The sequence below is a fragment of the Ceratotherium simum genome, unplaced genomic scaffold (assembly GCF_057802395.1).
Source record: "Ceratotherium simum simum isolate JZ-2026a unplaced genomic scaffold, ASM5780239v1 HiC_scaffold_43, whole genome shotgun sequence".
Classification (NCBI taxonomy): domain Eukaryota; kingdom Metazoa; phylum Chordata; class Mammalia; order Perissodactyla; family Rhinocerotidae; genus Ceratotherium; species Ceratotherium simum.
The window spans coordinates 742,993-815,081 of NW_028261259.1; the positions used below are offsets into that span (position 1 = coordinate 742,993).

General features: G+C 44.3%; 2 pseudogenes across 1 annotated transcript; one reads left to right on the top strand and one right to left on the bottom strand.

Annotated features, from left to right (window-relative positions):
- Positions 1-4,409: 4,409 nt before the first annotated feature.
- On the bottom strand, positions 4,410-58,624 carry LOC147911315 (butyrophilin-like protein 9; annotated as a pseudogene). The gene is made up of 13 exons (XR_015551072.1): positions 57,771-58,624; positions 56,893-57,092; positions 25,190-25,248; positions 20,764-20,895; positions 18,675-18,986; positions 17,038-17,332; positions 14,404-14,530; positions 14,247-14,281; positions 13,953-13,973; positions 12,557-12,577; positions 12,308-12,334; positions 9,359-9,385; positions 4,410-8,513 (listed from the first exon to the last, which is right to left on the bottom strand). The product of XR_015551072.1 is annotated as a butyrophilin-like protein 9 (transcript).
- LOC147911316 (uncharacterized) lies at positions 26,865-46,692 on the top strand (annotated as a pseudogene).
- Positions 58,625-72,089: the final 13,465 nt, after the last annotated feature.

Below are 72,089 nucleotides of genomic sequence, written 5' to 3' on the forward strand. Positions count from 1 at the left end.
GAGTTTCAATCTCTCTCTTACATTATCCATTGTTATTGCAATGTTGTCCCCTTTTTCCCTTAGAACCCTTAGCCTATTAATCATAGTTATTTTAAATTCCCAGTCTAATCATTCCAAAATCATTGCCATATTTGAATTTGGTTCTGCTGCTTTTTCCCTTCACACTGTTTTTCCTTGCCTTTTAGCATGCCTTGTAATTTTGGTTGAAAACTGGACATAACGCATTAGGTATTAAGAACCAAGGTAGACTGGCTGTGATTAAGTGTGATGATTTATGTTGACCTGGCTAGGAGTTACACTGTGTTTGCTGTGGCTGTAGCTCTCTGAGAGGTCAGGTTCCTCTCGTGTCCTTGTTTTTATCTACCCGAGAAAGTCCTTCATAAATAGAGTTTGAGCCTTGCAGTCTTTTCAACTGCAATCTGCTCTTATTTTGCAGGGGTCCTGTTGCTGTGTGGTGAGGTGTTGGGAGGGGGAGTGGCCTATGGTTCTATGATTAGGTCTCAGTCTTCTTATGGGCCAGTGCCCCTGAGATATGACCTTCACAAATGATTCTCAGCTTTTTTCCTGCCTTACATATGACAGGAAGGCTAGAGGCGGCTGGAGTTGGCTAATCGCTCTTCCCCAGGTCAGAGCAAATAGTTTCCCTTGAGTGCTGGCCTTTGTTACAGAGAACTGGGGGAAGAACAGGGTGCTCCAGCATATTTCAAAATGGTGGCATTTCCTCTGTCCCTGCTCATAGCAGGAGGGGATTTTCCTCCAGTCTTCACAGTGAAAACTCAGTGAGGCTCCTGGAGGTAAAACTCAAGAAAGTGTAGGGGTCCCCTGGAGTTTGGAACTCTCCAGCTAGTCCACCATCTGCCTCCAGCAGTTGAAAAACTACAGTTTGTGTTCCTGCTGGTACTGGGTCCACCAGCGGACTTCTCCACTTGGGCTCTGCTCCTGGTAACCTGTGATTCTCTGTATCCACCTCTCTCCAGTGTTCAGCGTAGTAGTCGGCCCTGTGACCTCAATTCTCTGACAGATCTAAGAGGAGATATTGTTTTTTAGTTTATTCGGTTGTTTTCTGTTGTAAGTGTGGGAGTGATGCTTCTAAGCTTTTCATGTTGCAGAGCAGAAACCTGAAGTCTAGGTTACCTTTCTCCTGTGCCTGAGGTTCTCTCTCATGCTGCCAACAAAGAGACCTAATTCCACTTAAATGACCCATTTCCTTGCATTGACTTGATTTTTTTCATGCTATTGGTTTCTTCTCTTGCTTCTTTGACCTACTGAAAGCAACTTGTCCAGCAAGAAGGTGACAGTTGAAATCGTGGTCAGTACCTGGCCCCACAATGAGGTTGTAAGCTTCCAGGTTACTAGAAGGCAGATGACAGCTGGGCCCCAGCTTGTGTGGGGCTTATCTTGCCAAAACCAGCTCCAGGCTGAGCAAAGACTCCACCCAGCGCCCCCATCCTGCCCAGGTCACCTGCTGCTTCTCTGTTTCCCAGTCCTAGGGCTCTCGCTGACTGTTCTTCTATAAATCCACCCTCCAAGGGAGGTTTGGACAGCATCCCAGGGAGACAGCAGCAGTGAGAGATACACAGAGCCCCAGAAATGACATGGTTTTGGACCTTGGTCTACAAAGTCTTCTCCAAATTGTTGCTGGGAAAGAGGAAGACTGTAAGAGTTCCTTGGCCTCATGTGGACTGTGGCAGCCAGTACACAGGGGTCCGCTGGCTGGAGGAAGAGTCCCCCAAGTCTTATCAGCGTGGGGGGGGTTCCAGGACTGAGTTCCAGGCCAGGACTTTGGAAGTAGGCATCACCACCAGACACGACATGGCCTGAAGTCAGTCCGGAGCTGCTAGTGGAAGAGCCCAGGAAGGAAGCAAGTGGAGTGTTGGGAGTAGGGCGAAGGCTGGGCCCAGGGCCACAGATGCCAAACCAGAGATGCCCATGCTGGAGGAATGCTGGGAGAACACCAGCATCATTAAGTTTGCAATAATTCTTTTAAATAATTTTTGAAAATACTTTAACCTTTAAGAATCAAAATGGTTACATTTGGAGCACTATGTATCAGTCAGTTTTTTGACGTTAGAAACTGGTAGGCCATGGTCTTCAAGACAAAAAGCAAGCATTGCTGTCCTTTGAAACAGCTGGTGAATCTCGCGCTGCTGTGTGTGCATGAAAGAACCTGCTTTTATACTTGTATTTTTTGTGTTGAATATCTATTTTTAATTTGCATAATTATGTTTTGATTCTTCATGCTTTCTCATTTTATAGAATTAATTTGCATTGACCATAAGCTATAAATAAAAGAAATAAATGTGTGAAATAAGTGGCTAAAAGAGGAGCGGATTTCCTTTGACGAATGGGGGCGGGGTGGGAAGAAAACTGTAGATGGGGTGGATGTGGGGGTTTCCCAGGCCTTGGGAATGTAATGCTCATGAGAGGCAAGTTCCTGCCCTCCGTGGAGAGGAGGGGGGTACTGCCACTCCCCTAAGCCAACCCTAAAAGAACATTAGGTAACTTTGGGGGATACCTGCAAGAAGAGCTTGGCATCTTATTTGATAAGACTGTTGATCTGCCCAAAGGAAAACTGGGGGTTTGGCCCTTGGAGAGAATCTGCCCAGCCCCCCAACAAGGCACACACAACAAGGTGTGAGTTTCCTGTGGGTCAAAGAACATCTGGAAAGCTGGCCATATTGAGCCATTTTGCTGCATCCTTTCTAAGCACACTGTCTGCTCGGTGACAGGTCCAGCATCACAGGAGCATTGGGGTGTCCTGGAATGAAAAGGCAGAGCAGAGGCTAGGGGTTCAGCCAAACCTGCAGGAACTGAGGAATGGGGAGGACCCAGAGGAGGCTGTGGCTGCACGATGTTTCCCTCATCTCTCTCTCTTGCCTCTGGTGCTGAGGGAACAGCAAGAGCCTGTCAGAGGGAGGAAGGGGAGGTTTCTGGAGGCAGAACAATCCCTCCCCATTGCAGACCCCCAACCTGTCAGGGGTCAGAACTGGATGTGAGTTCACTGTTTGCAAACTGGACAGATCATTTAACAATTAAATTTATATGAACACTGTGGGCCCTGCCCAAGATGCTACTGGGGGACAAGAAAGAAGGATGCCACAGAGGCAAGCAAAGGTAGTGATGTGAAAACGCTAAAAGACATAAAAACATGTCATGTCACTACTTCGTAGGAAGACTGTTAAATCAGAAGGTTTCAACTGTACATTTTAAAGATTTTCTTGTGATTGTTTCCCATTGACATGAGGCAGAAAGAAAAGAAGCATTGACTTACTTTTTTAATTACAAAAGCAATACATGATCCCTGTAAAAATTTATGTACACCACAAAAATTTACAGTGCCACAGTAACTTTAGGTACTGGTGTGAATATTTCTGTAGAACAGATTCCGGGATGTGGAACTGTTGGGTCAGGAATGTTCACATTTATAAATTGGTTGACATTATCAAAATTGACCTCAATATGGCTGCACCAATTTAGAAGCCTGCCAAAAATGTGTGGGAGTGCCTAATTCATGGGCATGTTTGTCTTCTCATGTAAGATTCCTGTGTGGCCAATGATGACTTGACTTGCACCTGCAGTGGAGGTTGAGGTCCTCTCTCAGCCTTTGTGAGTTAGTGTCCCCAGGCTGCCTCAAGCAGGAGAAGCCTCACAAGCAGACTCGTCACAGGTGTGTTTGTTCACTGGACTGGGATCCACCCATAAGTGCTGGGTTCACCGGTTCCCAGTCTTGAGGGATAATGGCATGGAAAATGTGAACAGTAGGGAGGACTAAATATATCATGCCCTGTTTTTAGAAACTTGCAAAAGGGTCATGGGTCATGGGCTGGAAGGAGATGGGTGTCTACTCTGAATATTCTGGCCACCTGAATGGCCTCCAGCACAGTCTTTGTGGCTCACAAAACATGTAGCTGAATGTCTAAGATCCCTTCCAATTTAAGGCCAGGCTTCCCATCATTTAAAATGTGCTGATGGAGCTACTGGTCATTTAAAAATGATTTAATGTTGCCTTTTGTATCAGCTATATGTTTGCTTTTCTCTTTTTTTCCTTTCTTTTTTTTTTTTTTTGTGAGGAAGATCAGCCCTGAGCCAACATCCATGCCAATCCTCCTCTTTTTGCTGAGGAAGACCGGCTCTGAGCTAACATCTATTGCCAATCCTCCTCCTTCCCCCCACCGCAAAGCCCCAGTAGATAGTCATATGTCGTAGTTGTACATCCTGCTAGTTGTTGTATGTGGGACGCCACCTCAGCATGGCTGGACAAGCGGTGAGTCGGTGTGCGCCCGGGATCCGAACCCAGGCCGCCAGTAGCAGAGCACGCGCACTTAACTGCTAAGCCCCAGGGCCAGCCCCTGCTTTTCTTATTTACTGCACAAAAATGATCTCAAAGGAATAGATAATGGTCACATACAGTCAAGGAACATATCTTTAATGTTATCACAAAAACATTTGTGAGTAGGATCCCAAAATATTTGCAAACTAATGCAAATCATTACAGAAAATGAAACTTCATTTTTCTGAATATCATACACAATATGTTAATAAGGCTATAATTTTATCATAACAGGTGGCCAAGCATACTTTCCTAAGTTCAAAAATGCATTTATTTGATTTGTTAGAGAAACAAATCACAATAGATGGCCCAATGCCCTGTTTGGAATTGTATAAAACGAGTCCTGTGCAGGAGCTGGTGTCTTCCGAGAGCCAACCATGTGCATCTCCTTCCAACTCCACTAGCAATGTCACATTGGCAGCCAGAGGTCAGCCACAGTGGGACTACTTACACCATGGAAATCAGCAAATGCTACAGACTTTTTTCCCCAGACAGCCAGTTATTAAACATTTTCCAGACACCACTGCATTCCTTTATCATTCTCTTTATATATTACTATATTTTGGAATGAACCATTTGAGAATAAGTTACAAACATCAGGTCCCATTACTCCTTAATACTTTTTTTGTGTGTGTGTGAGGAAGATCAGTCCTGAGATAACATCTGTTGCCAATCCTCCTGTTTTTGCTGGGGAAGATTGCCCCGGGCTAACATCTGTGCCCATCCTCCTCCACTTTATATGGGACGCCAACACAGCATGGCTTGACAAGCAGTGCGCCAGTGCGCGCCCAGGATCCTAACCTGCAAACCTCGGGCCACCGAAGCGGAGCGTGCGCACTTAACCATTGCACCACCGGGCCAGCCCATTACTCCTGAAGAGTGTATTTTCTTAAAACAAGGGCATTCTCCTACATCAAAATCAGGAAGTTAACATTTGTCCAATATTACCATCTGATCCACAGCCATTTTTTAAAATGTCTCTTTTTCTCCAAATAATGTCTTCTATAGGTCTAGGGTCCCACCCAGGGTCACCTGTTGTGTTTACCATCACCTGTTGTGTTTACTCTTTCGTCTCCTTCAATCTGAAATAATTCCTTAACCTTGCCTTTATTTTCTATGACCTTGACATTTTTGAAGAGTATCAGTCAGTTTGTCTGATGTTTCCTCATGATTTATGAATGTTGGGGCAGGAATACCTCAAAAGTGATGCTGCTGTTTTTTTCACCGCATTGTATCAGGAGGCACATAGTGTACATTTATGTCATATCTGGTAATATTAACTTCCGTCACTTGGTTAATATGGTGTCTGCCAGACTCCTCCACTATCAAGTTGATTGATAAGTGTTTTGTACTTCTAAATTAATAAGTAATTAGTATTTTGTGGGGAAATATTTCAGACCTCTATTGTAGGGTAGAGCTTTCTCTTCTCCTTCATTTATTCATTCATTTATTTATGTATATCAGTGTAGATACAGATACTCTTGGATTCCTATTTTCCTTAATCTGTAACCACCATTAATTATTTGATGTTCAAATTTGGCCAGTGGGAGTCCTTTAAAGCTGACTTTTCTGTACAATTGGCATCTCCCCATCATTCCTTGAACATTTCCTTACTTTCTGGTAGAGGATGTTGGAGACTCATTCCGGTATGTTCTTTTCAACACCACCAAGCTATTAACTCAATTCTGACACCATCTACCTAGAGATAGTGTCAGATCCGACAGGTGAAGGGCTCAGTCCTACAAGATTGCCCCCACTTCACACACCAACTGCAAGTCCAGGTTGTTACCTGTGCTTTTGACCAATGCACGATAAATCAGAGGTTTCCACAATCTACTCCTTGGGTTCAATTAATTTGCTAGAGCATCTCACAGAACTCATAGAAACAGTTTACTTACGATAGTACTGGTTTATTATAAAAGGATATAACTCAGGAACAGCCAGATGGAAGAGATGCATAGGGCTAGGCATGTGGGATGGGGTGCAGAGCTTCCCTACTCTCTCCAAATGCCACTCTCCCTGCATCTCCAAGTGGTCACCAACCTGGAAGCTCCTCTAACCCACTCCTTTTGGGTTTTACGGAGGCCTTATTACATAGGCATGATTGATTAAATCATTGGCCATCAGAGATTGAACTCCATCTCCAGCCCCTCACCCCTCCAGGGGAGGGGAGTGGGGCTAAATTACAACCCTCTAATCACATAGTTGCTTCCCCTGGCAACCAGCCCCATCCTTAGGGACTTTTCAGAAGTTATGGCATAATTTAAACTCAGGTGTGGTTGAAAGGGGCTTGTTATGAATATGAAAAGACACCCTTATCACATAGGAAATTCCAAGGGTTTTGGGAGCTCTGTTCCAGAACTTAGGTTGAAGATTAAATATATATTTCTTATTATAAATGAGAATATCACACCCATCTTTTCTCTCACCCAGCCCTGGAGTCCTTCATTTCTGTAAGGAGCCTTGGTTCCTTTCAGTGGAAAATAATACTAAAAACCAAGTTCTGGGTGCTAGGAGTGCTCATTGGTACAGGGGTATTGTTTCTAAGCTCTCAAAGCAGCTAGAGCTAGGAATCATCTGTATGCACACATATCCAACTCCCTATCTATCTATCTATCATGCACCATCTATCTACCTATCTATCAATCATCTAGCTATCTATCATGTGTGTGTTCCATCTATCTATACAAAGTAAAAACCACAAGGTCACAGAGTTATCCTTTCATTCTCTCCTTTCCCCTGTCTGTATTTTTTGTAATTTCCTTTCTCTGACAGAGAAACTTGACTCTCAGCACACTTGGTGAATTTTATTTGCTTGTTGAGCAATTCTTGTCATTCTTTACTTTAATGTTCAGATTGCCCCACAATTGATGAGTTGGAGCCTCTTCAGCCCAGCCTCTCTGTCCTCTTGCTAGACCCCATCAGTTATGAGCACATCTGTACTTTCTGGCACAAGATGCTCCAGATGCACACCGTGCTTTCTCTGCCCCAGCCCTGGGATCAGCTTTCTCCAAGTTCATTTTAGTGGGGACTGACATTTAAGACTAGGATCTGAGCCCTAGATGAACTCACTGCTTAAGAAGTGACATTGCTTCTAGATGTTTGTGGAGCTAGAAAATATATACAAAAAATACACAAATTAACTGATACCTCTAATCCAATCCAATCAGGTTTCTCCCTTTTCCCCCCATTCCAGTTTCCTTCTCCATCTTCCACAGGAACACCCCGGCTCCTGGCAACATCAATCTATTTTTACTCTATTGTTCATTCCTACCATACACACAAACAAGCCTTGGAACTGCCTCTTTTTCTTAAAGAAGGTCATACACACACATACACACACACACACACACACACACACACACACACACGTCGACATGCGCACAGGTGCCTCTGCCCCCCTGCTGCGCTGAAGTCTTTAGCTTTTGCTGTCATTTTGGCGGGACACTCGGGTCGTGCACTATGTCACTCTAGACAAAGCGGGAGAGCCAAGCGCTGGCCAGGCGTCAAGGAAGCTGCCCAGGACCCAGCCCTGCGGCTGCGAGAGCGCTTCACCACAGCCCCAGGGCGGGGTCTGAGGGCTCATAGGGCTGTAACCACGTGTCACTGTCGTCCTCTTCGGGGACGCGTATCCCTCTAACCGGCAACGGGCAGATGGTGAGGGGATCCGCGTGTTCACCGCCATCGTGGCCTCTGGGCCTGAAATACGCGCAGAGCGAGCCCGAGAAGCTGTCTGTGAAGGTGAAGCTGTGGGAGCTGTCAGACACATTGAAGAAGGATAGCCGTCCCGCCTCGCAGTCCAGGAAGACACCCACGCGCCGGGTCGGCACGCGCAGGGTGAGCGCGACGCGGTGCGGGTCCAGGACAAAGTACTCGCAGCGGTTCCACAGCCCCATCACCCAGGAGCCGCTGGCCGGACTCAGGCGCACCAGCCCCGCGCGCGGCCCCGCGGCCAGACACGCGCCCAGGAACCAGCGGCTGCGCCGGCCCACGTGCACCTGCCAGTAGCGGCGGCCGGCGGAGAAGCGCTCACGGCTTAGCACGCACGTCTGCTCCGAGAACCGCTGCAGACCGCCCGGCTCAGCGGCCAGGCCGGGGGCCTCCGCGCGGGAGGACACGCTCGTGCCATCCTCAGAGACCTCCAGGCTGGGATGCGCCGAGGCCGGATCCAGGGTCACGTCCACTGCGCAGAGGCGTGGGGTTAGTGCCCACAGAGGACGGTTGTGGGCCCCACCTGTCCCCTCCCCTGACAAGCAAACCTCTGATTCTCCTGGTAGAGCAATCTGTGGAATCCTCACATGCACCCCTACCCCAAACACCCCCTGGGGCTGAACTGGCCTGCAAGTCACTCCCCAGCATTTGAAAGTGTTAAGAGGAATCCTATTTCCTGCCCAGACAGGAAGGTTCTTCAATTCCATACTAGGTGCCATGGAGGGCAGAGATAGCAAACAATGTAGATTCGTGGGGATAGAGGCGGGCTCACTTCCCCAAGTTCTGGTCAAGGAGGAGCTCAGGGCTGGTTCTAGTCCTGGCGGGTGCCACCACCCTATGTGACCTGGAGATCACCACGTGAGCTCTGGGCCTCGGTTTTATGGCAATATTAGGATTTTAAAACTGAAAGAGACTGCTGAGGTTATCTAGTCCAGTGCCAGGTAGTCCAACACCCCATCCCCCAAAACACACCCATCTGATGGATGGGAACCCCAGGGATCCTTGTCAGATGAGAGGTTCCTCACAAACTCTGTATTCTTTCCTGCAAACAGGCCCTGGTAGCAGCCTCCCAACCAGATGGAAACAAACCTAGTGTACTAAAACCCAGAAAGCAATATGCATGCCTGTGGGAGCCTGTGAGTGCTATCACATGCACGTGTGCAATGCGTGTATGTGTAAATGTGTGCACACGCAGAAATATGTGTCATGTTGTGTGTCTGTGTGTGCAGGCCCCATACTCGGCTCTGGACAGGCCCTCTAATCTCAGATCTTTCCACCTCCCTTCTGTCTAAGTCACAGTTCCTTGGCTTCAGTTACCTGCATATTGTTGGGCTGCTCTCCACTCTGAAACCAAACAGAGAAGAAAAAGCAGGTCAGAGATCTGAGTCAGGAACTCTGGAACCTCGAGGAGGCTCAAGATGCATGAGGGGTGCCTGCAAACTGAATAACCCCATTCTCACCATGACAGTTGGTTTGGATCCAGGCGGGTCTGGGCCCACCATGGAATTTTCCTGGGTATTTGGGATTGGGTAGGGGGCACATTTCAGTGCTGGGTTATACCAAGGCTGCACACAGGCTGAAGTTGTGCTGGGCAAAGCAGGAGAACACAGCATGTGGGCAAAGAGAACCAATACATGCGGCTGGGATGCCCTGAAGGACAGAAATGAAGCCTCAGCTCTGACCAGTTCAGTCCCCAGGAGACTCAGCTGAGCATGGCTCCAGTCTTAAGATGTCCTTTAGATATCTTGTCTTGCCTCCTTTCTTAACGTGAGCCCTTCTAAGTGGATTACTGTTTCATTTTATCTTGTTCTGTGTTGGGGCCGGGCCCGGGGCTTAGCGGTTAAGTGCGCGTGCTCCGCTGCTGGCGGTCGGGTTTCGGATCCCGGGCGCGCACCGATGCACCGCTTCTCCGGTCATGCTGAGGCCGCGTCCCACATACAGCAACTAGAAGGATGTGCAGCTATGACATACAACTATCTACTGGGGCTTTGGGGGAAAAATAAATAAATAAAAAAAATTTATCTTGTTCTGTGTCACAATAGAGAGATCACCAACTTATAAAATATAGTCATGCACCACACAACGTTTTGGTCAATGAGAAACCGCATATATGACGGTGGTCCCAAAAGATTAGTACCATATGGCTTAGGTGTGTAGTAGGCTATACCATCTAGGTTTGTGTAAATATACTCTACGATGTTCACACAATGACAAAATCACCTAATGAGGCATTTCTCAGAATGTATCCCTGTTGTTAAGCAACATGTAGCAAAAGCAATAGAAGATGTTTTCAGAGCTCCATAAATTTACAGCAAGGCCGTCCAACCCTGCTTTTGCATCAGAATAACCAGTAGACTTTAAAAACATATAGCCCTTGCATAGAATAACTCAATTCTATAAAGATGCTGATTCTCCCTAACTTTATCTATAAATTCAAAGCAATTCCATGTAAAACTACATTTAGATTTTTTTTTGGAACTTCATACATTTATCCTAAAAGTTCTATTTTAAGGAGGTCCATTAACCTTAAAAAGAAAGCGGAAATGGAGGAGAACTTGTACTTGCAGGTACTATAAAAGCCACAGCAGTACAAACAGTGCAGTGCTAGGTGGCCAATGGACAGACTCTTCTCGACATGGGAACCGAGTATGCACTGAAGGTGACCCCACATCAGTGGGGGGATCACAGACGGCAGAGCAGCTGGTTTGGGAAAACTGACTCACCATATGGAGAAAAATCACTGGAGTCTCACCTAACACCAAATAAAATGGTGAATTTCAGATGGATTAAAGACCTACACATAACACACATAAAGTGAGTAAGAGAAAGTGTAAGAGAATATCTTTGTGACCTAAGAGTGAGGAAGCTCCTCTTCAACAAAACATCAAAAACACAGGGTACACATTTGATGAATTAGATTTTATCGAAATTAATGATTTCTTTTCAATAAGGGGCAACACGGACAAAGCAAATAGCAGATGACAGAATAGAAGAAGGAATTCACAATGTTTAATATCAATGAGGGATTAATATCATATATATATATATAAGAACTCATGTGAATCAATAAGAAAAGAGACAGCATCCCATAGGAAAAAAGGGCAAAGGCCACAAACTGGCAATTTTCAGAAGACGAAGCCCCAAAACTAGCATATAAAGAGAGGTCCAGACTTCTTAGTGTTCAGTGGAGTGCAGACTAAAAGCACAATGAGAAATCACTCATCCTCATTGACTGGCTAACTTAGAAAGCAGGCTCATGTGGCATGTGGGCACGTGGAGCCTCAAGGCACTGCCAATGGCAGGATAATGGTGCTGCCTTCAGAGGGTCCCTCTACCCCACTTGTGACACATCCCCCATGGGCCACCAACTCCCCTCCTGGGCATACATCCCAGAGAAATCTCCACACACAGCCAGAAGACTACACAGTTGAGGCTACTCATTCAGCGTTGTTTGTGGTGGTGTGGAGTAAGAGGCAGGCTTGAGGTCTCCAGGAGAGTGGCTGGCTAAAATGGGTGCTCTGCAGCAGGAAGGAGAAACAGATCAGATGTACATGTGGAGGAAGGTAAAACACAGTGACGAGTGAGAAAAGCAAGGAACAGCACGAGACTATAAATGTTATTTACAGAAACTAAAATGTATGTGCACAAAACAGCAATTCACGTTTTGCAAGAATACAGTCATGCATCACTTAACCATGGGGATACGTTCTGAGAAATGTGTCATTAGACGATTTCATCATTGTGTGAACATCATAGCGTGTACACAAACCTAGATGGTACAGCCTACTACACACCTAGGCTGTCTGGTACTAATCTTATGGGACCACCATCCTATATGCGGTCCATCGTTGACCGAAACGTCATTATGTGGTGCATGACTGTATATACAAAATAAAGATACACATTAGACTGTATGCTGTATGGGGGGAAAGGAGGAAGGTACAGGGAGAAATAGTTACATACAGGGTAACATGCCCACTCCAGACCCATGAGTCAGAGTCTTTGAGAGTGGGCACCAGGAATCTAGATGACTCTGATGTGCAACCAGGATTGGCACCAACGATTTACAGTATGCTTACACCTCAGGACAATATAAAAGTAAATGCAGAAGTAAAACTCAGATATAACCTCTACCAAGTGACATAGATTAATATATGCCATGTGGCTGTGGAATAAACCAGAATGAAGCATGTTTGGTTAATCATAGCAATGACTGGGATGCTGAGATGTAAAGTGGACAGTGGGAGGGACATGAGCTTCACTCACCGGCCTGGCCTTCAGCTCTTCTCCAGTCTGAAGCAGCCAAGGGAAAATGGAATTAGAACACCAGGTCCCTGCAGCTTCCCTGCTCACATGATGCATTTTGCACCCACCCCTGCCCCTCTCCCCTTTCTCCTGCCACCCATACAGCCAGCAGGTTTCCAGCCTGGGCATCATACCTAGTTGGGAGATGAGAAGAACACACATGGATACCCAGATGCTAAAGAAGAAATAGTTCTAAGAACGGTCACTTACCAAGTTCTGTCTGAAGCTTCCCTGTAAGCAAAACGCAGGGAAAACATCAGCCTGGGGATAAATGGAGACACCTTCCCAAGGCAGTAAGGCCACTGGGAACCACTACTCACCCCAACCTTGTCTCCTTGTCTCTGCATCACCCTAAAAAAAGAAGCCCATCTGCAGGATTCTTACGCCTCATCCTATTCTTTGCTCTAAAGAAGAAATCTGCACAGAGCCCAGAAGGGAAAACACTCTTGGTACTCAGGAGCCTCTTCCCAGGGCTCATGGCTGGTTTGAAGGGGCTACTGCTCTTTTGCCCTGAAATCACATGCTTTCCTGGGGAGGAGGTCCTGCATGAGCCTCAGCGTGGCTTCCTGGGTACATTATTTAAAGGACTGGGAGGACATCACACACAATTATTTCCCCTGGCCAGATACCAAGACTGATATTTTGCCATTAGAAACGCATTCCTTTGATTTTTTCATGCTAGGTCCTTTTTTTTTTTTGTCCTGAGGAAGATTGGCCCTGAGCTAATATCTGTGCCAGTGTTCCTCTTTTTTGTATGTGGGTTGTTGCCACAGCATGGCTGACCAGTGGTGTAGGTCCACTCCGGGAACTGAACCCTCGAACCCTGCCAACCTAGGCCACCAAAGCAAAGCAGGCCAAACTTAACCACTACACCACCGGCCGGCCCCCCAGGTCCTCTTTTAAAACTAAATGCTCCTGGGAAAGGCAACACTATACACTAATTCCAACTACACTGTTAATGACTTATTATAGTTGGGTTTTTTGGGTTTCCTTTTTCCCCTTCAGGACTGGGTAGGCTGCAAGACAAACTTCTCCAACCTCACAATTTTGTCTGGAGTTTTACTGGAGCCGGCAAGGTGGTTCTTTAGGTCTTCCCCCTACCCATAGCGGCCTTCTCCATTCCCCTTCCTTTGGATTCACTCTCCCCTCCTCTGTACACACACACACACACACACACACACACACACACACACACACGCACCATGGTTTCAAGGTGCTAAGTCCCTGTAGGTAGAAAAATGAATCTGATAATTCACTCCACTTTGGTGCAAATTAAAGGCGTTCCTTGCCAGTGGCACTTGTATTCAAGAGAGGACATTCCAGGACGATGAACAGGAGGGAGCAGACATGTAATTGTAACTGAAGTGTATAATTTGCAGGGGAGGGGCTGGCAGGGTCTGTCCACAGGGTCTCAGGCCAGACCTCCTTGGCAGCTGCGCTCCAGGCTGTGAGTGGAGAGGTGGGAGGCACAGAGGGATGGGTCGTTGCCATCCATCGCTCTTCAAAGGGAGCCTAAACTCATTGAACTCCTTCTTCCACTGTGCGCAAGCAGGGTTACCCCACTAGCCCGCAGGCCAGCACCGTGTGCGCGGCACCCAGAGCTTACCCAGTTCCGCTGTGAGTTTCCCTGGAAAAGAAATGAAGAAAAGAGGGAAATCTCGACGATGAACACCGAAGCCTCGTTTCCCCAAAGTGCACAGCCTCGGGTCCCGGCGTTCTGGGGAGCAGGCTGGGGTGGACGCGAGGGAGGGGCAGGCCCCGAGGCTGAGGAAGCGGAAGAGCACCCCTCGGCCGCCCCGTCTGCCCTGCCCGAGGGTCTGCAGTACCGGCCTTCTGGACCCACCGCCCTCCCTTCTGCTGTCAGGGCTGGGAGCGAAGAGCGCGCCTCTCCCTTGGTTACCTTTGTCCTTCTCCGCCTGCTCCTTCAGCTTTTCTGCAAGGAGGAAGAAAGGAGAGAGGTCGTGAGTGCGCGCTCCCGCCTGTCCCCTCCCGCCTCAGCCCCGCCCGCGGGGGGACGGCGCCCCCACCGCCCCTCCCGGCAGGGCCGCCTCGTAGCCCGGGCCCTCCGCTGCTTGCGAGAGAGGTGCAGCGCCAGCGCCCTGGGCAGAGCCGGGAGGAGCGGCAGCGCCGCCAGAGTCCCGAGGAAAGCTCTCTTCCAGGGGGAGGTTCCGGGTAAAAATACGTCTGGAAAACACCCCACAGGGAGTTGTCCCGATTTAGGCGCCACGAAGACACTAAGTGACGACACTGTTCCGGCCCCTGCATGCCGGAAAACCTTCCCAGGGACCTGTTGGCGCATTCAACCCCCTTGGCCCCACCGAAGCCATCTGTAAAGTGGGACTGGGACCTGCTCTCCAGGGGTGGATCCCGAGGAAGAGCGGCGAACTTGAAGCTGCTCGGCGGAAAGGGGGAAGTGCTGCCAACTGCAGGACGTGCAAGGACAGGGGCCGAGCGGCCGCCCACTCCCCCGGCTTGACGCCCCTGTGACCAGGGCCCTGGCCTCCTCCGCTGCTTCCACTCTCGCCCTGCACCTGAAGATCAGGAGAATCCGAGGCGTTTTGTGGATATCTGGAGCCCAGTGAATTATTGCTCTCTACCCTCATCATGGAATCCACAAGTCAACCGCCTGCTCCTTGCAAATACTTGGCTTCTACTTTTCTTCACACCGTTGGCAGAACTGATAGCAAAGCCCCTCTGTCCTCTCCAGGCTCCCTGGGGAGGATCTGCCCAGAGGCAGGATGTGGCTCAGGGCAGATCCACAGTGGCTACACAGTAAAGAGATAGGTGCAAAAATGGAGAGCAACCCTTTAGAAATTCTTGTGGCATTTTAAGATAATAATTTTGTGTCTATTGAAGACAATTATAAAAAATTGGTGCTTTTATCTCAGTGGTCTTTTTAAAAAATATATTTTCCTTTTTTATTGTGGTAAAATATACATAACATAAAAACTACCATCTTAACCACTTTTAAGCTTACAGTTCAGTGGCATTAAGTACATTCACATTATGCATCCATCACCATCAGAACTTTTTTCATTTTCCGAAACTGAAACTCTGTCCCCATTAGACTGTAACTCCCCATTCCTTCCTCCCCCAGCCCCTGGTAACTTCTCTTCTTTCTGTCTCTATGAATTGACTGTTCTAGGTGCCTCATATAAGTGGAATTATACAGTATTTGTCCTTTTGTGTCTTATTTCACTTAGCACAACATATTCTTTTGTTTTTAATTTTATTTTTCTAGCAATGCATTTTTATTGTCTTGTACAGAAGTATTGGGCCACAATGGATTGGTCTTTCACCACAAATGGTTTGCAAAGCACTGACCTAAGAGTTAAGAGCTAGGGCTCAGGGTCAGATGCCACCCTGACCTGAAATCTCAACATTGTCCCTCTGTCCAGCCTCTCCTGCCTCCTCCCTGCTCCTCCAATAGCCACCCACATTCCCATCCCAGGACCTTTGCACTTGCTATTCCCTCTACCTGAATGACCTCCTTGCAGGTATCTGTGTGACTCACACCCTTTCTAAAGGATAAACACAAATCTAAGAAGGATTTTCTCTGGTGCAAAAAGGGAAAGATACTCCCTCTTTCCCTTTTCTTAGAGTATTTCCTTTAAAAAACTTGTAAATCCTTTCTCTACCCCTTTGAGATTGTATGTAAATCCTTTTGAAAGCTGAATTAGCCTCTGGCCAGCACAACCTAGAATTTTTTTTTTTTTTTTTAAGGAGCTCAGAGCCATTTCTTTGAAATGTAAACATCCCAGGAGAAAGTGTCCCTAGCTCCATGCCATAAGTTTTACTTCCTAGCCAGGTTCCAAGTTGTAACTACTGTGCTTGTCATAGAGATGTAAGGTGTTTTATTTTTCCTTTGGATAAAAACAATTAGCTAACACAGATGGCCACCCCAATTACTAGGTGAATTTCAGATGAACTATGTGTAACACATGGTGTTGTCAAGTCCTCTTCCCTGAGGTCAAGTTATCGCTTATAAGGGTGAGGTTTCTTTCTTATGATAATGTAACTATTGATTTGGACCAATGTGAAAAATGGCTCATAGGTTAGGTTTATCCTCAAGATTTAAAATAATTGGAGCCATGAACATTAGACCCTTCAGTGCGTGTCTCATAATAACACTTTGATCCTAGATAATGGCCTCACCTTGAACTTACTGCCCAAGCAATTTCTTTCCTGACCCGTCAATCCACATACACACCCCACCACGCCTTCCAGCGCTCCCTGCTCCGTTGTTCTCTATACACCAAACACCCTCTAAGCTATGATGTAATCCACTCTTTTGTTTGTTTCCGCCACTGGAATAGGTCAGCTTGAGGGCAAGGGTTCTGCGTACACTGTGGTTTTGGGTACTCAAGAAATATTGTTTGAGGGATGACATTAGGAACACACGGGCTCTCATGATGACCCCTCATGAGGAGAGTTATTTCAGGGTCTTATGGCACGGCCTTTGGTACATAAATGTTGGCTTTCTGGGGCCTCGCCCATTAACTCTTTGGGTTATCAATTGTACTCTTAGTAGGTTCCTGATATCCAAATTGCTGACTTTTTAGGTGTCAAGGTCAGCCCACCCCCAACACGGCCAGGACCTAGTACCACTGTGTCCTTAAAGATGGCCTTTGGGACAATGGACATGGAGGACATGATAACTGCGAGGATAGGGTGAGCCAGCATCCACTGACCTGCTATCTGGACCACGAACTCTTTCTTCTGGATCAGGAGGGGGTTCTGGATGGAGCAGGACACGTTGCTGTGGGCCCCCTCTCGGACGACCACATATGTTTCCAGACTGAACATGCCCTGGGCGTCCTGGATGATGGCTTCCATCTCTGGAGGCAGGCACTGTCCCTGATGGTCTCTCCATTGAGCCTTGGGCTTGGGGTACCAGCCACTGGAGCTGCACCTCAGCTGAATGCCTCCCTCCTTGAAGCCCTCAAGGGAGATATGAGGGTCTGAGGCCAGCCCTGGGAGAGGCAGGAGGAGTGGGAAAGATCAGGCTCCTTCCCAGAACTTGTACGTGAAGTTCATGCCACTACTCAGCATTTGCAGTCACCGTAAGGCATCACAAACTGTGACTGCTCTTAACACACATGTGGGCTCATAGCCCCCACCCGTGGACTATAATAACAGTTTAAATCAGTTGTGCTGTGTGGGACATGGGGACAGTACTACCCTTGAGGGGCATTTGGAAATATGAGGGGGGCCATTTGGCAGGGAAGGACTACTGGCATTTAGTCATATTATGCATGGGACAGTCCCTTAGAATGAAGAATAGCCTCACCCCAAATTTCAATAGCTTGTTTTCTGTCTCTTGGATCCCACCAGAGCTCAAGGGCTTGTGTCATATGCATTCCTTTATCTCCCCATCCTTGTGGAGTTAGCCTTCTATTTTGAATTTGCAAAACATTAAAATGGTTTAAACATCAATACTGTAAAAAATGTATATCAAGACAGCCCCAGACCGTTCTCCATCTTTTCATCCCAATGCACCCCCCGTCTTAAGGCAGCAGTCTCGTTCGTTTTTAGTTTATCCTTCCTGTGTTTCTTTTGTGCAATGTTTCTCCATCATCCTTACACAAAAGTGTACATGCTAGAGAACCTCTTTTGCAATTTGCTTTTTTGTCTTAACAACATCTTAGAAATCACTCCACACTGGTTCATGGAGCCCCTCCTCATTTTTCCAGCTGCACAGCATGACTCACTCCGTTGTGTGATGGACCATACTCAGTGTCTGTGCCTGAACATTTCAGTCATTTCCACTGTTTAACAATTACAAATAAGGCTACAAAGTGAAACTTATACATCCTCCTCTTTCACACTGGAGGTGTGGGAGGTGTATGTTCAGCGGAAACTCCTAGAGGTGGGACTCCTGTCCAGAGGGTGGATGCACAGACAGTCCTGTTAGCTATTGCCAAACTCCCCGGCCCCAGAGCGTCTGAACTTTGAACTCTGTCCATGTCTTCAGAGCAGAGGGCCTGCTTCCCAACAGCTCCACCAAAATGTGTGGTCCAGCTGTTGAATTTTTGCCAATCTGATAAGTAAAATAACTGCATCTCACCTTTGATTTGCCTTTCCTTAATTATGAGTAAAAGTGATCATCTTTTCATGTGTTTAAGGGCCATTTGTGTATCTTTTTATGAACAATTCTTTTGTTCGTTTTCTAATGAATCTTTCTTTTTAATCTTTTTTTTTTTTAATTAGAGATATTTTTCCTTTTCACTGTGACTCTCTACTCCTGAGCAAAGCAGTTCTATCCAAATGGACCCCTCCTCCCTCTTCCCTGCTGGGGCTTGCCCGGGTCACGCACCTGCTACCTCCGCTCCCAGACCGCTACCCCAGAGAAGTCGCTGGAGAAGAACTGGCACCCATATGGGCCCTGGTCTGCGGGGACGACGCCACGGAGCTGCAGGATCACGCTGCCATCGGCGATCTCGTCCGTGACGAGTTGGGTCCTGTTCTGGAACTGTGCCATCTGCCGACCGTGGAGCTCCTGCCCGTCCTGGTACAGGTGCACCACGTCGGAGGGGCCGCTCCGGAACCAGCGGGTGGCACGAGAACTCCACCTCCTCCCCGACAAGCGCCAGGATGGATTCCTCGGGGCCTACCACCTTGACCTCCTCGTCGAGCGCCTCTAGGACGAGAAGCCAGAACAACGGACAAAATCAGCCCTCCTCAAACACGTTTTTATCACGCCCCTTTGCAGCTCAGGAATTGACAGTAAACCCTTCAAATGAGGAAGATGAGACACACTACAGGACTACTGGTTCGGTTTCTTGAACAAGTAATTGTCATGGAAAATGTGAATGTGCCAGATTAAGAAATACACAAGGCACTTTACAAACAGATACAATGTGTGGTATTGGACTGGTTATTGGTTTGACCCAACCAGCTGCAAATGCTACTATGGGGACAATTATATAAAAGTGGCCAGGGCATTCGATGAAATGGAATCTTTGACCAAAAAAAACCAAATGTCAAAAAAATGTTACTATTCTCTTATTTGACTAAAAAAATACATATTTGCATAAATGTGCAGAGAAAAAGATCTGAAAGGAGATATACCAAATTGTTGATGGTGGTAACTTCTGCATGATGGGAATAGATGTTTTCTTATTTTTCCTTTGTCTGATTTCCTAATTTTTGTATAATGCATAAGTACAGCTTCTGTGATAACAAAGGGTATCAGAAATAATCTGTGGGCTCCCTGCCTCATGGGTTTTCCTATCTAAAGGCTAAATCCTGCCTTGGGGAGTTCTGTTTATGAGGATCTTTCATTTGGTCGTCATCTTCGATGGTGTCTCCATGTGGCCCCTCTACTCCCCCAAGCTAGTCTGTTTTCTGCAGTTTCCATGAGTGTTGCCATTCCTGCAGCAGCTCCTTTGCACATGCTGTTGCCTGCCACCCGGCATGCCCTCGCTATTTTCTCTGGCTTCTGTGCGTTTCATTTCCTTCCTTTGAAGTTCAGCTAAAACCCCATCCCCAAGTTCTCCCTTCATGGATCCCACAGATCGTGGAGGTGCATTTCTGTGTTCACGCCATTTGGGACCCCTTGCTGCCCACTGGGCATAGCCCATCACCCTTCCTACCAGCTTCCCTCTCCGGCTTCTCTCCAGCTGTCTGTCCCCCACACCTGATGCCCGGCCCTCTCCTTGGGCACACCCTGCCTCAGTTTCCCCCCCATCTGTCATCTTGCTGGAAATGTGTTTCCTGGAAGGCTCTGCTCAAACACTACCTCCTCTCCATGACTCTTCTTGGCTTTCTGGAAAAAACAAATTGCTCTCTTAGCTGTGCTCCCAAATCCTTGGATAAGTTTCTCTTGCAGCCCTGGTCACACAGCTGGACAGCCAGCTGTTGATATCACGTCCGTCTCCCTCTCTTGACCACAAGCTGCTTGAGGAGCTGGGCTGTACCCAGTCACCTTGGTATCCCTGGTTTCCAGCTCAGGGAATTAGGGAATTGCATTTGCATAATTAGTTGATACTCTGTGTTGGCTGCTTCTTTCATGAGAGATGGTAGTCCCGAGGTCCTTCCTGCCCTTTGAAAGCTATGGCTTATATGCAGGAGTGGAGTTAAAAATATTTACCAACTGGTTCAGCCCAAGCACAGACCAGCAAGAGTTTCTTTGTACCCTCTTGCTACACCCCTGCCATGCCTGTGAGCTGTAGGGTCGTGGAGAGTGTGTAAGGGGTGCCAGGTGGCTAGAGAGATGGTAGAGGAATACTCTGGGGCTGGATGGTGCTCAGGGCCAGTGGCTCTTTAACAACTGGAATGGAGATCTTGTATTTTAGCCACTGGTGTGGTGTGGTACAAGGCTACAAGATCTTAGCCTGGGAGCAGCTGGCAGGAGGGCTGGGCAGAAGCAGATGTGCTCTCGTCCTGGCTGGCTGGGCTGCAGATCAGACACCTACCTGAGTTCAGCTCCCCAGGCTGGAGGAGAAGGAGGAGGTTGGTGAGGAAGAAGAGGCTGCTGGGCAGAGGTGCTCGCTGGGACGAGTCCAGGGAGACTGGGAAATCCACCATCTCCTCAGCAGTGGGGCCACCTCGAGAAGGAAAAAGAGACGGTGGAGTGACGCTGGAGAGCTGGCACTCAGCCCGTCAGGCCTGAAGTCTGTTGATGCCTCAATTATTTTTTATTTAATTCTTACCAGGCCCAGTGACTGGCTTCTTTTAAGCCACAGTCAGATGTGGGAACTCCTTCTGATTTTACCAGGCAGCACTGCTACCGGCGTCGCTGGCCTTGCAGGACTCACGCAGCTGTGAAGGGACAAGGCTAAAGGGTCCCAAAGGAGGCGGCTCTGAGCTTTGTATTTTTTAGAGCCAAGAATAAAGCCACACATTGTGTGTGGGCTCAGCTAAGATTCAGTGGCTTTCCCCAAACAAAGGGAAATCTACAAGGACTCTCAGATGCATTTTCATTCTCCCTGCCCCACCTTGCTCCCATTTCCCTTTGGCCTGGAACATCAGGTCCACAAAATAGAAGAACAAACACAGAGCTCTGATCTTTCAGAAGTGGTATGCGTGCCTGGAAGCTGCCTGTCAACTCCAGCCACATCTGGGACACCTTCCTCCAGTCCTGGGACCTCAGGTGGAGTCTCTAGAAGGTCAGCTGGTAACTGCCACTCCATCTACAGCATCTTAGAGGCCACAGGGATGGGGTGGTCCCTCTAGCCATGTCCCCCGATCTGTGGTCCAGGAGACCCAGCCCCAGCACAGGCAGGGGTGTCCACTCGCACCCCTGATGCCCCCTGGGCCCTGTGGTCATGCCTGGCAGCCTGACAGCCAGGGCGTTTGGGTGGCTGACACATTGTGGGAGGTACGAAATCCTCTCCACATTTCTCCTCTGTTTAAATGTGCCACATTAGGCAGATTTTTTAACTGGCTAAACCTCAGTTTCTTTGCTGGAACAGTGGAAGAAAACACTGCCCACTCAGAAGGCTGTTAAGCCTCCCTCGGGCTGGCTGGGTGCCCTTTATAATAAAAGCCAGCACCTCCTCCCTCGTCCTCCACCTTCCAAACATCTGCTCTCTGTCTTCTTTCAGAGACTGCACCCCTCTTTCACTCCATCGGAGACTCCCCCATTCTACTCTCCAGTACCTCAGTCTCCCCTCTCCCTCCTTCTGCCCCCCACCCCTTTGCTTGATTTTCCTTCTCCTGCAGACCTGCCACATGGCGCATGTTCCTGAGGTCCTGTGGCTGCAGAGCCCCCAAGATGCTATCAGCAATACTACCAGCAGGGAGTGGACAAAGGACTTTAAAAGCTGCTGGGTCATGCAGGAGAAGAGTGGTCAGAGGAGGTGTGAGAGTTAGTTAAGCGGCGGGGGTGGGGTCCCTGAGTGACTGTGAGCTGGAAGGCCCTGGGCTGGTGGAAATACAGCCGGAGGGAGGGGCAAGGGCCTGCGAGGCAAGTGGCCAGTGTCCGGGAGCCCTGCCCTCTTGTAGGCAAAGGGACAAGTTGGGTGGCTCCATTCGTTTTTCAGGAAGAGCCCCTTTAGGGGAGGAGGCAGGAGTCTCCTCTGGGGAGACTTGGCCATTTTGATGGCTGGAAGCTATTGGAACCACTGTTTACCCAATAGCCAGCATAACAGAAGCCTTGGGTCGGAGTCCAGGCTCTGGCCCAACAGTCCAGCCTCTTGCTCTTTGGTTGATGGTAGGAATATATCTGTGACAGGCCTGGAAACTGGCAACAAAGGACTCCAGAGCAGGGGTGCACGCGGCTTTGCATTTTCTCTCCATCTCCCTGTCCCCTTCTCTTTTGTGTCCCAGTCTTTTTTCTGGACTCTCACATGGAGCCCAGGAGGGCACAGCCATCAGGGCTATATTAGCACCAGCTAACGCCTTCCAAAACAAACAGGGCTCACATGGATCCATTTGGATCGGCTAGATTCTCAGGAATCAGTCAAGACTTGTGTTAGGTGGTACTCAGGTCCTCCCACAAGGCAGCGAGGGGGCGTTAGGCCTCATGGCTGGGGTTGGGGGGTGCCTCACAGGAGGAGCACATGCTCTAACTTCCCTGGGCCGGGAGATGGTGCCCCCTCCTGGGGGGCAGTCAGTGTGTTCCAGACCGTGGAATTACTAATGGGACTGCAGTGCTCTGTTGTGATACACTTGTGTGATTTCCATCACTAAGGTGCAGGGCGAGGAGGTTGTAAACACAGGCACACACATACGTGTGCATATGCCCACAGCAATAAAAACTAACATGAACTGAGCGCTTACTATCTATCAGGTGCTTACCTATACCAGAAGTATTAATATTATTATTACTAATAGATCCAAATTACAGACAAGGAAACTGAGGCCAGGGAGGCTAAGTGACTTGCCCTGAACACACAGCTAGGAGGTGGTGGAGTGGGGGTTCCTCTCAAGCTCAGCGCTTCGCTGGACACAGAGTCCTCAGCAGCTGTGCTGTGTGCCAGGGCTGGGTGCATTCTCAGTCCTCCAGCCCCCAAACCATGACCCTGTTAGGGACTTCCTGGCCACAGACCCTGACGCAACACTCACCCTGATGGCATCTCACATGCTCTGAAGAAGTGGCTTGAGTCCACAGGTGTCAGCCACAAGACCAACCAACCAACCAACCATCAAATGAATAAAAATCTAAAAACCCCACCGCTGATAATACAACTTAAAACTGGAATCTCTCTCAGACCTGTCAACAGCATCTTCTTGGATAGGAGACAAATGCCCCATGGTCCCTTTCTCCCAACACACAAGGACACGGCCTTGAAAGCCTTTAATCAGAAGGAGACAGTCTGGCAATTTCCTGAAGTGACTTCAGAGGGGCTGAATGCCCTTCTTGCCCTCCTTCCCACATGCTGCCTGAAGTTACCCCTCTTCCAACCTCACTCTGAGGTTTAAAGGCTCTGATCCTTATCAAACAAGTACCCTTGTGAGTGGAAACACTGTAAATGGATTTCAGAGTCTATTTCTGGTGGGGAAAGGTGAGAGACTGGACATGCTGGATATTTGGGGAAGAAGGAGGGCCCAGTGAGGAGAGGGACAGCCAGAAAGGGGGTCTCAGACTGGAGCTAAGCTTTGCTGGTGGGGTATGTTCTCCCTGCTTTCTAGGGGCCTCTAGGTTGTTTCCTCCTGAAGACACAGAGGGAGGAATAAGGGTTGTACACACTAATGCTGAAGAGATCCAGGGGAAGCCCATTTCTCCTCTTCCTCCTCATTTTCTCCCTGGCCCCACTCCAACCCCATTCGGTTTTCTCCTCCTGCAGCTGCAATTCCTAAACAACGCTTGACGTTCTCTTGATTTCCAGCCCTTCAGCTCCTGGACGTCTCTTTATTTATTTATTTAATTTTTTGTGAGGAAGATCAGCCCTGAGCTAACATCTGCCAATCCTCCTCTTTTTTTGCTGAGGAAGACTGGCCCTGGGCTAACATCTGTGCCCATCTTCCTCTACTTTATATGGGACACCGCCACAGCATGGCCTGACAAGCAGTGCCTCGGCGCGCCGGGAATCCAACCCCGGGCCGCTAGCAGTGGAGCACGTGTGCTTAACTGCTACGCCACGGGGCTGGCCCCTGGGTGTCTCTTTAAAGATGATTATTTTTTGCTTTTGCTACTTGGTGAGGTTGGGCTGCATAACAGTGGTGTGCATTGCCCTCCTCCCATTCCCCACGTCCGAAGCTGTAAGCTCCAACGGGTAGGGCTTCTGCACTCTTGCACCTTCTCCCCATCCAGCACCAGCTGCGATGCTTTGCCCCCGAAAAACTGTCAGTTAATGCCCACTGGCTTGTTTTTGTTTGATTTTAATAGGCCCACAAGAGGATTTCCACCCCTAGTCTCCTCTAAGAAAGATGAACCACTCCAAGAAGGAACCTTCAGGGCCGGCCCGGTGGCCTAGCGGTTAAGTGCGTGCGCTCTGCTGCGGTGGCCTAGGGTTCGCAGATTCGGATCCCGGGCGTGCATACCCAAGCAAGGCCTGTCAAGCCATGTTGCGGTGGCACCCCATATAAAGTGGAGGAAGATGGGCACGAATGTTAGCTCAGGGCCAATATTCCTCGGCAAAAGGAGGAGGAATGGCATCAGATGTTAGCTCAGGGCTGATCTTCCTCACAAAAAAAAAAAAAGAAGGAACCCTCAGTGAGGCTTGAAATGGCCTGAGGTGGAAATGGGATGTGTCTGAATCCTGCCTCCTCAGTGGAACTGCCTGAATGGGCATCTCCCCTTGGCCACACTTGAAACACCCTGTCCTGCAGCCAGGCTCAGCTGACAAGAGGGTGCCAACCCATCTTGCGCTCTCTCCAAAACCTCCTGCTGTCATTTTCTGCTTTCCATTTCTGCAAGGTGGACAGTTAGATAGGCAGTGAGAATGAGCCACATACCTGACAGGTAGCAGCGAAGAATCTGAAATGGCAGATGAGTCCTGGTGATCTCAACTCCCCTGCAAAGGAGACAACTGTTGTACGGTCTCAGATGCTAAGATCTCCTAGACACAGGCTGACAGTCGAGTCAGCTCTGTCACAGAGGGGCCAGCTCGTCTGTGACAGAATTATCCGCCCACCTTCCACCTTAAGACACACACTGCTTGCTCTGTCCTTTGCTATAGAAATCGAGATGGAGAGAACAAAGTGAGGAAGTCCCTGTCACATCCTGTCTCTGTGAGGCAAATCATGAATTGAATTTCCATGGAAAGTGTCCTGCCAAAGTTTTAGAAGGAGAGCAAAGGTATCTGGGGGCTTTGTAGAAACTGCAAACTGCAGAAGCTCAGAGCAGGAAGAAAAAGCTCCAGCTGGCTGCCCAGGATCTCTGGGATCCAGGGAGGCAGGATGGCCATCCCTGACTAGCCCTTCTCTCTTAACCATCACAGGGAAAGACACAGAGACTGGACTGGAATATCCGCTAACTAAGGGTTGGGAAAGGGCTGATGCCCAGCTCTTAACTTGCCATACCCTCCCCTGCAGGGAAAGAGCAGGAAGGAAGACAGCCTGGGAGCGTTGCCATAAGTAAAACCCACAAGAGCTGTTCACACACAACTTGGAAATACAGTGGGGCACTGTATTGGGATTACTCTAATGGAGTGGAACTCAAAAAAGAAGAAGCAACCACTACCCTAACCCACCCCATTTTGACATAGGCCTCGGTGCAACTTTGATATTAGTGGGAGAGAAGTACAGTGGACCAAGGTGCCAGCCACCTGGCTGCACCCCACACTGACACCCTCCCTAGGGGACAGATCAGAGCTGTGGCACAGGGTAGCTAAAGCACATGCAGGACACCCCCAGAGACTCTCAGAAATGCCTGATGTTTGGGGTGGGGCCTGGCAGGTGCTCAGGCTCTGGGTGAGCAGGTGGAGGTGAGAACACTGAGCTATGGGGCACTGACTTGAAGGTGACCCTCCATGTTCAGGCAGGCTGGTGCATATATCCTGGGCTTATGCATGCATAAAGATGTCCTACACAGTAAAGGGGGCTAAGTGGTGAGCTCAAATGGTGGGTGCAGGTCCTTGGGGCTGGGGAGACACAGGAGTGCTCAGGGACAGATTGAACTTAAAATGGACACTGAACAGGATCAAGGAAACAGGAGGGTGAGGGGAGGCGGACAGACATTCTGGGGGGGGGTTGCTGTGTGGAGATGAAAAGTCTACGGGCTTGCTGAGAGAGTTTATGAAACGCACCAGTGGAAGGGAAGGCTAGACAAAAATAGATAGGACCCAATTCCAAAGGACCTTTCACGCCACACAGGGAAGTGGAGCGACATCCTGGGCAGCTGAGAGCCATCTGGGAGTTCAAAGGATCTGAAGTGATTCAGGCTAGAGAAGGAAAATGGCGGCTGTACCAAGGGGCTATTTGGAAACGTTAATCCTTGCTTTTCATTGCCCTTTACCTGAGGTCCTCCACACTGCCTGGGGAGAGGTGAGACTGTCACAGCAGGAATGCAAAGGCAGCAGGCAGAGTCCACTTCTGTGATCCCAGGCACAGCCCTGCTGGGATGTGGGAGGGAGACCCCACCTAGCACTGCCTGCACACCAGGGTGCTCACCCAGCAGGAACAGGACCCCATGGCCGTCTCACCAGCTGTATATGGGCACCTCCAGTCCAAGGCCTCAGGAAAGGTACAAAGTCCTGTACTCAAAAAAAGAGTAAGCGCTGGACTCCTGGTGGGTTATAAGTGAGACAGGAAGGACCCTCACCTGTCCTTGGACAGTGGAGAACCCACCACGCTTCAGCCTCTCCATCAGGTCCGTTAGGACAATTCTGCTTGGTGGACACCAGCCCTCACCATGACATGGTCTGAGGGAATTCCCGGGCAGAGGAGCGGGAGAGTCCCTTCCTCAACACAAAGGCCATTCTCACACACAGCTGGGACACCAGAGGAGATGGAATGAAAGTCATATCCAACTCACAGGTAGGTGGATTAATCCTTCTCTTCTGCCAAGGAAGGATGGCAAAAGACAGCAGTAAGGGTGGCTTAAGATAAACTTGTGAGCACAGAGGCAGGCTTGAGAGGGAGGGGAGTCATCTCCCCTCCTGAGTTTGAAAATAAAATGTTTCCCTCATCCTCAGAGTCCATGCAGGAATTTGTGTCACCTCTATCTCCCCACTCAGTGACCATCCTAGCTTTCCAGCCTTCTCTCTTTTTATTCTTGGCCCCTAATCTTCACCAGCCCAGCGCGTGCAGCCTTCACATCCACGCCCATGCTTTTGCATGTGGTGTCCTGCTCACTTCTTCTCTCTGCCAATCCATGTTCTCTTTCGCCAAGGTCCTCACAACACTTCTTCTTCCAATGTCTTCATGGGTGAACTCTGTGCACAACCTCTTCCTTGTCACTCTTCAAGTTGCTACCTATAGTTTGGACTTGTGAAAATATCTCATGAGGCACATTTGCAAATGTCTTTATGTGACTGTATTTTCTTTTCACCTACAGTTTGGACCCCTGGAGTTCAGGGATCAAGTCTCCTTGGCCCTTGGCATATTCTCAGGCACCAGCAGATTCCACCTGGCATAGGTGAGTCGCATGGGTTGACTCACAAAGGAAGAGACAGTCATTAAGGCAGATGGTTTTTGGTCTACACTGCTCAGGGGCTGTCTTGACATGAGTACAGCCATGTTTGCCCGCTCCATTGACCTACAGCCACCAGCACACAAAGAAATATAAAGCTGCTTTCTGTGTGGTGGGGACTGGCCTTTTCCCGGGAACTGGCCTTTCTCCCATGGAGAGAGTTGCAAATTGTAACATTTCAAGGCTCTTGGAGCATCGTAGCACGGGATGGACTGGCCATCTGTGCCGGGCTAGGACGATAACCAAAGAGAACAATGCACGTACACAATTACTGGGCTGGGATATTAGCCAGGGGGCTCAATGCACGCACGCCACTGATAACCATTTGTGCATGGAAACACTATATGCTTGCTCTGCAAACTCTGTAATTGCTTACTCAAAAAATTATTGATGGTATAAAAACTGCTGGAAACTGAGACCTAGTGAGAGTTCCACCTATGGAAGGGACGTCTTGCCCAGGACGTGTGATCCTTGCCCAGCCGCGTTGATTGACAGGACTCTCCCGGCAGTGGGGTGTGAATATTGTGAGTAATTGATTTGATGTGAAGTAATTGATTTGATGTGAAGTAACTGATCTGATGTGTTCTCTTTTCAGTCAACCTGGTGTTTCTCTTTCCGGTTGATTTGTGTCATTTCTCTTCCGCTGATATGGATGTTTTCCCTTTCCAGTCGAGCTGATGTTTTTTCCCTCTTAATATTTGACAATACTATTCGGATCTGTTTGCAGACTATCGGCTTTACTATCCTCTATATAATAAAATATACCTTCAGTCCATTTGTTTGGAGTGGAAAGTGTCATTTACGTCTCCGATCGAATCCCCGAACCTCTCGTAACAGGGGCAGAAAGAATGGATTGGATAATTTCCCATCAACCTCCCCCCCAGCCCAAAGCATTGCTCCCGAACCTTCCTCATTACATGCTTTCCTTCGTTTTTCTCCAAGGAACTCATACTGAAAATTCCTGTGCCACCATTGTGCTTTTGTCACACAGGCGGTGAAGCACACACACACTGAGAGAGAGGGAGAAGCACATTGCTCTCGGAGCTGCAGGCACTCATCTTTAGCTGGTTCCCGGGGGATGTCAGGGGCTGCAGGGGCTGCACATACTCTTCCACTGCCCAACCAGCCTGAAGTCTCCAAGGTCAACAGGCATTTCTGGGGTAACTTGTAAAGTGCTACCCAAAGGCATCAGCATTGTCTACTCCCACCTCAGAGGAATTCCTGTGCAGTAAAGAATTAGCCAGCATCCTCTCCTAGCATGCAGAGACATATAGAATGAGAGTTGGTTGTGAAGGAGCCACCAGTTCAATGCAGGCCCTGTGAGAACAGTGCTCACACGAGTGCCATCCATTTGGAGAGGCAGTGGATGGGCTCTGGTGGATGTATCTTCATTATGCTCTTTCAGAGAGCCAGCCCAAACTTAGAGTTTGACAGAGATTGAGTTACGAAAAGATTGTAATGGAAGAAAAAGTGATAAGGCTGTTTCTTAAAGATGGTGCTCCACGCCCATGGGCATCAAACCTGTGCTTCCTTCCCCAGCATGGGCGGGCTGCACAGTGTCGTCCACAACCTCTCCTGGCTCCTCTGGCGAACAAACAGCACCTGTTTGTTCTGTTCGGGGGAACCCATTTTAAGGAAAACTATTTACAATTTCTAAATAAGGCCAAAAAGTGGCCAACATGTCCTTCCAATGTCATATGGGGGCACTGGCACAATAAGGATTAATTATTTATTAGGGCACTTGGTTTGACTATTGTTTACTATTACTTGAAGGTCCCAGACTTAGTGCACTTGCATATTTAACTTGTAGATTTTGTCCAACAGAGTTGCGAATAATTTCTGTCTAATGGAGAAAATAGTCTCAAAGGTATGGTGTCCCAAAAGGTGGGACATTAACCACTTCATATATAAGCTGGTAATCTTATCCCAACATTGCTATATTAAGCTGCCTCGATGTACCTAACTTTTCAAATGCTCTTTGAACCACTCTTTACCATATTATTGATTCCCTCAAGAACTAATGGGTTGAATAAAATCTTTGACACAAGTTCATTTATATTTGAATGATTCATGTTTAAAATTTTTTAAAATTATACTTTGTTCACGTTTTAAAAATTATGAGAAACTAAAAACACATTTATTATTGTTTTAAAAATTATACCTTGACAAGTCATTAGCCTAGAAACAGCTTTTCTGGAAAGTGCCCTGACCCTGGCCCTAAATGAGCAGTAACTGGCAGGACCATCCGCCCGGCCTCCTCAGCACCGTGCACTACTCACTGTCGTGATGAGCCCCAGTCCATCCCTGATGGAGCCCAGATAAAATGGGATCATCTGGAAAACATTGCCAGAAAAATCAGCTTCAACAGTGTCTTCTCCCAAATACTAGAGGTCCTTGTAGGAGACCCTTCTGCCTTCCTCTTTGTCCTTTCAGGATTAGGTTTCTAAATGTCTAAGTAAAAATGACAATGTCATTACAAAGACTTTTAAAAAGGAACATTCACAGCCTTAGTTGTGAGAACATCCACTCACTGCTGTACTTACATCATTGGGCCTAGGAACTAGTAAGGATGCAAATCCCCAGCTAAAATTGAGCAGCTATGTTCCCGTCACAGGGCCCAAGAGGGCAAATGGTGGCCCCCTCTGAAGTTTGAAACTAAGAATCAAGCTGTTTTCAGTAATTGCCTGAGGGAGAAATAGGCGGGTAACGTGGTTCAGAGTTGACCTCTGGTGACTACTAAAATGTCTGTCCAATAGTGGGCTGGGGGAGGGGAGGGGCTGCTGGGAGGTAGAGAAGCCTGCAGTGGATTTGGTGGCCAGCCAGGGCCCTTCCACGGCACATGGGCCACTGTCCTCAACAAGCACAGTTGGGACAACACACCAACTCCCAGGAGGAAAACGGAGGCGGCAACAAAGAGACTAGAAACAGAGGTGAGCTCCTCCACAGATGCAAGAACACGGTGAGACCTCAGGGATCATCTCGCCCAAGGCCCTCACTGCGCAATCCAGAACCAGAAGCCCCGGACTGTGAGGGACTCCAGTGACCTAACAGGGAGGCAGAGCTTCTAGGACACCACACATCCTACGGCCGAGTGCAGCTCTGAGAACCTGCCCCAGATGGGCCGAGAGCTAGTCATGGACACAGTGTCCCTGTTGAGACTCGGTTCTGAAGTCTGCAAGGGACGCTCCACAGGGCCCCACTCCCATTGCTCTGTGCACTGTTTCCATCTTGTCCATCTTGGCATCTGATATGCAGAAATTCATTGTTACAAAAAATGCTTCGGTGAATGTGTTCTGTGCATTTGTGTAATTATGTCCTTAGAACAGAAGAAGATTGCCGGATAACAGGGAACATGCATTTAAGGTTTTGATGGCTACCCTGCAAAAATGCTGTGCCTATCAGTACTTCTAGAAGCAGAGTACAATGGTGCCCATCTCTGTACACGCTTTTTAATAAACATTGATGTTGCAAATCTTTTGCATTTTGCTAAATTTATTTTACTGCACCCTTTCCTATCCTGGTGAAGTTGTGCATCTTTTCATGTTTATGGTCTGCTTGTATTTCAGGTCTGTGAGTTGTCTGTTCTGTCTCATGCTTATATTTATACTCGACTGTTTGCCTTTTCTTATCCATTTGTAGGCATTCTTTAGATATTTTGGATATTGACCAGAATTATTGTCTGTAATCATTGAGGCAGATATTTTACCCATTGCTTGTGTTTTTACTTTATTTATGGTATCTTTCATCTTAGAGAGATGAAAAATTTAATGTAGATAAATATGCCAATAATTTATTTTATAGCTTCTGGGGTCTGTGTCATGATTGAACATAAATTTAGTTTTAAATGATTAACATATGGTACAAATATTTCTAGGATCTTCTTCTAATAATTCTATAGGTTTTGTTTCGTTTATATTCATTAGGAGTGTGTGTGTGGTGGGGGAATATAAAGTCTCCCATGCGAAGCAAATATCATATCGCCTGTTAGAGAAAACCCCAGTTTCCCCGACTGAAGCGGCCTCTTCATACTTACTGCATTTCCGTACATTGTTAGGTCTGTTTCTACAGGCTCTGTTCTGTTCCATTGACCTACTTATCTCTTCCCATATCAGTAACACACTGTTTTAGTGACAATTTGATATCTGAAGGGCATCTCACTTCTGATTATACTTCCTTTTCTAAAGTGTTTGAGCTATATTTACGTATTTGCTCCTCCATATGAACTTCAGAATCATCTCCTGTATTTTTCAAAATCAATATCTTGGGGTTTGGATTGGAGTAACCGACACCTTATAACATGTTAGTCTCCCACCCAAGAATATAGTCCATTTTTTGTCATTCACCACAGTCTTTTAGTTTTCCTCTTCAGCCACATTAGTTGTTGAGACTTTTTTCCTGGATTTTATTTCACAGATTGTGTGCTATTATGAAAGGGATTTTAAAGAGTGTTCTAATTTGTTATTGCTAGTGTCTGGGGAAAATCATTGCCCTGTTGTTTATATCTTGTACCTGATCACCCTTTAAAGCTCTCTTATCAGTTCGAATAGTTTTTCGGTTTATTCTCTTGGGTTTTCTAGGCAAACAATTTTATCATCTGCAAGAAATACATTCTTTCTTTTGTATTTCAATATTTATGCTTTTAAAAATTGCATTGTTGGGGTTCTCAAGAACACTTGTAAGTAATAGCATTGATAGCAGACATTCTTGTGTTATTCTGGATTTTAAAGCTAATGCTGCTGGTGTTTAATATTAACTGTGGTGTTTGCTACATGTTTTCTAAAAGATACACTATCGAGTCTTTTCCTTCTATTCCTAGGTTACTGAAAGGAATTTAAAAATATGGAATGGTTGTCTAATTTATCAATTGCTTGTTAAACATCTATTAACTTGATAGTTAATAATTTTTGTCCTTAGTGAAATGAGTTTCATTAATAGAATTCCCAATGCTGAACCATTCTTGTATTCCTCCAATAAATTCTACTCAGTCATGGGTATTACTCTTTTAATATTCTGCTCTGTTTGTATACTAATATTTAATTTAGGGTTTGTCTTCCATATTCATGAATGAGATAGGTATATAATTTTCTTTCATTTATCTTTCTTTTTTTCTCCCTCAGTGTTTTCTTTATCCAATTTGGAATAAAGATTGTGCAGTCATCTTAGAAAAAGTAAGAAAGCTTTCCATCTTCTCTGCTAAGTTTTTTAAATATCACAGAACTGTTTGTTTGATCGAGTAACTTAGAGAACCATCTGGACAAGCCCTTTGGGAGAAGCAGATGTGTAACCACTGTAGAAGTGTATTCTATTCAGGTTCTCTGCCTAGACAAACTTGCCAATTTTGATCATTTAGTTTTTCTGGAAATTATTCATTTCATTTATGTTTTCATATATTGTTCATATTTATTGGTTTAAACTATGCATGATAATCTCATAATTTTTAGCCTCTATATCTGGTGGTATATTCCTTTTATTGTTTATGATATTACTTATGTGTTCCTCCTTTTCTTCCTCCCTTCTTTCCTTCTTTCTTTTGAAGTCTTGCTAAAAATAGTTTATTTTTTTACCATTTGAAAGAAAAAGCTATTGTTTTTATTTAACAAATCTATGTATTTTCCTAGTTCTTTGATATCTGCTTTTGTCTTTTAGATTTTTCCTTCTACTCTTTTAGAGGTCATTTTATTATTCTGTTTTGGCATCTGATTGACATGCCTATGGCCTCATTTCCTTTGTGTCACTCTAACAAATTCTCTCTAACAGAGTCTTTAAGGTTCATCCTTATTCACTGTGTATCCCCTAGAGCCCATCCCATGTAAGGTTTATTTATTATTGTTTATTTCCAAGTAGTCTGTCATTTTAGTTTCATTTTCCTCTTAATGAAAGAATGACTTAGAAGAATACTTTTTGTGTGCTTGATCACATCCCTTTGTTACAAGCCTTCTCTGTGATCTTGTTTTAGATATATCTCTAGATAAATAAGTGTCTATATAGAAAGCATTTAGAACGGTGTCTGGTATATAGTTAGTGTTTGCTCCTTTCATCCTTATTGTAATCTATTATAAGAAGCATAAGACTTTTTTTCTGCCACAAGATAAAGTTTCCATATTTTAATAGGAGAATGTAATTTGTCACATTTTTTGTGGTTACTGATTTGCTCTGACTTCTTCTTCTCCTAACTTTATGTTCCTATGAAAAGTGATTTCTTTTTGTTGTATGTTTTCTTTTCTGACTGGGTGGATTGTACAGTTTTCTTTCTCTGTGTGCCCTCTAGTGGTTTGAAAGTTCTATAACCTAATCCATTCCCCTTAGAAATCCATGAACCTGCATTTTTTCTCAGTGGCTAGACGTGCTGGTCACTTCTGAATGAGACACAATGTTGAGTTTGCTTTCACATCTCTTCCTTCCTTTCTACTCTTCCCTCCAAACTCCCAGGTTTGGCGGAAATCGTCTGGACGTTTTGTTTCAGATGCTTTTACATACGATTTTTCCTTCTTCTATTCTAGAAAGTATTTTCTAGAAATGGTATTAGAAATCACAGATGCATTAGCAGCAGTTATCATAACAATCACCACTTTTGGCAACTTTGTGGCTCCTCACTGTTTCTTGTGTGACATGTCTCATCGCTTTCTCTTTTCTTGGGGTCATTTTGCTTGAAATATCCTCCAGTATTTTATCTCATTAAATGTCCTTCGGTAGTCTAATTTCTCTGATTCCCTTCATTTCTGAAGATTTTCTTGTACTTTCTTAGTTGAAAGATAATTGTTCAAAAATGTAAATATGACCATGGGAGGCAATGGGATTGTAACAGAGTCATGTGGGAAGAGCGGGTAAGGACGTAGAGGGTGGTGTAAATGAGTTAATCCTGATCCCTCAGCGCAGGGAGTCAATAGAGGGTGATGGTGATATAAACACAGGATTCAGACATCAGGAAGTAACTACAGAAAAACCAAACCCAAAGTCACAAAGTTCTCCCTCGGGCAACAAGACCGGGATGGGGAGGGAAGAGATGAAGAAGGAGGGAGATTAGGGGGCTGTTGCTTTTTATTACAATGCTTTTTGTTCAGTTTTACTCTTTAAACATGAACCTGCTTTACTTTGATGAGAATATATGTATTTTAAATATAAGGGGCTTTTTAGTTCTGACCAGATCTGAGATGTAAAGTCAGGTTTTATGTGAGTAATTCAGCTATTTTTTTGGCCATATAAAGAGAGATTAAACTACATAGGAGCTCACAAAATGAATCTCTCTTTCTCCTGCTATGTCTCTCTCTCACACTGACACACACACACACACACACACACCCCTCTATGTGTGGGTGAGTGGCTATGTGCATGTGTGTAGCCAGGCCCTCCCTGGTTGTCCCAGCCCCTCACTCGCTCTCTCTCCTTTCCTACCAGGAGGTAAATTTCTGATATCTCCTTCCACAGTGTCCTCTGGGCTGACCACTTTGTTTCTAGACAACAACCCCTTGACCCAGCCCACCACGTATCCCTCATGACGGTCCTCTGCCAGTTCTTGGCTTCATATTTCTTACTCCCTTCAGGACACACAGGGAACCAGCCCTCACATGTGCCACTCACCAAGTGCTCTGAGACCCCCTGCTCCCTCTGGCCCCCTGGACTCAGTCCATCTTCTGCAACCCAGTCTGTTTCCTCTCCTTAAGGCTCCTCAGGAGACATGCCTCCTCCCCAGGCACAGTCGGTGGGCCTCGCTCCTGACTCAGGACCTACAGTGCTGCTCCCCACCACTGTCCTGAGGTGGGAAAGCTCAGAAGGCTGCCGCAGAAGGCAAGGTCTCCTGAGCCTCCAACAGCCGAGGTCTGCAGTGGTTGGACACTGACACCATCCTGGGCTCCAGTAATAGCCACCGGGGCCTGCAGTCCTTTCCATGGCTGCTGGTTTTGTTTTATTCATTTTTATTATGAAAAGCATGTGGTGGTTGGGATTTTTGGAGGGAGACGCACATTAGCACCCATTTTTCGAATCTGACTACCATGTTGCATTGATGTTAACTTTTTCACCTATTCATATGAAGTTTTGACAAAGATTCCTTGACAAAAATCAGGTTCCTTTGAGCCCTATTCTTCACTACCATCAACCTTGGCCTATAAAGACTGTAGTTTCCCAGCACAAATGATTTCTTTTACCACCCTACCTAAGAGACTTGAACAAAGTCTAGCATCATTTCTAACAACTCAAGGCTGTGTCCCTGGGATGACCCATTCTCCTTTGAAGTTCCTACCGGGGAAAACTCAGAGCTCACAAAGGAATTTACCATTTGTGTCAGCCAACACTTGAAGATAGGGTCCCTGTCTCCCAGTCTCTCTAGGAGAGTGGGAGCCAGTGTCCACAAGCAGTTAGCAAACCCAGATAGCCTAGTCATATGGACCAATCCTCCTTCCTGCTTTTTGTAAATTTCCACTTCCCTGCTTTCTCTCCCCATTCCCTCATCCTCCCTTTAAAACATGTAGTTACCTCTGCACTAGTTGAATTTGGGCTGAACTTACACTAGACTCTCTTCTGTCAACTTAAAAAGGAAATTTGCCTGTTATTTTATCTCAAAATGAATTTATTTGGGAATAGCCAAAAGAATTGCAATTTGGAATCTGCATGCTATGGCAAACCGTAGGCAAATCCAGAAAACACAAAAGGTGAGCTACTTTTATAGAGAAAATGGGGGCAGTAGGGAGGGGCTATTGTAAAGGAAAGTCCATTAGGGGAGAGTAACAGTTCAGGGCAGCAATGGCTTCTCATTGGCTGAGCTGTGGCATTTCTCATTGGCTGGGCTGTTGCCAGGTGGGGAGAGAAATGTTCCTTCAATAGTAAAGTAGTTTTACTTGCTGTCCAATATGCAAACATCTCTTCCTGTTTGGTTTAATTGAGGATGTGTGATAGGGTGTGAGAGCTCCCCCTACAGGCCTTAACACCAATTGTGTTAAGATTTCTACTATTAATTTCCACACTTCCATACTGCAATAGTTATTACTGAATAAAATCTGTCTTGGTTGCTTGGGCTTCTTATGAACCCATGCAGAAGCTCCCTGATGGGCATCTGAAACCATCAATTCATGGCCTAAAATGAAAATACCCACTACCTGAGAACCTAGAACTTGCCCTTTCAAAGCCGCCTTTCCCTCTATCCCCTCAGTCTAGCCACGCTGCCGTCTCTTACCATAAATCCTCCCTCTGGACCCCCAGGACATCCGGCTTACCTCAGAGTGCTCCTTGGACCCTCAGACTAGCTGAATAACCCATACCTTTGCAGGCCTCTTAGAGCCACTGCTCCATGCCACTGTTATCAAAAGGAGAAAACATCACAGTGGAAGGCCCAACTCCTACATTATACAGACAGGAAACTCAGCCACACAGGCACATCCCCAATTCTGTGCACAGAGGATTCAAAAGAGCATAATATCTGTAGTACATCTTTCTGGAGCATCAATTTTACTATAAGATTTGGAAGAAACAAAGCTATTTAGAGTTCTAGGCAGCTCCCACAAATCCATCAGTGTCGGCTACAAGATCAAAACTGTCCTCAGATAGCAGAGTGGAAACTGGCACCAGCAGCTGAAATGGGAAAAATGGCTCTCAAGAAGAATAGATGATCCACCCATGCCCTTGAATTCTCCTGAAACCTCTTTTTTGAGCAGTAGGAAGATTACTGTACCCTATGATAGACTACCAGAAATGCTTGTGACTCCTACTCTTCAGCAACCAAATGCTCTTTTGGACTCTTGAAGCTTGGAGGCTGAACACAGCAGAAACCTGCTCCTGCACATGGAGCTGCTGTGAATGCAGAACCAGAGTCAGCTGTTGAAAGTCCTTGGTGAAGCTAACTCCCTTCCAGCTCTTCCCTAAGGCCGAGGAGTAATGAGTCCTTCCCCTATGGGGTCATTCCACTGTGTCCTCTCAGTTGGCTAGCAGGAAACCCTGAACCATCTCCTCTCACCCATAAACACGGAAGAAAAGAGGGACAAGAGCAGAAGGGAGAAGGAAAAACAACTTAGTCTCTGAAGTTTTGCCCAGGTGAGGGTGGAGGGGCTGGCCTGCACCTAGGTCCAATGGACCTCTCCTCTTATCTTCCAGGTGGATCCTGGCCATCCTTTAAGCTCAGCAGTTATTTTGGACACAATGCTTTTGAAGGCCATAGAGGTGCCAGATAGCATCTTAGTCTGAAAACCATGGAGAGAATGTCACAGTATTTGTACACCTCCATCCTCCACTGTACAAAGTCCTCTCAGCTGGGCTTGCCATGCACAAACAGCAGCATATATTTCTTGCACTGCTTCTACCCACACTATTTGTGTCCCACACCTGGTCGACTTCCTGCACCATGTTGTTGGGCTCCATGGAGCTTATGATATTCATGCTCCACAAAGTACAGGAAGCATGGCTTGAATTCCCCACACTGTTTCTTGTCTTAGCTGACCACCACTGGATGTTTGATAGCTTCACTCTCTTTGAGCTTCCTGCCTGGTCTTTCCGGCTGACCTGAAACACAGATGTCTTCCTATGAAGGCCACTGATTTTCTGAAAAGTGATGCTGATGAACTTCAGCCCTGACTCCTGGCCCTCCCCAGGCTGTTGATTTTCTGTGTTGCTTCTCTTATAGTAGCCAGCCCTGGTGGGCTAGTGGTTAGGATTTGGTGCACCACCATGGCTCATGTTTGTTTCCCAGTCAGGGAACCCAGCACCCATCTGTCAATTGTCATACTGTGGTGGCTGGGTGTTGCTGCAATCCTGAAAGCTATGCCACCAGTATTTCAAATATCAACAGGGTCACGCATGATGGACAGGCTTCAGCAAAGCTTCTAGATGAAGAGAAACTAGGAAGAAGGGCCTGGCCACCCACCTCTGAAAAAATTGGCCATGAAAACCCTATGAACAGCAGTGGAGCATTGACTGATATAGCTCCAGAAGGCGAGAGTAGGGTGTAAAAAGACCAGGCAGGGTTCTGCTCTGCTGTACACAGGGTTACTAGGAGTCGGAATCCATTCAACATCACTAACAAACTCTTATAGTAGGAATTAAAGGTGGAAATGGCTTAAACTCTCTGCTTTGGATTTGCAGACACCCTACGCTGTGGCTTGCAGGATGGGAAGGACTGCAGCTGTTGGCTGGCCCAGCTGATGGCAGGGGTTTTATGGTGATGGTGTAGCCCTCCAGCTCCAGTCTTTTGTAGCCCAGGAGCAGATAAGTGGCCATCACTTCATCATACTCCTGGCCCATCAATGAGTCCTGGATCTCATCTCATGTGTAGCCCATAGACACCATTGTGGAAATTAATTACTGGAAACCTCATTACAATGGAGTCAGTAGGTCAAAAGCGGGAGCTCTCACACCCTATGTTGATAGCAGAGCCCAACAGGAAGAAAAGAAACTTCCTTTCTTGACTGGCAAGAAGCTCAGCCAGTGAGAGACTGTCACAACTCAGCCACTACACTTCACACTCCCAGTCTCCTCCAATGGACTCTTTGTTTACAATAGACCTCCCAACTTCTTCTTCCCCTCTATACAAGTTTCTCCTCCCTTTGCTGCTGGAGTCTTGAACATGGCTTGCCATGGTTGCAGACCTCAAATTGTAATTCCTTGCTGATTGCGAATAAACTCATTTTTGCTGGAGACATAACTGGCTGCCTCTTTGGATAAGGTCAATGCCATCAACTCAGCCAGGGGTCCCTATAGTCAGGAGGTGGCTTGATATGAGGCTTCAGTTCCTCTTCATGGTCCCTATTCATCTGCGGGTCCTTCTCAATTTCTGCTAAAGTGCCTCTCTCACTGGGGTTGAGGATCAGCAATTTCTTGAGCAGATTTTCACACTCCATGAATATGAAGAAAGAAATATGGTATATTCTGTTCAGTACCCATTAGTGCAGCTCCCTGAAGTTCTGTCCATTGAAAGGCAGGGACCCAGTGAACGTGTAAGAAGATGACTGCGGACTTCACACATCCATCATTCTAGGGCAGCACGAGGGGGACTGCCACAGAAGGAATCCAGTTTGTTCCAAAGGTAAACTCATTGCTTAAGCCAAGGTCTGGCATTTTTATGATCAGGTCAGCATCGAAAAGCAGGTTCTCTGCCATTAGGTCCCTGTGGGCAATGCCCTTCTGGTGGTAGTACTGCACAGAAGACATTATCTGCCAGAATTTGCCTCAGGCCTCTTTCTCTTTCATGTCATCGTGGTCCAATAGATGATGGAACACCTCTCCTTTGCTAATGTACTCCATGACCAGGTATAGCGATTCCACTGAATCAATCACTTCGCGTAGTTGAGGTGATTCACAGAACAGTCTCTGGAGGCTGAAAGAGCTCTACTAACTCTAGTTGATAACCTTCATGGCCACCTCTGTCTCAGTCAGGATGTATGTTCTGGGCCAACTTCACTTTAGCAAAGCTGCACTGGCCAATGTCTTGAGGCACCAGTAACTGTCCATATGGGTCTCCTTATCAGCAGAGATGGCCTTGAGACCCTGCAGCATGGTGACCTACTGCTAGCACTACTCACAATATTAACTAACAATACTAACAAACTATATAAAAAAAGAGAAAAAGAATAAAGAAAAATAAACAAATGAAAAAAAAAGAACAGAGGAAATAAGCCAACTATGATCAAAGTCCCTGAGGTCACCAAAAACCACTGTCCTGGGCTAAAAGAACCAAAAATGTAGGCCTAGCCAGGGACTTACATACGGGCTTGGGATTCCCTCACAACGGGTCTTTATGAGCTCAGAACAAGAAATGGACCTATCATGCCTAGGCATTATTAGCAGTGGTTTTCTCACTTTTTGTCTCAAGATCTCTTTTTTAAAAACATAAAGGGACCCCTAAAGAGCTTATTGTTTATGTGGGTTGTAGAGATTAATATTTACCTTATTAGAAATTATAACCTGTGGGATGCTTCATTAGCTTTTTCATTTCAAGTTTGAAAATCTACAGTATTTTCTGGCTTTAAAAGAGCTCCTAATGCATGCACTTAAAATAATTCAATTCCTTTTTCTTTAAACTCTGAGCAGTGTCAAAATGATACCACAATTTTACTGGCTTCACAATACCATTGACAGAGACTCTCTCCTTGACTAAACTCTAGTCAGGCTCCTCTAAGCCCTCGAGGCCTCAACCTTGGCATCTGTCAGTGTCTGGCCTGAATTGTCCAGTTGTAGCAAGAATCTTGCCAAATCAGTTTAGAGAGAACCCCACACCCTTGATATCTGATCAAACTCCTCATCCCAACCCTTGGTATCTGATCACCCTGGTCTGCCTCCAGCAGGAATCCTGTTGGGTCTCTTTAACCCGAACCCCTTATCCCTGATGTTTCCTCTTAGTAATTTCCTTCCAGTGTCCCGACCCTGCTCCTTGGCTATAAATCCCCTTTTGTCTATCTTTTATTTGGAATGGAGCCCAGTGCTAAACTGAGGTCTCTTTTCCTGTATTGCAATAGTTCCTGAATAAAATCTATATTTACCATTTAAAAGACATAATAAATAAAATCTGTCTTTACCATCTTAACTAGTGTCCAGCTTTGTTTATCTTTGACAGTTTCTTGTTCACGACTTTAATCCTCATTTACTTTGAATGGCACAGGATGGCATCCTGCAGTTTAGATAAGCTGAAGTTATTTGTTCTGATGTTTGAAGCTAAAGGGATTTTTTAAATTATTATTTGATGTAGGCTAACACTAGTTGAATCTCTGAAACTGTTTAACATTTCCTTATTTTAGTTGTCATATACAATGAACTGCAACTCAGCTGATCACTGCTTTTTTAAATTAAACTTTTCATTTTGAAATAATTGTAAACTTAAGCTGCTTTTTTAAAAGGTATTTTTTATTTTGAAATAAGTGTTGACTCATAGGAAGTTGCAAAAATAGTACAGGCTCTTGAGTGCCCTTCAAGCAGCTTGTCCAGTGGTGACATCACAACTACAGTACAACGTCAAAGCCAGAGACTGACACTGGGACAACACTGTTCCTAGATTACAGGCCTGATTCTCTCACCAGTTTCTACATGCAGTCATTTGTGTTGTGTGCGCATGTGCAGCCGCAGGCAACTTATTCCAATTGTAGATGTGTACAAGCACCGCAACAATCAAGACACTGTTCCATCACCTGCCTATTGCCCCGTTATTGCCATCCCTCCCTCCCCTTCCCCAAGCCTGGCAACCACTTATCTATTCTCCATCTCTATAATTTTGTTATTTTGAGAATGTTATGTAAGGGAAATCATACAGTGTAATTTCATTTTGAAACTGGCTTTTTTTCACTCAATGTAATGTCCTTAAGATCCATCCAAAGTGTTCGTGTATCAGTAGGTTGTTCCTTTTTATTACTTAGTATATCCCAGCTATAGCTGCTTTTAGACACAATGGTACAGCATTGGTGGCGGCGGGGGGCACTGGATAAGGTTCTATGGATTTGCACTCCTGGCCACCTTGTAACTCCCTGGGCAAGGCCAGAAAGTTTTGAACAGTGACAGCTGATGGGCTGGGCACCTCCCCCCACATAGGGCCCTCTTGAGATGCTACATTAAGGAGCACATCCCTCTTCCCCTCTTCAAAGTGTCCACACTCAGGTACACAGGTGTCCTCAGACTTGACTGTGAAAGAAAATCATTAAGTAAATAGTAGTATATCAAGCACAGAGCTGTGGTAAAAAATGTGAATGTTCATATCATTAAGTGAAATAAGCTAGTCTAGAAAGGCTACATACTGTATGATCACAACTATATGACATTCTGGAAAAGACAAAACTATGGAGACAGTAAAAAGATCAGTTGCCAAGGGTTAGAGGGGAAAGAGGGATGAGTAGGCGGAGCAGAGGATTTTTAGGGCAGTGAAACTATTCTCTGTGATACTATAATGACGGACACATGTTATTATACATTTGTCAAAACCCATAGAATGTACAACACTAAGAGTAAACCTACATAGAGAGAGAGAAGTCAAGATGGTGGCATAGGCAGACTCTGAAACCACCTCCTCCCACGGACACAGCCAATTTACAACTACTTGTGGAAAAATTACCCCTGAGAGAGAACTGTAAATTAGATAAGAGGAACTCCTGCAACAAACCACAATCCTGACTGAGGTGGAAGAGGTAGAAATTCCATTCTGGAGAGAAAAAACGCCACCTTCACAAGCTGCAGCACTTCATGGCCGCCGGGGAGCAGCCCAAAAGTTACTGTATATGGACCCCATGGTAATCACAAACCAGAAACCTATAATAAATACACAAAAAACTATGAGAAAGGAACCCAAACATAATACTAAAGAAAGCCATCAAACCACAAAGGAAGAGAGCAAGAGAAGAAGAAAGGAACAGAGAAGGACTACTAAAACAAAGAAAAAAGTTAAAAAATGGCGGTAAGTACATACTTATCAATAGCTACTTTAAACATCAATGGACTAAATGCTACAATTAAAAGGCATAGGGTGGCTGACTGGATAAAACAACAAGACCCATATATATGCTGCATACAAGAGACACACTTCAGACCTAAAGACACTCACAAACTGAAAGTGAAGGGATGGAAAAAGATACTCCACGCAAATGGCAATGAAAAGAAAGCTGGGGTAGCAATAATCATATCAGACAAAATAGACTTTAAAACAAAAACTGTAAAAAGAGACAAAGAAGGGCGTTACATAATGATCAAGGGAACAATCAAACAAGAGGATATAACACTTGTAAATATCTATGCACCCAACGTAGGAGCACCTAAATATATAAAGCAATTATTAACAGACATAAAAAGAGAAATAGACAGTAACACAATAATAATAGGGGACTTTAACACTCCACTTACACCAATGGACAGATCATCCAAATAGAAGATCAATAAGGAAATATTGGCCTTAGGACACACTAGAACAGATGGACCTAGTAGATATATACAGAACATTCCATCCAAAAACCAAAGAATACACATTCTTTTCAAATGCACATGGAACATTCTCCAGGATTGATCACATATTAGACCACAAAACAAGTCTCCATAAATTTAAGAAGATTGAAATAATACCAAGCATCTTTTGACCACAATGGTATGAAACTAGAAATCAGCTGTAGGAAGAAATTCAGAAAAGCCACAAATAGGTGGAGATTAAACAAAATGCTACTGAACAACGATTGGGTCAACGAAGAAATCAAAGGGGAAATAAAAAAAATACCTGGAGACAAATGAAAATGAAAATATGACATGCCAGAATTTACGGGATACAGAAAAAGCGGTTCTAAGAGGGAAGTTTATAGCAATACAGGCCTATCTCAACAAACAAGAAAAATCTCAAACAAACAATCTAAGAGTGCACCTAAAGGAACTGGAAAAAGAAGAACAAAGCCCCAAATCAGTAGAAGAAGGGAAATAACTGACATCACTTCTCACAAGTCTTTCTTAAGCACCTTTATGTTCCTGGGTCTGTGCTAGGAATTAGGAATATGGTGGTGAATGAGGTCTGTGCTAGGAATTAGGAATTAGGGAATTAGGTCCCTACCATCCTGGAGCTTGTGGTCTAATGCCTTCCCTATCAACTGAAGATCTACTCCTTGCCCTGACTTCATGTTCTCCATGGATAACAGCTTTGGGGCTTTTAAGTCTGTATTTGAAACTGGGCATGAACTTCTGGGACCAGTTATCCCCCGTCACCCTGGATATTGACTGAGGATGCTTGCATTTTTTTTTCTTGGTGAAAGATAGTTTTACTATGTTTGTTAGAATTTAAAGATAATTGTACTGCTGCTCCTAAAGTCACACCTGCTCATCTATAGAAGTGTGGGCCTCAGTTCCATGGTGAGGCTTCTTGTCCCATGCAGAGTCCCCTACATCATATGTCTTTTCTCCATGTATAGGAAATCAAGTTGATAAACCTAGTCTGCTTTCCGAATTGGAGCAAGAAGATAAAGCGAGGACAGAGGAAAGAGGAATTCTCCCAGGCACCTGTCCAGGTGAGCACTAGGTATATATGAGTCTTTGTCAGGAACCTCTCTGGCCTGTGGCTTGACAGTTTGGAGTATTACATTAGGAAATGTCCATCACAGACATTTGTAAAATGCCCTTTTTTTCCGACAAGAAGGCCAAAAACATTTAGTATGAGCCTCCTCGTGGACCTCCTTTTCTTTTTCTTTAACTTTCTGTTCATTATCTCATACTTTACTTTGGCCTCAGAGGGGGGAAAAAGATCTCTCTCTTCCTTCTTAAATTTAAGTCTCATATGAGCTCTTTGTCTAGTTCCTTCTCACTTTACATTCCTGACAATTCCTTCTTTCCATCAGCATCAATCTCAATCTTTCTAGAGTCTTCTTTAATACAAACCTAAAATTTTCACACTCGTGTCCCTTTCATTGTAAACCTCCTGAAAATCTCTAACCCCTTCGGGTCTACCTTCACTAATGTGTGCATTTTACCTTTTCTTTCCTTCATCAACTTAAATTTCTTTTCAATTTGTTTCGGATTTGGAGACTCTACTTAAAGTCCAAGGGTTAACTTCTAAGCAGCATGTTTTTAGAGAAGAACAATCTAAAGGTTTAAAAATGGTAAGATTTCTGATTTTCCACAGTAGGAAAATACCATAAATTAGAAAAGCCACAAAGTTACCAAGGGATTCATTTTCCCAAGAAAAAGTTGTCCCTCTGGAGAGATACCCTGAAACTCTTGTGAATTTGGAGAGAAGCATAAGTTATCTCCAAAATTTTTTCTTCCCTGAGTGTTCACACAAGTAAATGTTTCCATAAATGTGACTCAGATATTGAGTGTTTCAAACATAAATTTGTCTTAAACTTATCAGAAGATGCTCTGTGAATCTGATAAGGACTTATGGCAAAGCATCCATCTTTTTTAACTTCTGAGAACTCAAACCAGCAGAAATCATATACAGGCACTCAAAGTGGCAAAAACACCAATTATAATGATGTTATACATAGCAGAATTCCTGGAAGAAAAATTCCTATGATAGCATTGAATATTAAAAATATTATAAATTATAGTTAGCATTCATTTCTTAATCAACAGGAGAGAAGTCATCTTGGAGTGAAACTCAACAAGTGTAATCAGTGTTTTAAAGTCTTCAGCACAAAATCTAATCTTACTCAGCACAAGAGAATTCATACTGGAGAAAAACCCTATGATTGCAATCAATGTGGCAAATCCTTCAGCAGCAGTTCTTACCTCACTGTTCATAAGATAATACATAATGGGGAGAAACCCTATGAATGCAGTGACTGTGGGAAAGCCTTCAGTAATCCCTCATCCCTTAGACTTCATGTGAGAATTCACACTGGAGAAAAGCCCTATGAATGTAACCAGTGTTTTCACATCTTCCGCACTAGATGTATCCTCAAAAGGCACAGGAGAGTTCATACTGGGGAGAATCGTTACAAATGTAATCACTGTGGAAAGGCTTCAGCACGAGCTCCTCCCTTACTGTCCACAATAGAATGCATACAGGGAGAAACCTTATGAATGTAATGATTGTTGTAGAGCCTTTAGGAAGAGCTCACATCTGACACAGCATGTGAGAACTCATACTGGAGAAAAACCCTATGAGTGTAATGAGTGTGGGAAATCCTGCAGCAGTAGCTTTTCTCTTACTGTGCACAAGAGAATACATAACAGAGAGAAAGCCTACGAGGGCAGTGACTGTGGGAAAGCTTTTAATAATCTCTCATCTGTTAAGAAACTTGTGAGAACTCACACTGGAGAAAAACCATAGGAATGCAATCACTGTGGGAAATCTTTCACCACTAACTCTTACCTTCCTGTGCATAAGAGAATTCATAATAGGTAGATATGAATATAATAACTGTGGGAAAGCATTCATTGATCTTCCATCCCTCGGGCATCTTCGGGACTCACATTGCATGTATAAATTATTTGTTGTGTAATAAATTATCCCTAAAATTTAGTGGTTCAAAACAACAAGCATTTATTATCTCTCAATTTCTGTAGGTCAAGAGTTCAGGAATGGATTAGCTATGTAGTTCTAGCTCAGGATCTCTCATGAGAAGCAAGATGTCAACCAGAACTGCAGTCATCTAAAGTCTTTGGGACTGAAGTGTCCACTTCCAAGGTAGCTTACTCACATCCCTTGCAAATTAGTGCCAGTTGTTGGCAGGAGTCCTTCAGTTTCTCCTTATGTAGGTCTCTCCATGGTGCTGAGTATCATCACAATATGGAAGCAGGTTCCCTCCAAAGGAAGTGATCCAAAAGAGCCCATGCAGAAGCCGTAAGTCTTTTATGACCTAGCCTCAGAAGGCCATATTCTCTCTTCATCTGGATTGTGTTGGTCACCCAGACTGATCCTGCCACACAGTGGGAGGGAACTACACAGGATATGAATACCAGGAGACAGAGATCACTGGGAATCCTCTTGGAGTCTGGCCTTCAGTGAAGAAAAGCCTTCAGCACACCCTCATCCTTCTAATCTGATCAATATGGAGTAGCATTCAATAACCCACACGTTAACTCACTCTGGAGAGAAGCCTTCTAAGTGCACTCTATGTGGTAAAACCTTCAACACAAACTCTGACTCTACTGTGTGCCAGAAGATGACCTACTGGGGAGAAACCTAAAGAATGCAATAGCTATAGGAAAGCCTTCAGTGATAGTCTTCGGGAGTCACGTCACAATTTACACTAAGGGAAAACTCTATGAATATCATCAAAATGGAAAACCCTTCAGAGGACCCTCATCCCTTAAGACACACATGAGAAATACACTGCAGAGGAACACTCTGTATATAAGGAATGGCAAACACTGGCACTCTCCCCTCTAGTCTACGCTGCTCTGTGCTTGGGGAGGTTGATGGACTATATCAAAGAGCTCATTTGCCTTAGGCTTCTGTTTGGGTTGGTCAGTGGGGAGCCCAGATAGGAGATCAGAGGGATGGAGGAGAGTGAGTCCATGCCGTGACTATATCCCTGCAGGAGAACTGGGGTCCGGATGTTACCCTTGAGCTCTTCTCAGCCCCTGTGGTGCAGCTGTCTCCCCTCTGCCCACTATGACCCCAGACTCACCCCCCTCCCCTCACCTTTTCTTCCATGCTCTTCCAGTGACTGAATATGCAGTATCCCTCTTTGGTTTCCCTACACCCTAGTCCTGTTAACATGAATAATTCTGGCCTAGTGACACATCAGTGCATGGAGAGCATACTGAAAAGTCTGTACCATTTCCTACAGGGCCCCCAAATAATCAGGATTCATCACATCACTGACCTCACCTTCCACCACTCCCCTATTTGCTCCATCCACTGTAGCCATACTGGTCTTGCTGTAGCTCCCTCACCCCAGCACAATTCAATGTCAGGGTCTCTGTACTGCCTAGACTGATATCCCCCAATGTAGCCACATGGCTCACTCTCAGTTCACTTAGGTCTCTGCTCAAGTGTCCCCTGAACAGAGAGGCATTCATTCTCACTCCAGATAAATGAGCAAGTCTCCAATTCCCACATTTCTTATCGTTATTGGGAGATATTCATCTCAACAGCACATATCACCATCCAATTAACTCTATATATACTTATTTATTTGACTAATATTTATTCCATCCCAACCCCCATTAGGTTGTAAGCACCATGATGGCAACGACTGTGTGTGTGATCCATTACTGTAGATCTTGTGCCACAAATCATACCTGGTACTCAGGCAGTGCTCTGTAGCATAGAGTTTAAGAGTATGGACTCTGGAGAGAGACCATTTGCGTTCAAGTCTAGACTCTACCACTTAATAACCTGCTCACCTCAGGCAAGTAACATGTTTTGTGCTCCAGTTTCTTCATCTGTAAAATGGGAACATGAGAGTGCCTACTTTGTAGACTTGTATTAAGGATTCAATTGGTTGATATATGTAAAGCACTTATGAAACTTCCTGGTATATAGGAAAGACTGTATATGTATTTCATCTTCTATTGTGAATCAATTAAAATTTTTTGTAGGAATATGCCAAGCAAAATAAGCCAGACACAAAGGAGTAAATACTATATGATTCTATTTATACAGGTTTCTAGAACAGGCAGAAAATAATCTCTGTTGGGGGAAAAAATCAGAACAGTGGTGCATCAAAGTGTGACGTGAGGGAGGTGAGGCAGTAGCTGGGATTGACTGGGAAGGGACAAGAAGGAACTTTATGGGGTGAGAAAAATGTTCTATATCTTGATAGAGGAATAGGTTACACAGGTGTATGCATTTATCAAAATGCATTAAACTGTACACTTAAGATCTGTACGTTAAACTGCATGTAAATTATACCTTAATTTGCATCAAACTCATTTTGCTAAGCGAAAGAGACAGAAAGCCATATGTTGCATGATTCCATTGTATGACATTCTGGAAAAGGCAAAACTGTAGGGAAGGACAACAAATCAGTGGTAGCCAGGAATCATTCTGACAGTACTGTGGCAGAGAATAAATGATTCTATGCATTTGTCAAAGCCCACAAAACCGTGTAGCACAGAGTGTATGTAATACGTGCAAGTTTAAAAAAAATCAACCCATGTGACTGAGTATCCCAGGATGGAATGCAAACTGTGACAAATGAATCTAACATTATTATAAATTTATGATATCATCATACTGAAGGGGGTTGGGGGGCAGAAGCTAACTTGAGTAACTTTGGAAAACGGGTGTTTTGACTAGAAACTGTAAGGCTAAATATAATAGGAACTGTACACTGTACGTAAACACTGTATTCTAGTTGGTAAATTTGTTTCTTCTGTGAGAATAGCCTAGAAATTCTGCACCTGCTTTACCCATATGCTGAGGGTGAAGAGTATGGATGGTAGGTAGAGGATGGTGGGAACCAGGTTTCTCTGTTGGAGATAGAAATTATAAAGGAGCAAGAAAGGAAGGTTAGGATGAATCCTGTAGTTCAGGATTATAGCTGGAGACATCAGTACAAACTCAAGTTTACCTTAATATGTATACAGATGGACAGATACAGAAAGAACTATAGATATGCCGATATACGTGCTTTACTATATATACATATGTTACTAGCTCTGTCTGCTTTGTCTGCTGAGAGGGCCTAGAAGTAGTGACACCTGAGTAGCAATGAGCATACCCAGCACCCAAATCTGCTTTCTAATACCCTTTTCTCCAATAAAAGGAACCAGAGCTCTTTGGAGAAATGAGTGACTCTAGGGCAAAAGAATGGGAATGTGTAAAAAGGACACAGAAGCCAACTCGAAAGAAAGCTCACAATGGGCAAGGCTAGAACAATTTGAGCAACAAAATAAATTTATTGGATTATAGCCCAAAGTATAAAATACATATACATAAGTCCATGCTTATATAAATGAATGAGTGACTAAACGGGGGAGAAATGACTTCTCTACAGAAGAATTCCATTATAATATATGTAGATACTCCCTCCCAGCAGGAGATGGAACTTAATTCCCACTCCCTCCACCCCCTTGAGAGTGAGCCAGACACAGTCACTTGCTTCCAAAGAATACAGCATGGAAAGGGAAAAACAAACAGTAACTTTACAGTGGAGAAACCTGGCAAATACTACCTTGGCCAAGTGATGGACATTATCATCAACAGTAATGTCACGTGGATATTATGCTCCCCATACGATGTGACTGGAAGAACACTTCATCTCTGTGATATTCGTGCTAAAAACTGATAACCCTAGTTTATCCTAACAAAAATATCAGACTAATCTAAACTGGGGGACATTCTACAGGACACCTAGCCAGTACTTCTGATGACTGTTAAGGAAATCAAACAAAGGCTAAGAAACTCTCACAGAACAGAGGACACTGGAGAGAGCTGACAATTAAACATAACATGGTACCCTGGGTTGAATCCTGGAATAGAAAGAGGGCATTAATGGAAAAGTCAATGAAATCCAAGTGAAGTTTGAAATTTATTATTTTTTTTGGTGAGAAAGATTAGCCCTGAGCTAACATCTGCTGCCAATCCTCCTCTTTTTGCTGAGGAAGACTGGCCCTGGGTTAACATCTGTGCCCATCTTCCTCCATTTTCTGTGGGACACTTGCCACAGCATGGCTTGATAAGTGGTGCATACGTCTGCGCCCAGGATCCGAACCTGCGAACCCTGGGCCGCGGAAGGAGAGCACGTGAACTTAACCACTGCACCACCAGGCTGGCCCCAATAGCTTTTTTTTTTTTTTTAATGGTTATAAATCTGGTGTCTCCTTCTAGAGAATGGGACTCATAATACTGTGAACATCACAGGAGTTTTGTGAGGATGAACTGTGATAAATTCACATAATGCACCATGTACTGTGCACCATGCCTGGCTCAGTCAGAGTTAAGAGCTCAATGATTATTGGTTGCATTATTGTTTCTAGAGCAATGAAATGTACCCAGCCTCTTGATGGCAGGGCCTATGACACCGTTCTTTGGGAGTTTCCAGAAAATAAAAACGATGTATAACAACATCAGTAACAAAAAAAGCGGCAAGGTGCTGAATGAACCGCTTCATATATATGCGTATGAATTTAATATGAATACGAATTACTGGAGAATCTTGTTAAAATGAAGATTCTGATTCAGAAGGTCTGGGGTAGGGGCCAAGGTTTTACATTTTGAACAAGCTCCCAAGTGACGCCAATGCTGCTGGTCCAAGGACCAAAATTGGGGCTGCAACTTTTCTATTTCTGCATGTTTTTAAATTTTCCTTAAAAAATACAAAAAAGTTTTCTCCATCTATTCTTTATCTCTTCACCACAAAAAATACTCTTATTTTTAAACCCAACTATATCACGTGTAACCCACCAGTCGTCAAGATCTTAAATAAGCAACTATTTCAACAGGACAGTCTTCCCCGCTTATACGCAGTTTTGCCTTCCACAGTTTGTTACCTGCAGTCAACTGTGGTCTGAAAATATTAAATAGAAAATTCCCAACTTCGTAAGTTTTAAATTTCGTGCTGTTCTGAGTAGCATGATGAAATCTCGCTCCATCCCACCTGGGACGTGAATCATCCCTTTGTCCAGCGTATCCACGCTGCATAAGCTACCTGCCCATTAGTCACTTAGTAGCTACCTCAGTTATCAGATTGACTATCGCAGTATCACAGTGCTTGTGTTCTAACAACCATGGACATCATCTGCTTATGACATCCAACCATCAACATCATCATGGCTCAGTGATCCTCCTCATGTATTGTCAGAAGGTCAATATTAACCTAGCGCTACATCACAATGCCTAGATCATTCACCTCACTTCATCTCAACATGTAGGCATTGTATCATCTCACATCCTCACAAGAGGAAGGGTGAGTACAGTGCAATAAGGTATCTTGAGAGAGAGAGACCACATTCACAGAACTATTTTTACAGTATATGGTTATAACTGTTCTATTTTATTATTGTTGTTGTTAATCTCTTACTGTGCCTAATTTATAAATTAGACTGTATCACAGGTATGAATGCACAGGAAAGAATATAGTATACACAGGGCTCTGTATTATCCGCAGTTTCAGGCATCCACTTGGGGTCTTGTAACACATCCCCCGTGGATAAGGGGAGGCTACTGCACAAAAAAGGGGTAACTACACATTAATGTTTGCCCCCACATGATCTCATACCTATGTAGATAAAAGTAATGTCTTGCAAAGTCAAGTCATATACAATTCTCTCAGCCTTATCAGTTAAAAAAGCCTAAATACTTTACAGTAACCTAGATTAACCACAATCCTAGGAAATTGTGTGAAAATTTTAATTTGGTAAATTCTGTTTGGAAACAGAGTATCCTATTACTAAGGCTCCTGCTTAACGATTTATTGAGTTTTCAAAGGGTAAGAAGCGATCTTAGATGATCTTAGATTTAGTAGCATATACAGGATATTTGAGAGAAAAAAGAGGAAAAGATGAAGAAAGCACATGCTGAACTGAGAAATAGGGAATAACAAAAAATGAGATGTAAGAGAGTCACACTTTCCTGCAATTAATGACATCACAGAGAATTTTAAAAACCAGTTTCCTTAACTCAATGACTTCTAGCCATTCTGGCTTTGTGATTTCACACTTTCCCATCCTCCTGAAAATGTTTCTTAGCACAAACTCTGGAAATTTAAAAGTGACATTTGTTTAAACTCTGAGATGACTGCACAATAAGCTCAGCAAACACCATCGTAACTGGTGTTGACGTTAACACTGTTCACATTCATCTAGTGAAGGAAACTGACTGATGTTGATGCAAGAAATCTCTCTGTATGTGTGTACAGAAACACAACGTTTCCACAAACAGCATCCCATAGTAGAATCCAACAGGACACTAACAGACACATGGTGCACACTGCGCCCTGTGTTCACATTAACTCTGAACTGGTTTTCCTTAAATTTAACAGGTCATTTAGGCTCTAGCTTCTCAAAGCCTTTAAAAAGCCTTTTAAAACTCTGAATTTCTAAAAAGGAGATTTTCATTTAGAACATTTCCAGTGATCATATTCCCTATTCACTGCCTACCCAAAACACTTTAAAAGTTGAGATCCAAAGATTCTTGAACCATAAAATGATAATTAAAATATTTTCTATAAGCCAAGGAAATTGAAGTGTTACAGGTCAACAAAGCTCAATTGCCAGCTAGAGATTAATTCTAAATGGTTAAGACCATTATGGCACATCACTAACAACCTTCCTCACCCTGTAAGAATTTTTCAAGAGCATAATAGATAGAGACTAATTAAAGTGATTCAAAGAAATTCTCAAATTTACATGGACAAACATATTATTAAAAATTTAATCTACAGGCAAGCAGAGAAATTCTTCTGAGTATTAAGCATGTATCAATCATCCAAAAATGAGCAAAATATGATAATATATTTCTGGTCTTTACCCATAAATCTAGTCCTGGAGTAAATCATCATTCAAGATAATTTTAAAATAAAAAATATCTACCCAGGATTTGAAAAACTTGGTTGCAAATAACAACACATCCACACAGTGAGGAACTGATGCTCTGAAATCTTCCCATAGTATCTTCAGAAAGCTTAACTTCAGTTACATAATAAACTTTGTGCTGAGCTGAAACTGATGTACAGGTGCATCCTGACCCAGATTTCTTAGTAAATAAGTTTCAAAACTGTCCGTTATAGCACAGCCCAAGAGACATTTTCCTATGTATTCTTCTTCCCTTCAGTCAATGGTTATAGAGAGCTTTCTACATGGAAAGAATCAAAAAACCATTTTTTTAGTAGAAAGCTAACTATACCAACCAAAAATGCTAAATGACTTCTTAAGTCTATTTCATTTCATAAACTTCATTTTCATAAAGGAAAAAAGAAACGCTAAAGCAAAAATACATTTAAAAATTCTAGCCAATAAAAATCAAATTTTACTTTAAAAACTATTTACAGTGTATATTAATTTTAAAAGGAGAGCATATTTCTCCTCTCATCACTCTATATTAACATTCATAGTTACTGAAACTTTTGTTGTTTGCAAGAAAATCCCTATGTCTATAAAGTTCACCTCCTCACTCTTTTAACTAACTAGGCACAATCTCCCTTCTCTGTGCTGCCTTGTTATAAAAACTTTGGGGAGGGAGTCTCAGGGTTAGTAACAATGACAGTAGAGCAAAGGAAAAGGATAGCATAACAGCAGTAAGGAAGAAAATGAAAGCAAAATAGAAGCAGGTCTTCCTCCTCCTGATAAACAAACACCAAGGCAGTTGAAAGAATTAGATAACTCGACAATCATACTTCTCAGAAGCACATACCTTGTATGGTAGAAATGATGACTCAGAATAATTACAGAATATGCTTTGCAATTATTTTAAATGAGTATGCATTATAAAAGACTCCTGTAAGTAAATCTGCTTTCACAGGGTTTAACTTTTTTCAACTATACCATCTAATTTGACTTACTACTCACCTTTGCTTTAGATATGGCAGTAAAATATATAAAAGATTACTTGAACAGGTAAGCGGTCAGAACATAACAGCACGCGATCTCTCCACATACTCAACAAGAGGATTTACTCTCAAGAGGCTTACTTCCTATTTTCCAGGTAGTTTTGTTCCTGTGTCTCCTCTAGGTATTTCTACCTATCAACCATTTCATTGCTCACTAATGAATAAGACAATGCGGGACAATGTGACTCTCCTATTCACTTACTATAGTCAATATACCTGTAGAGATCTGAATCAAAACTGAGATTCAAAAGTCTTCTAATTTACCTCTCAACTCTGCTGATTCATAAAGTTTTAGATAACAGAGTTTGACTAGAATCATCAGAAACTCTGTTATCTAAAATTTTATTACACATTGTAAAAGTGATAGGATGAAACTTCAAAATCATTTAGTTCAACTCTTAATTACTTTACAGTTGAGAAATCATTCAGAGAACTAGTTAGATGGTGTCAACTCAGGTTTTGTAACTCCAGACCAACACTTGTTCTGCTAAATCATGCTGCTTTCCGTAACTACTCCTTCTTCTCTATGATGTTCTTGTTATCCAAACAGTGCACCTGTGAAAGCTGATAAACTCAAGTATTCCTAGAATGACCAGAAAATCCCAAGTCTCAGGTCAAATACATATACCACTGCTTCATTTTCTACCCCAACATTTTTTCTGAAACCCTCCTAACTGCCAAAACTTTCCTGTTTCTTGTCCATCACATTTCTCTATCACTATAATTAATGTTTTAGTTATCTAGTACCCTATGTTACATAAAACATAATGCTAATCATAATAAGCAAATATTGAGTGCTCATTATATCAGGAACTATATTAAGACCTTTGGATGTAGCATCTCACTTAATCCCCAACTTCAAATAAGATAAATAATACCGTAATCCCCATTTCAAAACTGCAAAAATCAAAGCCTCAGAAGTTAACTTTTTCTTTTTCTCTCTTTTTTCTTTTTTTTTTTTTGCTGAGGAAGATTGGCCCTGAGCTAAGATGTGTTGCCAATCTTCCTTTTTTGGCTTGAGGAAGATTCACCCTGAGCTAACATCTGTGCCAGTCTTCCTCTATTTTGTATGTGGGTCGCTGCCACAGCATGGCCACCAATGAGTGATGTAGGTCGGTGCCCAGGAACTGAACCCGGGCCACTGAAGCAGAGCACACCAAACTTAACCACTAGGCCATGGGGCTGGCCCCAGAGGTTAAATAATTTGTCCTCATTCACAGAGCTAACCAGAAGTAGAACCGGGATAAGTAACCAGGCAGTCTCACTCCAATGTCCATATTCCTGATCTCTACATACGATAAGTATATATAACTACATGGACTTTATTATTAATATGCAGATAACTCAAAATTTGGGGGCTACAGAAGAATTTAAAGAGTCTTTGTATTTGAAGAGGCTTCTTTCACATTAAAATAGCTTAATATGGCTTATTCCCATAAACTATATCTTCCTTAAAAAGACATGGCCCAAGTAAGAACTCTTAACTCACTCATATATAATTAAAACTCAAATTAAAGAAAATAGGAGAAAAAAGAGTTGCAACAATACTTTAACAAATATCCAGATCAGCATTGTCCAAAAGAACTTTCTGTAGTGATAGTAATGTTTTCTATCTGCACCGTCCATCATGGTAGCCACTAGCCACATGGGACTATTCAGCATTTGAAATGTGTCTAGTGTGACTGAGTAACTGATTTTTGAATATTGTGTAATTTTAATTAATTTACATTTAAACAGCCACATGTGGCTAGTGGCTACTATATTGGACAGCACAGGTAGAAGATAAAATGCCAGAAAAAGATGAGGAAAGAAATTCTTATTGCCTTTATTTAGAGAGTGCACTAACAGTCAAATCAATTTAAATCTCTTTTCCTACTTGTTCTAGCTTCAGTTATTAACCCAAACAATATATACCTCCAAGGAGATTTAAGTAACCCAAACTTCTATACTTAAATTCTTCTTTGTGTATCTCAAAGGAAAAAAATAATTAAAACCTGTATTATCAACAAAGCTCCTTATATTAGAAACTTTTTACTGTTTGGATACCTAAGAGGAAGAATTTGAACCTGAAAACTGCCATCTACTAAGAAAACTAAAAAGAGTCACACAAGTTTTCCATTCTCTTCATAATAAATACTTGATAATAAAGTGCTTACCTTGATTCTCCACTACTGTTTCTAACACTTTCTTCATCACTGTGTCCATTCATTGTAAATATCAAGAAGTTTTAAAATAAAATATAAATCTTCCCAGTTTAAAAGATGAATATAAATACTGACTCCTCCTTGAATACCAAAAATTCACAGACGAATTTTCTTCAACATTCACAGGTTTCCTGGGACCCTTTTTGATTCACCTAAAGAAAACATATTAAGAAAATAAGAAAACTTCCTGTAGAGAAAAAGATAAGTCTATTTAGAACTTATACAAATCTACCTAGGCCAATCAGAAATACCTAGGCTTCCATTAACTACATTCCTGACTACTTACTAGAATTTATAGCACACCAGTGCTTATTTTTGACAGAAGAAATCAGAATATCTGCTGAGTGATAAAACTTTTATTAGACTAACTGCAGCTGTGTAGCGATACATATATACACATTATGGATAACTAGCTAACTAAAGAAAAACGGTAATATATAACATATACATACATTCCAAGAATAGAAAACGGAGTCTTATTAGATACTTTGTCAAACCAAGTAAGGGGGGAAAAGGTTACCTTTAATCAAACACTAATTCATATCACCAAGAACTTCATACACTTGAATGAGGCAAAGTTTTGAAAATGCTCACATAAGAACAGAAGAATAAAAGGGTATCATACAATCTTCACAAAAACTGTACAGGTCAAAATAAACGTGTACTTTCACAGGTAAGCCGACAGTGGAATGATAAAATTTAAATAATATTTATCCAGGTTGGACTTGCGGAGATTCCATTAAAAAAAAAAAGGTAATGGAATATACACTATGATTTTTTAAGTAATGGGTTTGGGGCAGAAATCACTGACCAAGACACAGCATTCCCACCTTTCAAGATTTCAGCACAACACTGGAGAGTCACCTACAAGCCATCCACGAATAAACAAAGGAGATCTCTGGCAGGGGAGGGAGAGGAAGAAGCGGGGGAAGGAGACGTCAGATCCTTCCCCAGCCAGAAAGGACCGAGATAGCCGACTGAGAGCAGAGCTGTCCTCCGACCTCAGCAAAGAGAATTCAGTCCTACGATGATCTCCATTCCACAAAAAAAGAGGAGGAAAACAGGCTGTTGCCAACTTCATCATAGCAAACTCTACATCTAGATCGAGATTTTAATTCTCCAGAGACTAAGGTCCAGTAGACTCTTTGCAAGAACTGGTTATCCAAAAAGTAACTCTTCCACGCAACATTTATTCCTCATGTTAAATACTAATTCCAACCCGTCAAAGAGCTTTACTGTTAAACAAGTCTTAAAAATCTAGGTACTCTAACAAACCGCCTCTTTCCCGAAAGTCTCTCTGCGTTGAGAAAGTTCACTCCTCTTTTCGTTCTTTCCTTTTCACCTTCCTTTCGCTCCTCAAAACGGCTTTCTCTGGACATTCTAACTTCCTTTTTCCCCTCATCTGCCTTCTCCGAGTCAGTCCTCTTTCTGAGGCCCTTCTCACAGCCCTAAGTTCTGAAGCTCCAGGCGCACGCAGCTCTCTCCAGCCTTTCCCGCGTCTTAACAATGAAGTCAAACCTCCCCAACCCTCCTCCCCTGTGCCCGCTCCTTGAACAGTTGCTCTGCTCCTGCTGAGTTTCCCAAGCGGTGCTCGAAAGGAGGCTGGAAACCTTCCTCCTCCCTCCTCCGTCCATCGCAGCTTCGCTCCAGTCAGTCTCCCAGCCGGACGCACACTGCCACCCCCGTCCCTCCCAGGGCCTCCATGCCGGTCCCTGAGTCTCTCTTCCCGCCTCACACTTCCCGCGGCCCCGCTCCGCGCCCTCCCAGCCTCGCCCGGGCCGCCGCCCCTCCCCCTCGCCGCTGCCCCCCACGTGCCGGGAGGCCGGGTCGCAGCGGGAGTGACGCGCCGGCCAAGCGCTCGCCGCTCGTGCTCCGCGGCTCCGCCCTCGCGGCCCAGCCGTGCCCACGCCGAGGAGGCCCGGGCTCCGCCGCCCGCCGGCGCTAGGACGCGCTCCGCGGGGCCGCCTGCGCTCGCCACTCACGCGCCCCCCGCGCGCCGAGCCCGGCCGCCGCCGCCGCCGGCCCTCGCAGAGCCGCCCCGGCCTTCGCCCGGCGCCCCCGCCCCCCGCCCGGCCTCCCTGCCACGTCCTGACCCGCCCGCCGCCCCCTTTCTTACCGGCGGCCGTGCAGGCTTCGCGGGGGCAGAGGGAGCCCACTCAGGTCGGTGGCCTCCCCCGCGCCCGGGCCCGCGGTCTCCGCCGCCGGGGGGGGCCTCGGGCTCCGGGCGTCTCGGGGTAAGCAGGAGTCCGTGAGGGGGAGGGGAAGCCCCGGCCCGCGGCACCGACGCGCGATCCCCTGCGGAGCGGTTCCAACAAATCGTTCATGATTAAAGCACCAAGGGTGAGATGGCGACGGCAGCTAGAGCGAGAAGGAATGAGCCGTCGTCGTCGTCACCGGAGCCACATGTGCGCTCCCGCTCCCGCCACTTATCGGCTCCCGGCAGCCACCATAACGCCGAGAGAGCAAGCACAACCGCCTCCGTCGTACCCACACCGAGGTCGCCGTCGCCTCCGCCTCCCGCGCGACGTAAGCCCCCTGCTTACTCCCCTGCCCCACTGGGCGCGAGGAGGGCGGACTAGGGGGCGGGCGCGCGCACGCCGAACCACTCCTGCCGGCACGTGGGCGGTGGGAGGGGCTACGTTGTGGAGTCGTGGGGCGTAGGAAGAAAGCGATTGGTGCTGAGGTGGGGCGGAGAGCGAGTGCGCGCACGCGCGCCGATGGGAGCGCGCACGCCGGCCGCGCGGAGGCCGCCGGACTCTGGCCGCAGCCGCGGGCCGCTGATGCTTGCTGTGGTGCCCTCCCTTACCCGCCGGGAGTTGAATTCCGGGAAGTGGGAGCTAGAGGCTCGCTGCGTGCGGGTATGGACGCTGCTGTCGCTCGGGACAGTTGCGCAAGGACTTTGCGGGGGAGAGACTGAGAGGAACCGGGGAAGCAGAGGGATGGCGAGATGCTGAAGACTGTGTTGGGGCTCGGGGAGCCGCAGAAGCGCCGCGCTGGATAAGCGCAGGGGGCCGGGTCGTGCGTGGGGTCCGGTCGCCCAGGCTTCGGCCCGCATCTCTCTCCGGCCCCCGGCCCCGTCTGAGCGCCTGTGGGGAGGGGTGCACAGGGGCCCGCTGCGTCACACCAGGCAGCCTGGGACCCCAACTGTTGGGCAACTGTGGTCACCTCCGGCCGCCTCCTACGCCTTGGCGACCTGCGACAGAGGCTGCCTCGGGGGCCCGATGGCCCGTGCGGGCGGGGCACCTGAGGAGACGGAGGGAAAATAGAGACGGAGTTGTTGACATCCTGTGACACTTCTTGATTCCTTTGTGGGTTCAGGAAAAAACTCTTACAACCTTTCTAGGTCCCTCCCTGGAGGACGGGAGGAGGGTGCGCTGCCGAATGGCGACAAAAAAGCTGCTCGAAGGACGTTGATAACTGGCTTAGGGTAGCGTGCTGCCACTTAGTGGACGGTTTCTTCCTGGACTGTCACTGCGGGCCTCAGTTACAACCCTGGAGATGTGGCGATGGAAACACTGTCTCTTCAAGCCTGGGGATGTCCCGCTTCATTCTTTTTGAAAGCATTTTTTTAATCATTTCTTTTACTCTTCATTTTTTTCCCCCGTCCACAGATCAGTCTTGAATCGCTCGAGGTTAATGATACTTTTTGAAACTTTCTAACCCCATTCCTCAGTTATTTGATTTGGTGTAAAGGCCAACCTTCCAAGTCAAATGACTTTGAACGGGGTAGCTGCGTTCCCAAAATAGTTCTTTTCGCGTGTGGGGATTTCAAGTTTTAGTCTACCAGCTGTTTAAACAGTTTGGGTCGAAGCCTTCAAAAAGATCTCAAAACATGACTCCAAGTATGTGTTCATTTTATGGAAGAGTATATTCACCCTTGGGAAGGAGGAGGCGGCTCAGGTACACTTGGTCTACTCCAAAAAAAGTGTGTCTGTGACCAATGAAGAGTGAAACAAAATGGAACACTACCACAGTTTGCAAAATGGTCTGTGCTCCACCTCTTTTGTTCTTTCCTTTTTTCCTAGTTATTAAATAGCTGTAACGCTGGGTTGTGAGGAATAACAAGATCATACAAATCTCCATCTCTGAAGGCCCTAAAAGTAGGAACCAAGTGCTAATTTTTAATATTAAAAATATGATAAAAGTGCCTTAATGATAGGAACTTCCCGTGCCTCTGATTTCTTTCTTGGATTACTGGAGTGGTAAGTGAAAAATAAAAGCCCCTGGAAAACAGTAGCCATGCCAGATAAAGAATTTTGTGATCAGAAATATAATTCAGATAATAAAGTCCTCAATTATACTACACTTTATAATTGTCTTACAAAAAAGAATTACCGTATGGTCTTAATCTATTTTGTATGTTTTCTGAAAGCCCACGTCAAACTTTTTTTAACTACTGACTTGCCATTTGGATGTGATATGCTACACATAAACTCTAGATCCTTTTTTTGCGGGAAAAAAATCTTGCCAAAATTGTAATAAAATATTGCATCTTGGAGATTTATATTTCTTGTTGAATCTTGGAGATTTATGTTTCCTGTTGAATCTTGGAGATTTATATTTCTTGTAAAATCATTGTATACTTTAAGACTCCACAAAATTTTAGAATGACTGTTGACAATGTCGAGAAATACAAGTAAGTAGAAAATTGGAACAATCTTGCCAGTTTAGCTTTTAAAAAGTCACTTGATAAATAAGGCAAAAGTATTTGTTTGACCATTTGTTATCTGCATAGTTAAATTCTCAGTTTCACTTTGTTTGAATAAACTTGGTCTTTATCTCTACCTATGGGTACTAAAAACAATAGACAAACAGTTGATAATCTCAGCACATGACTAGCAAAAATCCCTGAAAAATAACATCAACCAGAAGTTTTTATTCCTATCTAATTTCCCATTTGGGACATTTCATATTCTTTGCAAACAATATTACTTTAACAAAATCTAGGACAGCACTTTGTGAGTCCTTACTTCTGATATGCTCTTCTAGGGCTGGAAACCCATGAGTTTCCTTAGGTGGGGATAGATTGAGAACCACTTATCCAGAATTGTGAGATGTGCACCATAAAAACAATGATAACTCTTGCTTTCTGTTAATGTTTTGGATGCCAAGTTGGGGTTTTAATTTCATAATTATGTTCTTGTTAATTAGAGGATTTGCATATTAGAAGCTGCTAAAACAATCAGGACAGTATTAAAATACCCTAGAATCTCAACCTATGACGTCATCCCCCAGGTCCTTGCCAAACAGGAAGAGCTTTCCAAATATACTTAAATTTACAAAGTCCTCTATAAATAGAACACATGAAATCCTAAGTAACCTACACTGAAAATTTATTGTACATTTTCTGTTTTCTTAATCATAAAAATTATAAGAGAGGAGCTGTGGTTCCCAGTGTTGGGCAGGGAGCAGGAGTCAGTCACCTAGGAAATTTTTTCCTAATTACATATGCCTGACATTCTCATTCCTCCCCTCTTCTGATATGCAGAATTTCTACGTTCTAGGTAGTGCTTGGAAAAATATCCTAGATTGTTCTGATATCTACCAATAGCTCATCCAGCTTGTTTATGGCCACTGTATTTGGAGATTTTTACTGATAAATGCTTGAATCATAATAAATTTTAAATGGAATGTTCTTAAAGATATTGCTAAGAGGCAACTATGTATAAAATCTAATAGGCATTGAAGTGGATACAAAGATTTTACTTCCTCTACTGACAAAATTAAGTGTGCACACAGAGTAAGAAAAAAGTTAAGTAGCTAACCTCAAAATATGAAATTGGGGGCTGGCCCCGTGGCTTGGCGGTTGGGTGCGTGCGCTCCGCTACTGGTGGCCCGGGTTCGGATCCCAGGCGCGCACCGACGCACCGCTTCTCCGGCCATGCTGAGGCCGCATCCCACATGCAGCGGCTAGAGGGATGTGCGGCTATGATGTACGGCTATCTGCTGGGGCTTTGGGGAAAAAAAAGAAAAGGAGGAGGATTGGCAATAGATGTTAGCTCAGAGCTGGTCTTCCTCAGCAAAAAGAGGAGGATTAGCATGGATGTTAGCTCAGGGCTGGTCTTCCTCAAAAAAAAAAAAGAAAGAAAAAGAAATTGGTGTGTTGATGCTATGTCACTCTTTCCTCTCCCCCAAGTCCTTTATTTACTGTCCATTTTACCTCATATCTGTTGTCTTCAGCCCTTCTTCTTAATCCTCACTACTTTGTTTACTTAGGCCCTATTTTCTCTATATCTTTCCCTCCAGCTCACCCTGTAGGCTCCTTTCAGACCTGAAATCTAATGAAATCTCTCCCTTGCTCTAAATATGTATATTTAAATATACTACATACATTTGCATACATGCATAATATTTTAATTACTTAGTCTGTTCACAATCTGACCCCAGCATCGCCTCCCATCATTCCTAGCAGACACTCGACACTCTAGCCACATATTTCTTCAGGTCATTGGAAAGGTATCTTTCTCACTGTTAGTGGATATAGTCCATCTCTCCTATGAACAAACCTTGTAGGTTTGTTTAAGTCAGTCATCAAGAACTGACACAGTTGTACTGACACCATGTGAGATACATCAGGCAGCTCTCTTACCTCCCTTTTTGGATATCAAATTGTGTATTCTGTAAGTGCAGCATGTCATTGTAATAAGCCATTTGTTTCCATACTACATTGTGAGCTCCTTGAATACAGACTCTCTGTGTTCCTTATTTATTATATTGACATTCATTCAATAAATTGCATACAGACACTCTGCTGGGGTGGAGGAGGGAATTAGAGCAAAAACATACTTTCAAGAGTTCAAGTCTAGTGCAGAAAACAATCACACTGCAAAATCATAACTGAGAAAAATGGTATGAAGAAGCATATAGTGCTGTGAGGATTCACAATGGAGAACCGTAGTCAGAAAAGTCCTGGAAGGAGGTGACTTGGTCAGAGAACTGAAGAATTATATAGGCAAAAGGGACATGGAGAGCTCCTTTCCCAGTAAAAGACACAACATGAGCAAAAATTCTAGGGCCAGAAAGATGGTGTCAACTTAACATCCCAGTTTGCCAAGGATAGACTTTTTGCACTTTCAGCAGTGGTTTGGGGGGCCGGCCCGGTGGCACAGGCGGTGAATGAAGTGCGCATGCTCCGCTGTGGCGGCCCGGGGTTCACCAGTTGGGATCCCGGGCGCGCACTGGCGCACCACTTGGCAAGCCATGCTGTGGCGGCATCCCATATAAAGTGGAGGAAGATGGGCACGGATATTAGCCCAGGGCCAGTCTTCCTCAGCAGAAAAAGAGGAGGATTGGCAGATGTTAGCACAGGGCTGATCTTCCTCTCACACACACACACAAAAAAAGAAGTGGTTTGGGTGATAAATTACATTGCCATCCTACCTATAAGGGACTGCAAGAAGCTCGGTACTGCTGGAGCAGACAGAACTGAGGAAGATGAAGCTGCATAGGGGCCAGGTCATTCAGGGCCCAAAGGCCAGGAAAAGAAGCAGGTTCTTCCCTTGGAGCAATGGGAAACCTTTGAAGGATTTTGAACTGGGTGATAATGATGAGATTTGCAAATTGAAAAATTTACCTTAGCTGTAAATTCCAAAAAAGGATTAGAGGCAGGTCAAAGTAGATGCAATATTCTTAGATGAGTTAGGCAGGTACAACAGGTAAAAGATTAGAAATAACTTGATGAACCAGGGTAGTGTTATGGAGGAGGAGAGAGTAGCTGTGGAAGGAAAAGCCCACAGGATTTGTTGATGCAATTGGATTCAAGGTTAGGAGGAGGAGGGAAGCTGTACATACAATGGAATGGGATGGAGCTGATTGATGACATCCATTTGAAAGGTAATATGTTTGGAGATGAGTAGGTGTGGAGATCATTGGTGTAGGACTTACTGAGTTTCTGATGCCTTTGAGTCATCCAAGAGGCTTTTGGATTGAAGTCTAGAGCTGAGAAGTAAGATCTAGACTGAAAACTAACTGTTAAGTATGTAGGGAGAAATTCAAGTCTTGAGTATACATGAAATAGACTTAGCAGACAACCTAGGAGTGTGCAATGAAGAATTTAAATTAATTTTTGGCTAGGTAGAGGAAGATGAGCTGGCTAAGGAGTTGCAGATATTAGATGGGTGTTGTGCAATGGAAGACAAAGGCATAAATGATTCAAGGAAGGAGTGGTGAGTAGTGTCCAATGCTGTTGAGAAGTCACGTGAACTAAGGCCTGAATAATATCCATTAGATTTAGTAACATAAGGGTCATTTACCTTAGCAAGAACTATTTTGTTGGAATAATAGGACCAGAAGCCAGATTGGAGTGGGAGGTGATAAATGAAGAAATGGAATCAGTGAGTCTCAATTTCTCTCTCAGACAGTTTGACTTTGACTTGAGAGTGAATATGAATTTTTCTGTTTGTTTTTTTGGGGGGGCTTGTGGATTTTTGTTTGTTTAGGTGAAAGATTTAAGGTGTTTCAAAGACAATGGGAAATATTCCTTTGAAAGAGAGGTTGAATATATTAGAGTTAGCTGTAAGAATTAACACATATACCTTTTTTTTTTCCAATCAGGAACTGAACACTAGATATCACTGTTTATAGTTATGGGCTATAGACACTTAATTGGTGTAATTTGAGAATTTCTGTGAGTCTTTTACTCCCTAGATACATGCCTCATGCTCTACTAATGTTTGAAAAGTCCTTGGTAGAAATCTATTTGAAAGCATATATTCCTGGGAAGAGTAATATGTTAAGAAGGTAGTTCTCAGCTGTGCCGAAGTTTAGAATTACCTAAGGAGCTTTAAAATAAAAATGCTCAAGGGGCCGGCCTGGTGGTGTAATGGTTAAGTTCGCGCAGTCTGCCTTGGCGGCCTAGGGTTCGCAGGTTCAGGTCCTGGCTGCGGACCTATGCACTGCTCATCAAGTCATGCTGTGGTGGCAAACCATGTACAAAAATAGAGGAAGATGGGTGCAGCTGTTAGCTCAGGGCTAATCTTCCTTAGCAAAAAGAGGAAGATTGGCAGCAGATGTTAGCTCAGAGCTAATCTTCTTCACCACAAAAAAGAAAAAGAAAAATGCTCAAGACTTACCTTAAGAGATTTCATTCCATTGTTCTAAGATGGGGCCTTGGCATATGTGTTCTTTCAAAGCTCCCCTTTTAAAAAGATGATTCTAATGTGCCATTAGTATTGAAAAACTATGGACATCATTGTATTAACACTGCATTGACTCATGACATTTGGTTTAGATGAAGTGTGGAGAGGCCAGAATATTTATTTAGAAAATAGTGGTTATTAACAGGGCAGTGGTGGGTGGAGATTTTGCACCTCAGGGGATATTTGGCAAGAATCTGGAAACATTTGTGGTTGTCACAATGAATTGGGTGGGGGCTGCTACTGACAAGTATTGGGCAGAGGCCAGGGATACTGCTAAAGATGCTACAATGCACTGGACAGCCCCCCACAACAGAGGATTATCTGGCCCAAAATGACAATAATGCCATTGTTGAGAACCCCGGCTATAAAGGATGGCAAACTAGGTAGTATCTTTTAGTGAAATCTCAGTGGGTGGGGGTTGTGGGGGGCTGTCCAGTGCATTGTAGCATCTTTAGCAGTATCCCTGGCCTCTGCCCAATACTTGTCAGTAGCAGCCCCCACCCAATTCATTGTGACAACCACAAATGTTTCCAGATTCTTGCCAAATATCCCCTGAGGTGCAAAATCTCCACCCACCACTGCCCTGTTAATAACCACTATTTTCTAAATAAATATTCTGGCCTCTCCACACTTCATCTAAACCAAATGTCATGAGTCAATGCAGTGTTAATACAATGATGTCCATAGTTTTTCAATACTAATGGCACATTAGAATCATCTTTTTAAAAGGGGAGCTTTGAAAGAACGCATATGCCAAGGCCCCACCTTAGAACAATGGAATGAAATCTCTTAAGGTAAGTCTTGAGCATTTTTCTTTTTCTTTTTTTTGGTGAAGAAGATTAGCTCTGAGCTAACATCTGCTGCCAATCTTCCTCTTTTTGCTAAGGAAGATTAGCCCTGAGCTAACAGCTGCGCCCATCTTCCCCTATTTTTGTACATGGTTTGCCACCACAGCATGACTTGATGAGCAGTGCATAGGTCCGCAGCCAGGACCTGAACCTGCGAACCCTAGGCCGCCAAGGCAGACTGCGCGAACTTAACCATTACACCACCAGGCCGGCCCCTTGAGCATTTTTATTTTAAAGCTCCTTAGGTAATTCTAAACTTCGGCACAGCTGAGAACTACCTTCTTAACATATTACTCTTCCCAGGAATATATGCTTTCAAATAGATTTCTACCAAGGACTTTTCAAACATTAGTAGAGCATGAGGCATGTATCTAGGGAGTAAAAGACTCACAGAAATTCTCAAATTACACCAATTAAGTGTCTATAGCCCATAACTATAAACAGTGATATCTAGTGTTCAGTTCCTGATTGGAAAAAAAAAAGGTATATGTGTTAATTCTTACAGCTAACTCTAATATATTCAACCTCTCTTTCAAAGGAATATTTCCCATTGTCTTTGAAACACCTTAAATCTTTCACCTAAACAAACAAAAATCCACAAGCCCCCCCAAAAAAACAAACAGAAAAATTCATATTCACTCTCAAGTCAAAGTCAAACTGTCTGAGAGAGAAATTGAGACTCACTGATTCCATTTCTTCATTTATCACCTCCCACTCCAATCTGGCTTCTGGTCCTATTATTCCAACAAAATAGTTCTTGCTAAGGTAAATGACCCTTATGTTACTAAATCTAATGGATATTATTCAGGCCTTAGTTCACGTGACTTCTCAACAGCATTGGACACTACTCACCACTCCTTCCTTGAATCATTTATGCCTTTGTCTTCCATTGCACAACACCCATCTAATATCTGCAACTCCTTAGCCAGCTCATCTTCCTCTACCTAGCCAAAAATTAATTTAAATTCTTCATTGCACACTCCTAGGTTGTCTGCTAAGTCTATTTCATGTATACTCAAGACTTGAATTTCTCCCTACATACTTAACAGTTAGTTTTCAGTCTAGATCTTACTTCTCAGCTCTAGACTTCAATCCAAAAGCCTCTTGGATGACTCAAAGGCATCAGAAACTCAGTAAGTCCTACACCAATGATCTCCACACCTACTCATCTCCAAACATATTACCTTTCAAATGGATGTCATCAATCAGCTCCATCCCATTCCATTGTATGTACAGCTTCCCTCCTCCTCCTAACCTTGAATCCAATTGCATCAACAAATCCTGTGGGCTTTTCCTTCCACAGCTACTCTCTCCTCCTCCATAACACTACCCTGGTTCATCAAGTTATTTCTAATCTTTTACCTGTTGTACCTGCCTAACTCATCTAAGAATATTGCATCTACTTTGACCTGCCTCGAATCCTTTTTTGGAATTTACAGCTAAGGTAAATTTTTCAATTTGCAAATCTCATCATTATCACCCAGTTCAAAATCCTTCAAAGGTTTCCCATTGCTCCAAGGGAAGAACCTGCTTCTTTTCCTGGCCTTTGGGCCCTGAATGACCTGGCCCCTATGCAGCTTCATCTTCCTCAGTTCTGTCTGCTCCAGCAGTACCGAGCTTCTTGCAGTCCCTTATAGGTAGGATGGCAATGTAATTTATCACCCAAACCACTTCTTTTTGTGTGTGTGTGTGTGTGTGTGAGGAAGATCAGCCCTGTGCTAACATCTGCCAATCCTCCTCTTTTTCTGCTGAGGAAGACTGGCCCTGGGCTAATATCCGTGCCCATCTTCCTCCACTTTATATGGGATGCCGCCACAGCATGGCTTGCCAAGTGGTGCGCCAGTGCGCGCCCGGGATCCCAACTGGTGAACCCCGGGCCGCCACAGCGGAGCATGCGCACTTCATTCACCGCCTGTGCCACCGGGCCGGCCCCCCAAACCACTGCTGAAAGTGCAAAAAGTCTATCCTTGGCAAACTGGGATGTTAAGTTGACACCATCTTTCTGGCCCTAGAATTTTTGCTCATGTTGTGTCTTTTACTGGGAAAGGAGCTCTCCATGTCCCTTTTGCCTATATAATTCTTCAGTTCTCTGACCAAGTCACCTCCTTCCAGGACTTTTCTGACTACGGTTCTCCATTGTGAATCCTCACAGCACTATATGCTTCTTCATACCATTTTTCTCAGTTATGATTTTGCAGTGTGATTGTTTTCTGCACTAGACTTGAACTCTTGAAAGTATGGTTTTGCTCTAATTCCCCTCCTCCACCCCAGCAGAGTGTCTGTATGCAATTTATTGAATGAATGTCAATATAATAAATAAGGAACACAGAGAGTCTGTATTCAAGGAGCTCACAATGTAGTATGGAAACAAATGGCTTATTACAATGACATGCTGCACTTACAGAATACACAATTTGATATCCAAAAGGGAGGTAAGAGAGCTGCCTGATGTATCTCACATGGTGTCAGTACAACTGTGTCAGTTCTTGATGACTGACTTAAACAAACCTACAAGGTTTGTTCATAGGAGAGATGGACTATATCCACTAACAGTGAGAAAGATACCTTTCCAATGACCTGAAGAAATATGTGGCTAGAGTGTCGAGTGTCTGCTAGGAATGATGGGAGGCGATGCTGGGGTCAGATTGTGAACAGACTAAGTAATTAAAATATTATGCATGTATGCAAATGTATGTAGTATATTTAAATATACATATTTAGAGCAAGGGAGAGATTTCATTAGATTTCAGGTCTGAAAGGAGCCTACAGGGTGAGCTGGAGGGAAAGATATAGAGAAAATAGGGCCTAAGTAAACAAAGTAGGATTAAGAAGAAGGGCTGAAGACAACAGATATGAGGTAAAATGGACAGTAAATAAAGGACTTGGGGGAGAGGAAAGAGTGACATAGCATCAACACACCAATTTCTTTTTCTTTCTTTTTTTTTTTTGAGGAAGACCAGCCCTGAGCTAACATCCATGCTAATCCTCCTCTTTTTGCTGAGGAAGACCAGCTCTGAGCTAACATCTATTGCCAATCCTCCTCCTTTTCTTTTTTTTCCCCAAAGCCCCAGCAGATAGCCGTACATCATAGCCGCACATCCCTCTAGCCGCTGCATGTGGGATGCGGCCTCAGCATGGCCGGAGAAGCGGTGCGTCGGTGCGCGCCTGGGATCCGAACCCGGGCCACCAGTAGCGGAGCGCACGCACCCAACCGCCAAGCCACGGGGCCAGCCCCCAATTTCATATTTTGAGGTTAGCTACTTAACTTTTTTCTTACTCTGTGTGCACACTTAATTTTGTCAGTAGAGGAAGTAAAATCTTTGTATCCACTTCAATGCCTATTAGATTTTATACATAGTTGCCTCTTAGCAATATCTTTAAGAACATTCCATTTAAAATTTATTATGATTCAAGCATTTATCAGTAAAAATCTCCAAATACAGTGGCCATAAACAAGCTGGATGAGCTATTGGTAGATATCAGAACAATCTAGGATATTTTTCCAAGCACTACCTAGAACGTAGAAATTCTGCATATCAGAAGAGGGGAGGAATGAGAATGCCAGGCATATGTAATTACGAAAAAATTTCCTAGGTGACTGACTCTTGCTCCCTGCCCAACACTGGGAACCACAGCTCCTCTCTTATAATTTTTATGATTAAGAAAACAGAAAATGTACAATAAATTTTCAGTGTAGGTTACTTAGGATTTCATGTGTTCTATTTATAGAGGACTTTGTAAATTTAAGTATATTTGGAAAGCTCTTCCTGTTTGGCAAGGACCTGGGGGATGACGTCATAGGTTGAGATTCTAGGGTATTTTAATACTGTCCTGATTGTTTTAGCAGCTTCTAATATGCAAATCCTCTAATTAACAAGAACATAATTATGAAATTAAAACCCCAACTTGGCATCCAAAACATTAACAGAAAGCAAGAGTTATCATTGTTTTTATGGTGCACATCTCACAATTCTGGATAAGTGGTTCTCAATCTATCCCCACCTAAGGAAACTCATGGGTTTCCAGCCCTAGAAGAGCATATCAGAAGTAAGGACTCACAAAGCGCTGTCCTAGATTTTGTTAAAGTAATATTGTTTGCAAAGAATATGAAATGTCCCAAATGGGAAATTAGATAGGAATAAAAACTTCTGGTTGATGTTATTTTTCAGGGATTTTTGCTAGTCATGTGCTGAGATTATCAACTGTTTGTCTATTGTTTTTAGTACCCATAGGTAGAGATAAAGACCAAGTTTATTCAAACAAAGTGAAACTGAGAATTTAACTATGCAGATAACAAATGGTCAAACAAATACTTTTGCCTTATTTATCAAGTGACTTTTTAAAAGCTGAACTGGCAAGACTGTTCCAATTTTCTACTTACTTGTATTTCTCGACATTGTCAACAGTCATTCTAAAATTTTGTGGAGTCTTAAAGTATACAATGATTTTACAAGAAATATAAATCTCCAAGATTCAACAGGAAACATAAATCTCCAAGATTCAACAAGAAATATAAATCTCCAAGATGCAATATTTTATTACAATTTTGGCAAGATTTTTTTCCGCAAAAAAAGAATCTAGAGTTTATATGTAGCATATCACATCAAAATGGCAAGTCAGTAGTTAAAAAAGGTTTGACGTGGGCTTTCAGAAAACATACAAAATAGATTAAGAACATACGGTAATTCTTTTTTGTAAGACAATTATAAAGTGTAGTATAATTGAGGACTTTATTATCTGAATTATATTTCTGATCACAAAATTCTTTATCTGGCATGGCTACTGTTTTCCAGGGGCTTTTATTTTTCACTTACCACTACAGTAATCCAAGAAAGAAATCAGAGGCACGGGAAGTTCCTATCATTAAGGCACTTTTATCATATTTTTAATATTAAAAATTAGCACTTGGTTCCTACTTTTAGGGCCTTCAGAGATGGAGATTTGTATGATCTTGTTATTCCTCACAACCCAGCGTTACAGCTATTTAATAACTAGGAAAAAAGGAAAGAACAAAAGAGGTGGAGCACAGACCATTTTGCAAACTGTGGTAGTGTTCCATTTTGTTTCACTCTTCATTGGTCACAGACACACTTTTTTTGGAGTAGACCAAGTGTACCTGAGCCGCCTCCTCCTTCCCAAGGGTGAATATACTCTTCCATAAAAC